General features: G+C 37.0%; 2 protein-coding genes across 6 annotated transcripts in view; both read left to right on the top strand.

Annotated features, from left to right (window-relative positions):
• Positions 1-19,558: 19,558 nt before the first annotated feature.
• On the top strand, positions 19,559-48,896 carry UBE2D1 (ubiquitin conjugating enzyme E2 D1). 3 transcript variants are annotated; one of them, XM_030334718.1, is made up of 9 exons: positions 19,604-19,818; positions 38,382-38,476; positions 38,617-38,842; positions 40,713-40,776; positions 40,870-40,901; positions 42,966-43,043; positions 44,354-44,459; positions 47,198-47,291; positions 48,025-48,896. In XM_030334718.1, exons 5-9 carry the CDS (start codon positions 40,893-40,895, stop codon positions 48,068-48,070), a joined length of 333 nt encoding a protein of 110 aa, XP_030190578.1. In that variant the 5' UTR covers positions 19,604-19,818; positions 38,382-38,476; positions 38,617-38,842; positions 40,713-40,776; positions 40,870-40,892; the 3' UTR covers positions 48,071-48,896. The 3 variants fall into 3 exon arrangements, with proteins under 3 accessions (XP_030190577.1, XP_030190578.1, XP_030190579.1); XM_030334717.2 differs by lacking the exons at positions 38,382-38,476; positions 38,617-38,842 and having other exon boundaries at positions 19,559-19,818; XM_030334719.1 differs by lacking the exons at positions 19,604-19,818; positions 38,382-38,476; positions 38,617-38,842 and adding an exon at positions 38,857-39,477.
• Positions 48,897-70,080: 21,184 nt separating this feature from the next.
• TFAM (transcription factor A, mitochondrial) overlaps positions 70,081-72,089 on the top strand; it is a 16,459-nt gene continuing 14,450 nt past the window's right edge. For 2 of the 3 annotated variants that reach the window (XR_004344238.1, XM_030334988.2), the window contains exons 1-2: positions 70,091-70,337; positions 70,900-71,018. Coding sequence is in view for 2 of the 3 variants with exons in the window: in XM_030334988.2 (XP_030190848.1) it covers positions 70,237-70,337; positions 70,900-71,018 (220 nt within the window). In the remaining variant the exon portion in view is untranslated. Of the gene's footprint in view, positions 70,338-70,899; positions 71,019-72,089 lie in introns of all 3 variants that reach the window. The other variant, XM_030334989.1, reaches the window with a different exon arrangement.

Raw genomic sequence — 72,089 nt, 5'->3', positions numbered from 1 at the left:
TTCATTTTAGCCACTCTGACCAGCATGAGATGATATCTCAGTGTGGTTTTGGTTTGTATTTCCCTGATGAGGAGTGATGTAGAGCATCTTTTCATGTGTCTGCAGGCCATCTGGATGTCTTCTTTGGAATGGTGTCTATTTATGTCTTCTGCCCATTTCTTCACTGGGTTATTTGTTACTTGGGTATGGTGTTTGGAGAGTTCTTTATAGATTTTAGATACTAGCCCTTTATCCGATATGTCATTTACACATATCTTTTCCCATTCCATTGGTTGCCTTTTAGTTTTGTTGATTGTTTCCTTTGCAGTGCAGCAGCTTTTTATCTTGATGAGGTCCCGATAGTTCATTTTTGCTTTTAATTCCCTTGCCTTTGGAGATATGTCAGGTACGAAATTGCTGCGGCTGAGGTCAGAGAGGTTTTTTCCTGCTTTCTCCTCTAGGGTTTTGATGGTTTCCTGTCACACATTCAGGTCCTTTATCCATTTTGAGTTTATTTTTGTGAATGGTGTAAAAAAGTGGTCTAGTTTCATTTTTCCGCATGCTGCTGTCCAGTTTTCCAGGCACCATTTGTTAAAGAGACTGTCTTTTTTTCCATTGGATACTCTTTCCTACCTTTTCAAAGATTAGCTGGCCATACATTTGTGGGCCCAATTCTAGGGTCTCTATTCTATTCCACTGGCTTATGTGTCTGTTTTCGTGTCAATACCATACTGTCTTGATGACTACAGCTTTGTAGTAGAGGCTAAAGTCTGGGATCGTGATGCCTCCCACTTTGCTTTTCTTCTTCAATGTTACCTTGGCTTTTCAGGAATTTTTGCATTTCCATACAAATTTGAGGATTGATTGTTCTAGTTTTGAGAGGAATGCTAGTGAAAATTTGATTGGGATTGGATTGAATGTGTAGATTGCTTTGGGTACTATTGACATTTTAACAATATTTATTCTTCCAATCCATGAGCATCGAATGTTTTTCCATTTCTTTGTGTCTTCTTCAATTTCTTTTATAAGCTTTCTATAGTTTTCAGCATACAGATCTTTTACACCTTTGGTTAGGTTTATTCCTAGACATTTTATGGTTCTTGGTGCAATTGTGAATGGGATCAGTTTCTTTATTTCTCCGTTGCTTCGTTATTGGTGTATAAAAATGCAACCGATTTCTGTACATTGATTTTGTACCCTGCAACTTTGCTGAATTCATGTATCAGTTCTAGCAGACTTTTGGTGGGGTCTGTCGTGTTTTCCATGTAGAGTATCATGTCGTCTGCAAAAAGTGAAAGCTTGCCTTCATCCTTGCCAATTTTGATGCCTCTGATTTCCTTTTGTTGTCTGATTGCTGATGCTAGGACTTCCAACACTATGTTAAACAACAGTGGTGAGAATGGATATCCCTGTCCTGTGCTTAATCTCAGGGGGAAAGCTCTCAGTTTTTCCCCATTGAGGATGATATTAGCTGTGGGCTTTTCATATATGGCTTTTATGATGTTTAAGTATGTTCCTTCTATCCCAACTTTCTTGAGAGTTTTCATTAAGAAACGATGATATATATGGTGTCAAATGCTTTTTTCTGCATCTATTGACAGGATCGTATGGTTCTTTTCTTTTATTAATTGGTGTATCACATTGATTGATTTGTGTATGTTGAACAAGCCCTGTAGCCCAGGAATGATCCCACTTGATCATGGTGCATAATAATTCTTTTTATATGCTGTTGAATTTGATTTGCTAGTATCTTGTGGAGAATTTTTGCACCCATATTCATCAGGGATATTGGCCTGTAGTTCTCTCTTTTTTCTGGGTGTCTGTCTGGTTTGGGAATCAAAGTAATGCTGGCTTCATAGAATGAGTCCAGAAGTTTTCCTTCCCTTTCTGTTTTTTGGAACAGCTTGAGAAGGATAAGTATTAACTCTGCTTTAAATGTCTGGTAGAATTCCCCAGGGAAGACATATGGTCCAGGACTCTTATTTGGAGATTTTTTGATAACTGATTCAATTTATTCACTAATTATGGGTCTGTTCAAAATTTCTATTTCTTCCTGTTTGAGTTTTGGTAGTGTGTGGGTGTTTAAGAATTTGTCCATTTCTTCCAGGTTGTCCAGTTTGTTGGCATATAATTTTTCATAGTATTCCCTGATAATTGCTTTTATCTCTGAGGGGTTGGTTGTAATAAATCCATTTTCATTCATGATTTTATCTATTTGGGTCCTCTCTCTTTTCTTTTTGAGAAGCCTGGCTGGAGGCTTATCAATTTTGTTTATTTTTTCAAAAAAAAAAACAACTCTTGGTTTCATTGATCTGTTCTACTGTTTTTTGGATTCTATATTGTTTATTTTTGCTCTGATCTTTATTATTTCTCTTCTGCTGGGTTTGGGGTGTCTTTGCTGCTCTACTTCTAGTTCCATTAGGTGTGCTGTTAGATTTTGTATTTATAATTTTTCTTATTTCTTGAGATAGGCCTGGATTGCAATGTGTTTTCCTCTTAGGACTGCCTTTGCTGCATCCCGAAAAGTTTGGATTGTTGTGTTTAATTTTCATTTGTTTCCATATATATTTTAATTTCTTCTCTAATTTCCTGGTTGATGCATTCATTCTTTAGTAAGATGTTCTTTAACCTCCATGCTTTTGGAGGGTTTCCAGACTTTTTCCTGTGGTTGATTTCAACTTTCATAGCTTTGTGATCTGAAAGTGTGCGTGGTATGATCCCAATTCTTTTATATTTATTGAGGGCTGTTTTGTGACCCAGTATTTGATCTATCTTGGAGAATGTTCCATGTGCACTCGAGAAGAAAGTATATTCTGCTGCTTTGGGATGTAGAATTCTAAATATATCTGTCAAGTCCATCTGGTCCAATGTATCATTCAGGGCCATTGTTTCCTTACTGATTCTCTGTCTAGATGACCTGTCCATTGTTGTAAGTGGAGTATTAAAGTCCTCTGCAATTCCCACATTCTTATCAGTAAGATTGCTTATGTTTATGATTAACTGTTTTATATATTTGGGTGCTATCTAATTTGGTTCATAGACATTTGTAATTGTTAGCTCTTCCTGATGGATAGACTCTGTATTATTACATAATGCCCTTGTCCATCTCTTTTTACAGCCTTTAATTTAAAGTCTAGTTTGTCTAATATAACTTCCAGTAGCATGATAGATGGTTTTCCATCCCCTCACTTTCAATCTGAAGGTGTCCTCAGATCTAAAATGAGTCTCTTGTAGACAGAAAATAGATGGGTCTTGTTTTTTTTTATCCATTCTGATACCCTGTGTCTTTCGATTGGAGCATTTAGTCCATTTACATTCAGTGTTATTATTGAAAGATATGGGTTTAGAGTCATTGTGTTATCTATAGGTTTCATGCTTGTAGTGATGTCTCTGCTACTTTGTGGTCCTTGCAACATTTCACTCACAGAGTCCCACTTAGGATCTCTTGTAGGGCTGTTTTAGTGGTGATGAATTCCTTCAGTTTTTGTTTGTTTGAGAAAACCTTTATCTCTCATTCTATTCTGAATGACAGACTTGCTGAATAAAGGATTCTTGGCTGCATATTTTTCCTGTTCATCACATCGAAGATTTCCTGCCATTCCTTTCTGGCCTGACATGTTTCAGTAAATATGCCTGCTACTAACTTTATATGTCTACATTTGTATGTTAAGGCCTGTTTATCCCCAGCTGCTCTCAGAATTCTCTCTTTATCCTTGTATTTTTCCAGTTTCACTGTGATATGTCATGCAGAAGATCGATTCAAGTTACATCTGAAGGGAATTCTCTGTGCCTTTTGGATTTCAATGTCTGTGTCCTTCCCAAGATTGGGGAAGTTCTCAGCTATGACTTGTTCAAGTATGCCTTCTGCCCCTTTCTCTCTCTCTTCTTTCTCTTCTGGAACTTCTATGGTACAAATAATGTTCTGTTTTATTGCATCACTTAGTTCTCTATTTCTTCCTTCTTGATCCTGGATTTTTTTTATCTCTTTTTTTCAGCTTCCTCTTTTTCCATAATTTGATCTTCTAATTCACCTATTCTCTCCTCTGCCTCTTCAATCCATGCTGTGGCCACCTCCATTTTATTTTGCACCTCATTTATAACATTTCTTAATTCGTCATAACTATTTTTTAGTTCCTTAGTCTCTTCAGCAATAGATTCTTTGCTGTCTTCTATGCCTTTTTCAAGCCCAGCGATTAATCTTATGACTATTATTCTAAATTCTTGCTTAGTTACATTGCTTATATCTGTTTTGATCAATTATTTAGTTGTCACTTCTTCCTGGAATTTCTTTTGAGGAGAATTCTTCTGTTTCATAGTTTTGGCTAGGTTTCTCTCCTTAAAAATCTTGTTATGTGCTCTGCACTTGCAAGCACTACTGTATTAATGTGGGGGTCATACACCATCTGGGTCCTGGCCCTTCAGGAGGTGTATTTTGGAGAGTGTTATTTCCTCTATGTTGTTGTGACTTTGGTTATTTTATTTCTCTACTTGTAGTGATGTTTTGGACCCTCCACGAGGTGTGCTTTGATTTGTTCCTTGAAAAAGCTGTGGAAAGGAAAACAGACAAACAGGAAACAAAACACACAAACACACAGACAAAACAGACCAAAAAAACCACACACAAACAAAACAAAACCAAACAATCCAAAAGCAAAAAAAACAGAAACACCAGCTATAAGTAAAGAACAGAGTGGAGGTGGTGCTGATGGAAGAGCACATACAAAGAGAAAAATGACAGGGGTGGGGACAAAGAGAAAAAAAAAACATTGACCAGACAGAGAGACTTAATGGTTTAATCTAGAGAGAGAGAAAGAAAATAAATAAGGAGGTGGGGAAAAGGAAATGAAGATATGGTTACCCAGACATAGAAACTATGTGGCTTGATTATTCCAGATATACAGAAAGTAAAGAAGGAGGTGTAGAACATGTATCAAGAGAATGGATTAAATATGTCTGCTTAAACAAACCAACAACCAGAGTAACCAGCCTAGAGGAGGGAAGAGATAAGAAGGGGAATAAGAAGGGAGAATATATCTAAATAACTAGAATTGTCCTGGAATTAATCCACACTGTGCAGCAGTGCTGGTCTGGAGGATGGAGCCGTCTGGGTCCACAGCATCTATCCCGCTCGAGTAGGTACAGAGTTACCCAGCAGGGAGAGGCATGATTTGGTGTATGCTGTTCCCACATCCACTGTGGGCCCCGAGGACCGATCCCTGAGGCCCCACCTCAGGTGGTGGTGGGGGAATGGCGATCCCCCAGTCTCTTCTCCACGGACCTGGTGGACTCCACTTGAGTTGTCTTCATTGTGCTGCTGCGAGATTACAACCTGAACCGAAGTCGGACACTCAACTGATAGAGCCAGCCAGGCACCCCTCTTGAGGGTTTTTATGAAGACAGGATGCTTTATTTTGTCAAATGCTTTCTCTGCATCTATTGAGAGGACCATGTGCTTATTATTTCTTTTATTAATGTGATGTATCACATTGATTGATTTGTGGATATTGAACTAGCCCTATATGCCAGGAATAAATCCCACTTGATCGTGGTGAATAATTCTTTTAATGTATTGTTGGATCCGGTTGGCTAGTATCTTGTTGAGAAATTATGCATCCATGTTCATCAGAGAAATTGACCTGCAGTTCTTCTTTTAGTGGGGTCTTTGGTTTTGGAATCAAGGTAATGCTGGCCTTGTAGAATGAGCTTGGAAGTTTTCCTTCAGTTTCTATTTTTTGGAACAGCTTCAAAAGAATAGGTGTTATGGGGCACCTGGGTGGCTCAGTTGGTTAAGCCTCCGACTTCAGCTCAGGTCATGATCTTGCTGTTCATAAGTTTGAGCCCTGCATTGGGCCCTGGGCTGACAGCTCAGAGCCTGGAGCCTGCTTTGGATTCTGTGTCTCCCTCTCTCTCTGCCCCTCCCCCGCTTGCACTCCACATCTCTCTCTCTCTCTTAAAAGTGAATAAACATTTTAAAAAATTTTAAAAAAGAATAGGTGTTAATTCTTCTTTAAATGTTTGGTAGAATTGCCCTTGAAAGCCATCTGGCCCTGGACTCTTGTGTTTTGGGACATTTTTGATTACTGATTAAATATCTTTACTGGTTATGGGTCTGATCAAATTTTCTTTCTTCCTGTTTCAGTTTTGGTCGTTTATGTTTCTAGGAATTTGCCCATTTTTTCCAGATTGCCCAATTTATTGGCATACAATTACTCATAATATTCTCTTATTATTGTTTGTATTTCTGCAATGTTGGTTGTGTTGTCTCCTCTTTCATTCGTGATTTTATTTATTTGCATCCATTCCTTTTTCTTTTTGATAAAACTGGTTAGGAATTTATCCATTTTGTTAATTCTTTCAAAGAACCCAGTTCTGGTTTCATTGATCTGTTCTACTGTTTTGTTTTGTTTTGTTTTGTTTTTTTGATATCACCGATTTCTGCTCTAATTTTTATTATTTCCCATCTTCCGCTGGTTTTGGTCTTTATTTGCTGTTCTTTTTCCAGCTCTTTAAGGTGTTAGGTTAAGTTGTATATCTGAGACTTTTCTTCCTTCTTTAGGAAGGCCTAGATTGCTTTATACTTCCCTCTTATGACCCCCTTTGCTGCATCCCAGAGGTTTTGGGCTGTCATGTTTTCATTTTCACTGGCTTCCGTGTACTTTTTAATTTTGTCTTTAATTTCTTGTTAATCCATTCATTCTTTACTAGGATGTTCTTTAATCTCCAAGTATTCATGATCTTTCCAAATTTTTTCTTGTGATTGATTTCATGTTTCATAGCATCATGGTCTGAAAATATGATCTCAATCTTGTACTTGTTGGGGCTGATTTGTCTCCCAATGTGTGATCTATTCTGGAGAATGTTTCAATGTGCAATCCAGAAGAATATGTATTCTGCTGTTTTAGGATGAAATGTTCTGAATATATCTGTTATTTCCAGTTCAGTACGTCATTCAAAGCCAATGTTTCCTTGTTGATTTTCTGATAAGATGATCTGTCCATTGTTGTAAGTGAGGTGTTGAATACCCCTACTATTATGGTATTATTATCAATGAGTTTCTTTATGTTTGTGATTAATTGATTTAAATATTTGGGTACTATATGTTGGGAGCATAAATGTTTACAATTGTTAGATCTTGGTGGATAGACTGCTTAATTATGATATAATGCCCTTCTTCATCTCTTGTTACAGTCTTTATTTTAAAATCTAGCTTGTCTAAAACAGACACAAAGACCAATGGAATGGAATAGAGAACCCAGAATTGGACCCACAAATGTATGGCCAACTAATCTTTAAAGCAAGAAAGAGTATCCAATGGAAAAAAGACAGTCTCTTTAACAAATGGTGCCTGGAGAACTGGGCGGCAACATGCAGAAGAATGAAACTAGACCACTTTCTTACACCATACACAAAAATAAACTCAAAATGGACGAAAAACCTAAATGTGAGACAGGAAACCATCAAAATCCTAGAGGAGAAAACAGGAAAAAGCCTCTTTGACCTCAGCCGCAGCAATTTCTTGCTTGACACATCTTCAAAGGCAAGGGAATTAAAAGCAAAAATGAACTATTGGAACCACATCAAGATAAAAAGCTTCTGCACTGCAAAGGAAACAATCAGCAAAACTAAAGGTCAACTGACAGAATGGGAAAAAATATTTGTAAATGACATATCAGATAAAGGGTTAGTATCCAAAATCTATAAAGAACTTACCAAATTCAACACCCAAAAAACAAATAATCCAGTGAAGAAATGGGCAGAAGACATGAATAGACACTTTTCCAAGGAAGACATCCAGATGACCTACAGACACATGAAAACATGCTCAACATCACTCATCATCAGGGAAATACAAATCAGAACTACACTGAGATACCACTCACACCAGTCAGAGTGGCTAAAATGAACAAATCAGGAAACAACAGATGCTGGAGAGGATGTGGAGAAACGGGAATCCTTTTGCACTACTGGTGTGAATGCAAACTGGCACAGCCATTCTGGAAAACAGCGTGGAGGTTCCTCAAAAAAAAAAAAAAAAAAAACTACCCTATCACCCAGTAATAGCACTGCTAGGAATTTATCCAAAAGATAAGGAGTGCTGGTTCATAGTGGTACATGTACCCCAGGGTTTACAGCAGTGCTTTCAACAATAGCCAAATTATGGAATGAGCCTAAATGTCCAGCAGCTGATGAATAGACATAGAAGAAGTGATTTATATATATAATGGAATACTACTTGGCAATGAGAAAGAATGAAATCATGCCCTTTGCAGCAACATGAATGGAACTGGAGAGTATTATGCTAAGTGAAATAAGTCAGTCAGAGAAAGATAGATATCATATGTTTTTACTCTATGGGAAACTTGAGAAACTTAATGGAAGACCATGGGGGAAGGGAAGGGGAAAAAATGGCTACAAACAGAGAGGGAGGGAGGCAAACTATAAGAGACTCTTAAATACAGAGAACAAACTGAGGGTTAGTGTGGGCAGTGGGAGAGAAGGGAAATAGGTGATGGGCATTGAGGAGGGCACTTGTTGGGATTAGCACTGTGTGTTGTATGTAAGCAATGAATCATGGGAATCTACCCCAAAACCAAGAGCACACTTTATACATTGTATGTTAGCCAATTTGACAATAAATTATATTAAAAAAATAAAATCTAGTTTGTCTGATATAAGTATGGCTACTCCAGCTTTCTTTTCATGACCATTAGCATGATAGTTCTCCATCCTCTTACTTTCAATCTGAAAGTGTTTTTAGGTCTAAAGTGGGCCTCTTTTAAACAGTATATAGATGGATCTTGTTTTCTTATCCATTCTGATACCCTATGTCTTTTGATCAGAGTGTTGTCCATTGACAGAGTGAGTTCTGAAAGATATGAATTTAGTGCCATTAAGTTGCCTGTAGAGTTGGAGTTTCTGATGGTGTTTCTAGACTTTGTTGGTTTGGGTCTTTTTTGTTTTGTTTCTTCTTTTCTCCCCTCAGAGTCTCCCTTAAAATTTCTTGAAGGGTTGGTTTAGTGGTCATGAACTCCTTTAGTTTCTGTTTGTGAAGCTCTTTATCTCTCTTTCTATTTTGAATGACAGCCTTGCTGGATAAAGAATTCTTGACTGCATATTTTTCCAGTTCAGCAGGTTGAATATATCCTGCCACTCCTTTCTGGCCTGCTGAGTTTCTGTGGATAGGCCTGCTGCAAACCTGATCTGTCTTACCTTATAGGTTAAAGACTATTTTTCCCTTGTTGCTTTCATAATTCTTTCCTTGTCTGTGTATTTTATGAATTTGACTATGATATGCCTTGCTGATGGTCAGTTTTAGATGAATCTAATGGGAGTTTTCTGCACTTGAATTTTGATGTCTGTGTCTTTTCCCAGTTTAGGAAAGTTTTCCACTATAATTTGCTCACCTAAACCTTCCACCCCCTTTTCTCTCTCTTCATCTTTGGGGACTCCTATGATTCAGATGTTATTCCTTTTTAATAAGTGACTAATTTCTCTAATTATTGTATTGTGCTCTTTTGCCTTAGTTTCCCTCTTTTTCTCTTCTTCATTATTCTCCATAATTTTCTCTTCTATATCATTTTTTCTCTGCTTTCCTTCGTCCATCCCTGCACCATGGCATCCATTCAAGATTGCATCTTGGTTATAGCATTTTTAACTTTGTCCTGACTAGATTTTCCTTCTTTTATCTCTCAAGAAAGGGATTCTATGTGTTTTTCAACCCCAGCTAGTATTCATGGTTTTAAACTCTAGTTTAGACATCTCGCTTCTATCTATGTTGAATAAGCCCTTAGCTCTCATTTCTTCCTGTTCTATCTTTTGGGGTTAATTTCTTCATTTCATCACTTTGGAGGAAGAAAAATAATAAGAAAATAATAATAATATAATAAAATAAAAATTAAGAATTAAAAAATTATGAACAACACAAAAAATCAAATAAAGAAACCTGGATGGTAGATGTGTTTTGGTCTGGTTGTTGAACAAAACTTGATAGAATAGAGAAAAAAGGGAAAGAACAGAAAGAAAAGAAAAAAAAGGGAAAAAAGTTAAGAAAAAAGGCAAAAAAGGTAAGAAAAAGTTTAAAAATTATAAAAAGTGTATATAATAAAATAGAATAAGATGAAATGCAGAAAGTGAAATAGAATAAAAAGATTTATAAAAAGAAAATATAGTAAAAAGGATTTGAAAACTTAAAAAAGAAAATAAAAATAAAATTTTCTCTTTCTGTATCCAAGAAAAAGAAAAGAAAGGAGAAAAAAAAAAACAATTTAAACAAAGACAGAAGCAAAAACAAAAAACAACAAACTAACCCAAATAGGTGCACCAGCAAACAGAATGAAACCCAAATGAAGTTACATCCAATTTCCCCTAGAACTCAAACTATGAAGCACTCTATAGTCTGTACACTAAGCAGGAAGAGTGACTTGTGCTGGTCTTCTAGTGCGATGTACTTGGAGGGCACAGATGGGTGGAGCTTGGTGTAATGGCTCCATTCTCCACCTGGTGGCACTGTCTTGCTTACTGGGATGGATCTGTCTGGCACGTGTATGTTCGCATGTATGTGTGTGCATGGGAGGGGTGGTAATGGCTTCATCCAACTTCCTAGTGTCTGGCACAGGAAATTTGTGCTCTCATTGATCTGCAGTCAAGCACCCGTACCCTGTGTCCAAGCCATCAGTTTGCCTGGTGGCACCTCCCTCCCGAATTTTATCTCAGATGGGGCTATGTTTCCAAACTCCTTACTTCAGAGAACCTTGTGGCTTGGACCCACAACAGCTGGGTCCTGGTTTGCCCCAGGATAGGTTCATGTGGTTACCCAGTGGCAGAGGTTCAGAGATTATGACAAATCATAACACGTAGCCAGCTCCAGGTTTCACCACACTCTGGCACCTTTGTCCCACTACCAGCAAACATGGCAGCTCTCCAGTTTCCAATGGGACTTTTGCCTGTGGGGAGGCCATATGGCCTCTACCAAATGCACTCCAAACAGGGGAACCACTTCTCCCTGTGTGATGCACAGACTCCTCATACCTCACTGCCTGCTCCTGAGGATTCAGTCCTCACCAGAGCACTGCCAGGTATTGAGCTTCAGAATTTCTGACTCTGGGCTTCACTCTTTATAGAATCCTAATAGTAATTGAAATCTTCTCCTTTTTCCCTATCAATGGTTTTAGGGAATATATTTCTTGTTCAATTCCTTGTGAGTGTTTCCACTCTTTCTCTTTCTCTCCTGCTACTTTCAGGAGGAGTGCTTTTCCTGCATGATCCCAGTGTGCTGCACTCTCCCTCTCTCTCTTTCTCTGTCCTCTCTCCAAAAACAGCTCCCTGCTCTCTGCAGCTTTTTCTCCTCCAGTTCACCTCTCTGCACTGTATGCTTGCTGAGTTCTTTGGCTCAACTTATGCATATTATTGTGTTAATTCTAAGATCAATTTCCTAGGTGTGCAAAATGGTTTGGTATTGATCTAGTTGTGCTTCAGGAAAGAGACAAGCTGAGAATTTCTATACTGCTTCGCCATCTTGGAAATCCTCACTCATAAAATACTTATTAAACAAAACAAAAAAGGGTAACTTTTCTGGTAGAATCCCCTAGACAGCACCTTAAATCAAATGATCAAAAAGAACACCATCATTAGTGGGTCAGATTGAATTTCAAATTAGTTGAGAAGTGTTACAGCATTGCTTCCCTAGTATTCTTGCCCAAATTGCATAACTTGGATCTAATCATGACAAGATATCAAATTAAGGAACATCCTACAAAGTAAATGACCTATAATCTTCAAAAGAGTAAAGGTCAATAAAGTTAGGAAAGACTGAAGACCAATTCCAGCTTGAAGAAGGCTAAAAGACATGACAACTAAAGGAAACACAATGGCGTCTGGGTGGCTCAGTTGGTTAGGCATCCGACTTCGGCTCAGGTCATGATCTTGCAGTTCATGAGTTTGAGCTCCATGTCTGTGCTGACAGCTCAGAGCCTGGAGCCTGCTTCAGATTCTGTGTCTCCCTCTCTCTCTGCTCCTCCCCTTCTGGTGCTCTCTCTCTGTCTTTCAAAAATAAATGTTAAAAAAATTTAAAGGCAACACAAAATCCTGATGTGGATTCTTTTTCTGTAAAAAAGATTCTTGGAACAAACAGGAAAAATTTGATTGGGATCTGAGAATTAGATGGTAGTTTATGTCAATTTTAGTTCCCTGATCTTTGTATTGTGGTTATGAAGGAAAATATCCTTCTTCATTGAAATTACAAACTAGTGTACTCATGGGTGATACGGTATCATGTAGGCAACTTACTCTGATATTGTTCAAGAATAAGTATTTTATACTACTTTCAACTTTTATTTAAGCCTAAGATTTTGTTTTTTAAATTAGAAACTCTGTAGTCTAGCTAGTCTGCCCATTTCCCAATACCAGCTCCACCATTTATGAGCCAAATTCTATGTATTGCATTTTATTTTATTTTATTTTATTTTATGTTATTTTATTTTATTTTATATGAAATTAATTGTCAAATTGGTTTCCATACAACACCCAGTGCTCATCCCAACAGGTGCCCTCCTCAATACCCATCGCCTGCCCTCCCCTCCCTCCCACCCCCCATCAGCCCTCAGTTTGTTCTCAGTTTTTAAGAGTCTCTTATGGTTTGGCTCCCTCCCTGTCTAATTTTTTTTTTTACTCTTTCCCCTCCCCCATGGTCTTCTGTTAAGGTTCTCAGGATCCACATAAGAGTGAAAACATATGGTATCTGTCTTTCTCTGTATGACTTATTCACTTAGCATAACACTCTCCAGTTCCATCCATGTTGCTACAAAAGGCCATATTTCATTCTTTCTCATTGCCATGTAGTATTCCATTGTGTATATAAACCACAATTTCTTCATCCATTCGTCAGTTGATGAACATTTAGGCTCTTTCCATAATTTGGCTATTGTTGTATTGCATTTTAATTATTTATAAGAGATAGGTTTGTTACAGGATTAAATGAGATAATACAAGTAAGACTTCAAAAAAAAACCATTCAAAGAATTATAATTGATATTAACAAATATTTAACTATTTAAAAAATTAGGGAGGAAAGAACAGGGAAAGAAAAGACAACGTAAATTGTAAACAAATAGCAAAATGGTAGACCTAAACTCAGTGATATCAAATATAAATGAGTTAAACATTCAAGTTAAAAAAGCATAGATTGCCAGACTGATTGGAAAGAGAGCCCAACTGTATGTGTCTGAAAGAAACTAACTTTAAATATAAAGACACAAATAAATTAAAAGTAAATGGATAGAAAAAAATACACCAAGTAAGTATCACAAAAATGGACTATATTAATATCACACAATTAGACTTCAAGACAAAGTGTACAACCCCAAATAAGAAGGACCTTATTGGAAAGATAAAATAGTCATTAAGTAGACTTAATAATCATATATATGCATCTGATACTGGAGCTTCAAAATCTATGAAGCAAAATTTGAAAGAACTGAGGGGAGAAATAGACAAATCTATAGTCAGTTGGAGATTTTTATCATTCTTCTTGGTAATTGGAAGAACTGGACAAAAATTACTAAGGACAAAGAAGATTTGACCTGATTGATAGTTCTTCAAGTCTGTACCCAACACTTGCAAAAGTTACATTTTTTGCAAGTGTATATGGAATGTTCTCCCAGTGGGGGCATGAAATAAGAATCACCTTCAAAAGATTGAATATTACAGAGTATATTCTCTGACCACAACAACTTAGAAATTAGTAACAATATGATGTCTAGAAAAGCCTAAATATTTAGAAATTAAACCATACTACACTGTATGTTGATTAACTTGAATTTAAATTAAAAACAACAACAACAAAGCAAAACATTATAACTCCAAATAACACATAGAAAGGTTGAAGAAGAGCACATGTGAAAACTAAAAATTATCCAACCACTTTGGAAAACTTTTTGGTGGTTTCTTATATACATATATACTATTGTCTCCTTTTTTTTCCATAACATATACACTGTTCTATCGCCCAGCAATTCCAATCCTAAGATTTTGTCCTAGAGAAATGTCAACAATTTGTCTATAAAACAAGATGTACATGAATATTCATAGCAGCTTTATTTATAATAAATCCAAACTGGAAACAACCCAAATGTTCATCAACCTGAGACAGGAGAAAAAAAAATTAGTATATTCATGCCATAAATATTACTCAGCAATGAAAAAGAATGAACTGCTGATCATATAACATGGGAAAACCTCAAAAACATTATGTAAGCTTAAAAATTAAAACAGTAGAGTATGTATTGTATTTTTCTATGCACATGACATTGAAAAACAGACAAAACTAATCTATGGTGATAGAAATCAGAAAAGTGGTTCCCTATGGGACCAGAAGGGGTGTCTAGGGAATTTTCTGAAGTGATAGAAGTGTTTTATGTCTTGATTGTGATGTTGTTATACAGGTATATTCACTTGTCAAAACTCATAAAATTGTACACTTAGATGTATGTGTCTCACTGTGTGTAAATTTAACTCATTTTTGAAAAGATATTTTTCCATATATTCCTAGAATTCATGTTCTACTGAGATAATCAGTCATGAATAAGATAAGTGATATCCCTAAATTGCAAATATGTTGCTTCTGGAATTAAAAGAATAATATAAATATTAATAAAACCACCTCAGTGAATAGAGGTAGAAGAGGATCTCATAAAGCATGTATCATTTGAAATGGATCTTGAAGGTTGTGTAGCAGTTTTTCAGGTGAATGGTGGGAGGTCATTCTATGCAGACAGAATGCATTGTGCAAAGGCACATGACATTGACTATAGAGTGTAAGCTAAAGATGGAAAGGAGGGGTTTAAGGACAAATTGCAATGGGCATTTTGGAGTAAGCTGAAGCATTGGGCTTCCATAACACAAACCTATAGAGGTTTTAAAGTAATGGAATGATATGATTAATGTGTCTTTTAGTAGTATGTAGGATATCCTGGAATAGGAAGAAATTGATGCCAATGTCCTGGACTCTCAATGCCTTTTGAATGAAATTGCTCTGAGCATATCCCCTGCTTCAGTGTGTATTTTAGTTATCTGTCAAATGATGATCAGGACTGTACACTGAATGACCCTAAAGGTTTTCTCTGGGTTCCCTTGCAATGAGCTACCTGCAACTAGTGCTTCTCCATAGTGGTAGCATCTAAACATAGCCTCACTTCTGACATGGTACCCAAATGCTATCAGCTTGGGAGAGCAACTTCCCAAAGTAACTGGTGACCAATTCCAGACTGTTTCTCCCTTATTTACAAGGACACTACCATACTTTCCCTATAAAAAGGAAGAGTAATATGGGGGTAGGATCCCACTTCCTAAAGCACAAAAATGGTACATCAAAATAGCCCAAATATATCTCTCTTCAGGATGAGAACTTGCTGGTGTGTTTCAGAAGTCTCTTTGTCCAAAAATATTTCAAACTCTACACACCTGATTGGACCAGGGGTAGGTCAACCCATACGTTGTTCACTAGCTGACAATTCATAGCCTAGAGTAACAAGGTGATTTGTATCATTGACATTCTTCCTTTTGGGGCAATGAAATAGGGAGTACTAAAAGGTACTTGCCCATTTAGCAGCAGGAGCAGTTTTTGGAAGAGTGTCAAAAAATGAGTGTCAAAAAGTGCAAACCCAAGCCAAGTATAATAGAAGCTAAGAAGGAGCTGAAAAAAGGAGAATGGGCCAATGTGCAGAGAGAACGGAGACCCCAGGAAAGGGAAAGTAAGAGTACTCAGCCTCCATACCTGTCTTAGGTTTTTTTTTGGGGGGGGGGCGAGTTTACATGGAGGAATTCCAAATTAACTTTAAAGTCCCATAAATTATTTCTATCATTATTCCACTAGCCTATTCCCTTGGACATTTTCCTTTAAGTTACATGAGTAGAATTCTGTTCTTTACTCTTTGTAAGCCTTTAGAATGCTATGGTAGCTATTGTTTTGGGCTTCCTGAAAAGCTTTCCACCACTCTTACCTTGTAGTAAAAGGGTCTGATCCCTGGCCACAGGGAAGAAAGGTGGACATGTCAAATAGGCTTTTAGAAATATAAGACTGAAACTGGAGTGAGAGTTTGGGCTGGAAAGAGATCATCATCATATAGATAAAAACAAGGAAGTAATTTTTTTCTATTAGTTTTTATTTTAATTCTAGTTAGTTAACATACAATGTTATCTTAGTTTCAGATGTACAATATAGTGAATCAATACTTCCATATATCACCATATGTTCATGATGACAGGTGCACACCTTAATCCCCATCACCTATTTAACCCATCCCCCTACACACCTCCCCTCTGGTAACTATCAATTTGTTCTCTATAATTAAGAGTCTGTTTCTTGATTTTTTTCCCTCTCTCTCTGTCTTATTTTTCCCTTTGCTTATTTGTTTTGTTTCTTAAATTCTACATGAGTGGAATTATATGGTATTCATTTTCTCTGACTGACTTATTTTGCTTAGCATTATACTCTCTCGCTCCATCCATGTCATTGCAAATGGCAACATTTCATTCTTTTTTATGGCTGAATAATATTCCACTGTGTGTGTGTGTGTGTGTGTGTGTGTGTGTGTGTGTGTGTGTAATCACCTCTTCTTTATCCATTCGTCAATTAATGGATATGTGGGCTGCTTCCATGTCTTGGCTATTGTAAATAATGCTGCTATAAACATAGGGGTGCATGTATCCCTTTGAATTAGTGTTCTTGTATTCTTTGGGCAAAAATACCCAGTAGTGCAATTAATAGATCATAAGGTAGTTCTATTTTTAACTTTTTGAGGAACCTCCATACTGTTTTCCACAGTGGCTGCACCAGTTTGCAGTGCAAAAGGGTTCCCCTTTCTTTGTATCCTTACCAACATCTGTTGTTTCTTGTTTCTTTGTTGTTTCTTGTATTTTTGATTTTAGCCATCCTGACAGGTATAAGTTGATGCCTCATTATAGTTCGGATTTGCATTTCCCTAATGATGAGTGATGTTGAGCATCTTTCATGTACTGTTGGCCATCTGGATGTCTTCTTTGGAGAAATGTCTGTTCATGTCTTCTGCTCACTTTTAATTGGATTATTTGTGTGTGTGTTGAGTTTTATAACTTCTCTATATATTTGGATACTAACTCTTTATCGAATATGTCATTTGCAAATGGCTTCTCCCATTCTGTATGTTGCCTTTTAATTTTGGCGATTGTTTCCTTTGCTGTGCAGAAACTTTTTATTTTGATATAGTCTCAATGGTTTATTTTTGCTTTTGTTTCCCTTGCTTCAGGGGACATAACTAGAAAAAAGTTACTACAGCCAATGTCAAAGAGGTTACTGCTTGTGTTCTAGGACTTTTAGGGCTTCATGTCTCACATTTAGGTCTTTCATCCATTTTGAATTTATTTTTGTGTATAGTGTAAAAAAGTGGTCCAGTTTCATTCTTTTGCATGTTGCTATCCAGTTTTCCCAATACCATTTGGTGAAGAGACTGTCATTTTCCCATTGGATATTCTTTCCTGCTTTGTCAAAGATTAATTGACCATATAACTGTGGTTTATTTCTGGATTTTCTATTCTGTAGTATTGATCTGTGTGTCTTTTTTTGTACCAGTACCATACTGTTTTGACTACTATAGCTTCAAGTAATACAACTTGAAGCCCAGAATTGTGCTGCCTCCAGCTTTGCTTTTCTTTTTTAAGTTTGCTTTGGCTATTCAAGTTTTTTTGTTGGTTTCATATAAATTTTAGGATTGTTTGTTCTAGCTCTCTGAAAAAAAAATGCTGTTTGAATTTTGATAGGGATTGCATTAAATGTACAGATTGCTTTGTATTGCAAAGTAAGGTTTTTAAGTTTATTTTGAGAAAGCAAGAGAGAGAGAGAGAGAGACAGAGAGAGGGAGAGAGAAAATTCTAAGAAGGCTCTATGCTGACAGCATAGATGTGGGGCTCGACCTCACAAACCATGAAATCATGACCTGAGCCAAAATCAAGAGCCCCACGCTTCACCAAATGAGCCACCCAGGTGCTCCCCGAAGGGAAGTAATTTTTATAGAAAACTTCCAACATATTAGGTACTGGCACATTATATATATCAATACCAATTAATTTTGATACATCCAAGGATGTATTGACAGAGGAGGGAACTGAGGTTTAGAGAGTTTAAAGTGGCTTAGCCGGGGCGCCTGGGTGGCGCAGTCGGTTAAGCGCCCGACTTCAGCCAGGTCACGATCTCGCGGTCCGTGAGTTCGAGCCCCGCGTCAGGCTCTGGGCTGATGGCTCAGAGCCTGGAGCCTGTTTCCGATTCTGTGTCTCCCTCTCTCTCTGCCCCTCCCCCGTTCATGCTCTGTCTCTCTCTCTGTCCCAAAAATAAATAAACGTTGATAAAGTGGCTTAGCCACTGTCATGCAATGGGTAGGGGTCAGAGTGATCAGTCTACAAAGCCCATGCCCCTCCATCAACCCTGGGGTGCCTCCCAATTTATGGGAGTTCAGGAGGTCTATCTTCTAGGAAGATATTAATGATGAGATCAAGACTTGGAATTCTGGGGCACTCCAGCTCTTGAGAAGAGGAGCTAGCCAAAGAAAAGGGAAAGACCCACCATGGTGCTATGGGTGTGGGTGAGTACTTTGAAAAGCAAAAGGGTGTCCAGCCGTCAAATGGTTCAAAAACATCAGGAAGGATGAGGAGTGAATTGGATCTGGTAATTAGAAGCTCAAGTGTGACCTTGGTGAAAACCAATTCTGCTGGTGCTGAAAGTAGAAGCCAAGTTTAAAATTTTTTTTTAATGTTTATTTATTATTGAGAAACAGAGAGAGACTGAGCATGAGCATGGGAGGGGCAGAGAGAAGGGGAGACACAGAATCTGAAGTAGGCTCCAGGCTCTAAACTGTCTGCACAGAGCCGGACCAGGGGCTCCAACTCACAAATCCTCACAAACCTGAGATCATGACCTGAGCTGGAAGTCAGACGCTTAACTGATTTAGCCACCAGGCGCCCCAGTATAAGCCAGGTTTTAATGAGAACACAAGTTCATAAGAATTGAGGGAGTGAGGAGTGTCAGTAGACCGTATTGAGTATGGGCTGTGTCAACAAGGTTAGGAGCCAATAGTGATGGCATACCTCAGAATTTGGAGTTCCAAGGAGGAGCAGGCATGAGGGATTAGCAGTGGATAGAGCAGGATAGAGTGGGCGCCTTTTGAAATAGGAACTAAGGAGGTAAGAAAGGAGTCATAATTGGTAGGTCTGTGCATGTGTGAGAAATTTGGGCAGTTTATACGGTTGAAAGTGAAATCTACAAAAGTAAAAATAAAGGATCAGCTGCAGCACATATTGGAAATCCCTGTAAGCTTACAAATTCCTAATTTGTTATCCCTCTTTTACAGATTCGGTACTTCAGGTTCAGTAACTTGATCAAAATCAAATTGCAAAGACCAACTCATGACCGCGAAGTTCTTAACCTAGGTTGAAGTCAGCAGTAACTCGACCTCGCCAGCGGCCGGCGGCCCGGGACACGGCTGGAACTACACTTCCCAGTGTGCCAGGCTGGGCGGGGCGCGAGTGGGGAGGGCGCAGGCTCCTTCCCAGAAGCAAAAGCGGAAACAAAAGAGTCTCGCCGGCGTCCCCTCCCGCACACTCGCGCACACTCGCGCTCGGGCGCACTCGGAGCAGGCACCGGCTGCCGGAGCGAGTTGGCGAGCAGCGAGCCGGGGACCTGCAGGGTTGATCCAGCCGAGCGGAGAGCAAACAGAGCCCACGACGACCCTACGTCCCCGAACTCTGCAGCCGCCCCCAACCGGCCGGTGTCCTCGCCGCCCTCCCTGACCCATGGCGCTGAAGAGGATTCAGAAAGTGAGTGCGGAGGCCAGGCCTGGAGCGGCGGGGTGCGCTTCGGCTCCCTGTCCACACTTACCCGGGCGATGGTCCCGAAAGACGCGCTGAGAGGGCACGAGATGGGAGGGTGGGCGGGGATCCGGCCAGAGATGCCGGCCCGGCCAGAGGGCACTGGATAGGTGAGGTGGGAGCAGGAGCAGGTCCCCGGTGGCCGGAGGTGCTTGGAGGCGGGGGCCCCGCTGCGGGCTCGCGCAGGAGCTGAGCCGGGAGCCCTAGGGTGGACATCCTTCTCGGGCTTCAGACCTTCCCGAAATCTGTGCTTCACGGTCACGACTGGATTTTGCCCTATACCGGTCTAGTTTTGGCCCCTGTCATGCTGTTTCCTCCACGCTGTTTCTTAAGCGCGTTCTCTTATGTTCTTGCTTCCCCGGGCTCCGGGAGAGGGCAAGGAAGGTGTGGTGGGCCTGCAGCCTTTCTCCTCGGTGCTGTGGGTTTGTTCTTTTTCTCCTCTGCGGTTGGCTCCTGCTCAGATCCCCGAACGGGCTGGAAAAGCCCATTTGGGGCCCAGAAGCCAGGAGAAGCCTCTTTGCCTCTTCTATTTTGGTACCTCTTCTGCTGCCACTTCAGGTCACATAGCTGTAGTGAAAACATAGTTGCTGATACACAACAAGATGACCTCCTGGCTGTGATTCATCGTGAGTCAAGCCAAACAGGTTTTTTACCCCTTATGATAAACTTACATGTAAAGTTCGAAACACAAAGAAACTGCCACAGTTTAAGTTGTTTGATGCTTTGACACATGAGTATAGAATGAAGAAGAAATGTGTATGTTCACTCGACAAATATTTATCCATTCCAACTCTGTGTAAGGAATTATCTTCTCTTGCATAATACTGTATTTATTGCTACTGTTTCAGATGTGGACATCCCACAAAATTGGGGTTGGGGCATTTTTTTTTCTGTTCAATTTTATTTTTTGTTGGGTTATTGGTCTGTTCACTGACACAAGTTTTAAAAAGGTTTTTATAGCTATAGTTTATGTGGAGAACACTGAGAATTTATATCTTAAATGGGGAATGTTTCAGCAAGTTAAGCCAACAACAGACAGCATGCCTTGTAAATAATTTTAGAAGAAATCAGTGCTACAGAAAATTTTTATTAGGTTTTTCAGGCATGAAGTGATAGAGATATATATATATATACATTGTGCTGTCATCTTCTAGTACAGAGGACAGCAACTTTCAGGTCCAGACTTTTTTGTTGTTCAAACACTGAATCTGTAAAATACTGTGTTTGTGTGTGTGCGCGTGCCATTTGAGGGTCTTTCACTATAAAACTAACATCATTAAAACTAACTAATTAACTTTCACTATAAAAGCTAACACTCCACATCTATTGATTAATGTTTTCTGATTTGAAGATAATGCAATTATACATTCAAAATTATCCTAGTTTTGAAGCCCTAATCAGCATCTTTGCCATGCCTTGTATACTTACAAATGATGATGTAATACTGGCTTACATTTGAATTAAACAACACACATGTTCCAAGGAAGTTTTAAAATTCCATTTCCTCCTTTCCTACTTGTGACAATTCTTCATAAGACTTTGCATATACCATTGCTTTTAAATAATGTAGAATTTGTCCACAGCAAGTAGACAAAGAAAATGGACACTATTTGTGAATACTTTACTGGACAGTTGTCAGTCACCATGCTGAACCAATGTATTTGGCTTATGTTTAGAATATGGAATACACCCAAATCATATTTTTAATTTATAACAGAGTTGCCTGGTAAAAAATAAAATCACATAAAATTGATGTTAGGCCTGTAACAAATTGATATTTTGGAGAATAAATTGGGGATCACATAATGTCGCATCTCTATGTGTCAGTCTTTGGCTTTCCTTTTTTGTTATCAGAAAAGTTGACTTGCACAAATCTCCCTTTCCACTAGTCACATGTTCCATTCCCTCAAACTTTAAGGGGTGTTATTTTGTTTGATTTCCCACTTTTCTTACTTTTCACACCTTGATTAGAAACCAGTTCCAGGTAAGGTGTGCTGTTTGCCTTATGAACAGTAACAAAGCCTTTTTTTATATCATCAGTATATAAATTTATATTTGAATCTTGGCATGTTCCAACCAAAGAAGATGAATATTAAAGAAGATGAATATTAACTTTTGGCCTTTCTCTGTAAGTGTATGAAAATAACACTATCCAATACCTTCCAGGTCATTGGGTTGTGATTTTCCTTTCCTAAAGTGGCAGACCTTAAAGTTGTGTAGAACTACTGAGAACTCTGCATTTTGGAGTTGAATGGAGGGTAGGGGCAGCTTCAGAATAGCTTTGGAACTGCTTCTAGGGTAGCATATTAGAAATAACTGTGGGACGTTTTCAGACTGTCCCCACTGTTGTAAATGGAAAGATGTTGAATCCCTCAGATAGGCTGGGGTGGAAAGAAGGTTGAGAATTATTATTCAGAGAAGGAACCTGAGGCCAGGAGTGAAGGAATGCTTTGTTTAAGTTAATCTCTGAAGAAGTGACTTGAGAATGTTGAAAAAGTCATGACTTCACATTTCTTTACCTCATGTGAAAAGATTAAAGATGGTTGAATTAAAATTGTATGTATATACGAAGCATGTAGATATCAATGCTTAAAATATATTTTTATAGTAAAGTATGCTAAATGACTTAATACTCTTATTTAGACATCCAGTGCCAGTTTTGCATTTCAGCTCATAAATTTACACACCCATGCCCTATTTTTTGATACAGTAGAAGATGTTATCACAGTCACCTAAATCACTAAAGGGAGAAAGTTTGGACAAAGTCTGAGGAAAGATACCTAAGATATATTTGAAAAAAGAGGATAGTTTTTTAGCTGGGCATCTATTATTTTCTAGAATTATTTCTAAGTGTTTCTCTTATCAATACTATGTTTAATCCTTGATAAGCTTTTGTTGGAAATCACTTTTAAAATTATGAATGTTATGTCATAATACTGCATGTTTTGAAAACCAGAAGAAAAACAGGAGATCCTAATATAGTCATTATTATCATCTTAGTATATTTTTTTCTAGATTTTTTTTATTTGATAAATTGAAGTTATGATCATCATACTATCATGATATGATATTGCTTTTTTGGTCTTTTGAAAAGTGAAACAAAGAAGTTTTGTTTTGCAAATATAGCAACACAGATAACTACTCCTTAGTGTATAGTTCTATCCTCAAAATGGAATATTTGCTTTTTTAATAGTAATTTGACTTAAACTTCTTTTTTTTTTTTTTTTTCAACGTTTATTTATTTTTGGGACAGAGAGAGACAGAGCATGAACGGGGGAGGGGCAGAGAGAGAGGGAGACACAGAACCGGAAACAGGCTCCAGGCTCCAGGCTCCGAGCCATCAGCCCAGACAGAGCCTGATGCGGGGCTCGAACTCACGGACCGCGAGATCGTGACCTGGCTGAAGTCGGGCGCTTAACCGACTGCGCCACCCAGGCGCCCCTTGACTTAAACTTCTTATGTAAGAAGATTAAAATACAACTTTATAAATGTTTTGAGCTGCTGAATTTTTTTATTTGTACAATTCCACAATATACTCTTTATATCAGTCTGGGAGATCTTAGGATACTTCAAAAAACAACCAAGCCCTTTGTGGATAGAGCATCAAAGAGAAGAAGATCTGTTTTTTTATTTCTCGCTCTGTGACTTACTAGTCTGTTTCCCTATCCATATAATGATACTGTAGCTAAGTACAACCAGCATGTAATATATAATGATTACTCTGTGATAGATGCTGTTCTAAGTGTTTGACATATATTAATTGATTTAACCATTAGTGAATCCAAGAAGTTGAAATAATTATTATCCCTGTTTTGCAGATGATGCAGCAGAGGCACAGAAAGTTGAGTAATGTATTGAGAATCACATATCTAATAAGTGGCAGTGCTAGGGTTCAAAACCAGGCAGTTGGCTTCAGATTCCATGCTATTAACCATTTTAGTACATGGCTTTTCTTATCCAAATGGACTTATATCTATTGTATTTAAATTGATAGACATATAGAGTCAAGTGAGTTTATGGTCATGATTTGCAAACTGGACTATTCTATACATATGTAAAGTGGTATTTAAACCTTGGCATATTTAATCATTTTCACTGATGCATCACACTGTGTTGTGCATTTTAAATCTCTGGTCTCAAGTAACATATGCTGAATCATTTAACATGGTAAATGAGTAATATAACTTTGTTTATTCTTGTTCTATCACTTAAAATTTTTCTCCTCCAAAGGGATTTAGAATAATTGTTTGGAATTTATAAATATTCTGTCAAAGTATCATTTCATTGTGAAGTTTTCATTTGAGAAAACTATTTATGAACTGATACAGCTGTTTAGTCCCTCTAGTGGCTTTGAGTAGCAGTCGACTGTTCAGATGACACAAATATGTTAGGAAGACTTGCAGATTACAAGATTAGGTCTAGGACTCCAGATTCTTTCAGTAAAGAAGGATACAACTTTGGGGCACCAGGGTGGCTCAATCTGTTAAGCATCCACTTTGGCTCAGGTCATGATCTCACAGTTCGTGGGTTTGAACTCCACGTCAGGGTCTGAGCTAGAAGCTCAGAGCCTGGAGCCTGCTTTGGATTCTGTCTCCCTCTCTCTGCCCCTCCCCCACTCATGTTCTGTCTCTGTCTCTCAAAAATAAATAAACGTTAAAAAAAAAGAAGGATATAATTTTAACAAAAATTTTAGAAAGGAAGAACACAGTATTTATGCTTCTTGGTAGATGAAGTGGTTTTCCTTGAGATGAAAGGAAGAAAGTGTTCTTTTTCTAAAAAGCCACAATGTCAGTTTTTTTGGCTTCTAAATCTTTGCAATTAAGCTCAATCTTCCTTTTACCCTGGGTATCATGTATTTTTCTTTCTTAATCACAACAAAAGTGTAAAAAAACAAGATAACCTATTATAGGTAAAGAGTTCTGAGGTCCTTCTCTGTGGAAATAAATAGCATAGATCTAAATGAAGCTGTTTATGCCTATTTTAGGAAGCCAAACACATATTATAAAAACCAAGTTAGCAGGATGTGGGATTGCCCCCACTAAAGCAGAGTAGCATCCTTACATGCTTTAGTTCCCTGAAATACACATAGAAAGCATATTTAATGAGTGCTACTAATCAAAATAATAAGCCTGGTACTTTCCATCAAACTGAATTAATGGTTGTCTATGATGTATTAGCTCTCCTGTCTTCCCACCTTCTTTTTAACAGTGGGTGAACTGATATTACATTAATTAAAAACAGGTATTGAGATACTTGTCCTGTCTCCTCTTAACCTTGTGATGCTGGAATAAAAGATGCTAGAATATACAATCCAGATTTTCAGGGAATTGGAGGGATCCTCAGGCTACCTCAGAACATCTGTCTGAAGGCAAAACAGGTTCTATTTCTAGCCACTCTTGGTCAAGATGGCCTCTGAAAAGCAGAACTTTTTCTGCATTTAATTGGTTCTGGGATGAATTTGAAGGTTCTGTTAAACACATTACACAGTATTAGAGGCTACTATGTTCTGGAGTTGTCCTTTGTATGGGGAGGAAGCTACCATCCTGAAGCTTAGTTTAGTGCTACCCATCGTGTTTCTGGATGTTTCCTCCACTGCTCTCTATTCATATTATTCTGTTTTTTGTTTTGTTTTGTTTTGTTTTGTTTTGTTTTGTTTTGTTTTGTTTTGTGGCTCTTTCCCTTCAGTGTACCACATTGCTTATTAGATGCCTAGTATCCTTTCGGATTTATGAAAACCTTTCCAACAGGGATAAGGTTGGTGTGTTGCTTCCTTCACTTTAAACTTACTTAGTAGTGCGAACAATCTGACGATTCTCAGTGCAAATGACTACCTCCTTATGTGAGCGGAGTCTGGATTTTGTTTAGAGGGAACCAAAAAGACCTGATGGCCTGTGCTCATTGTTCTTCTCTAAACCAGTAAAATTCTGGCCTGTGTTTTTGCTTCCCCTAAATTTTGATGTGTTGTATTTTCATTTAGTTAAAAATATTTCCTAATTTCCCATTTGATTCTTCAACCCTTGAGTTATTTAGAAGTATATTATTTATTCTCCCAATACTTGTGATTTTACAGATAGTTTTCTTCTCTTTTCGGTCTTTTTTTTTTTTTATGTTTATTATTGAGAGAAACAGAGCCTGCATGGGAGGGGCAGACAGAGACGGGGACAGAGGATCTGAAGTGGGCTTCCCTCTGACAGCAGAGCCCAAGGTGGGGCTCAGAATGACAAACTGCCAGGACCTGACCTGAGCCGAAGTCAGACCCTTAACCTACTGAGCCACCCAGGCGCCCCCAGATAGCTTTCTGTTATTGATTCTGAGTTAATTCCGTTATGAACAAAGAAATTGTTATTTGACTCCTTTTCAATATTTGGGATTTGTTTTATGGCCCAGTGTATGGTCTGTACTTTATCCTTCCATAATAGTGATGCCCTTCAGATGCCCAACATAGTTTTTGAATGAAAATATTTAATGAATTCCAGACTTCATTTTGCCAGTTTCTGGTTGGTGTCTGTAGAGCCTAGCTTATTTCTAAGGAATGAATGCCAAACCTTCCCGATGTCTTCTTGCACTTTTATGAGCTTCCAGAACAGGAGTGATGAAACCAATTTAGTGGGTCATAAACATCATTTTAACAAATGGAATAGAAAATGGAATATTAATGCTTTAGGTATAGTAAGAGTGGTAGTGTTTCATGAAACTTTTTTTTTTAATTATATATTTGTGCCTGTGCCGTGTGCCTGTGTGTATGTGTGCTAGGTTGTACTATATGTATCATATTTTTCTTGTTATGAATTGCTGTAAGAAAAGTATGAAAATGATTGTTCAATAGCATAAGATCCTTAGGTAAAATTAATATTATCAGAAATATATGCCACACATTCGTATGTGTGTATATATAGAGAGAGCAAATGGACATACATACACATAGAAACACATATACATATATATATGTATATATATATTCACATATGCAGTATAAAGTACTGTAGCCTTGGAAACCATTGTATTTGCTACAAACCGCCAATGCTCATTGTTTTCTACTAAAAGTTGTAGCATTTGTGATATATAACCACAGTATTCAAGAATAGTGCTGAGTGATACTGATTAATTGATTTATTATGCAAATACTTATTAAGTGCCTACTGTATAACAGTTATTTGGGATAGAACTGTAAGAAGTGATACATAATAAATATTTGGCAAATATTGAAAGATATGTTGGTCTTTTAAGTAGTTTTTAAGAAATAGGCTGCTAGCTTTTATTCTTTCATTTTTTTTCTTTCTTTTTTTCCTGAAGCACCTTTCTTGGTTACTATGAAGTAAATAGTAACTTTTAATAATGTAGCATTGAAAATGCTCTATGTTGCATGTTACATTATGTGTTAGAATTGTATTATGCATTTTGAAAAGTTGTCTGTAATTTTTTATCATGTTTTTCTTGCCTCTCAGAGTATCTTTAAACAAAAACACTCCTCAAAGCTTATGGAGTAGTGTTCATTTCTAACCTTTTGTAAAATTAGAGTTCCTGGGAAAAGATAAAAAGAATCCCTTTTCATTTCCTCACTTGTCACACTTTTGTGTTTCTTGAGTATGGCTGAAACTGTACAAATGGCCTTAATTCAAGTACCAGAGTATTGTTGGCTCCAATATTGATTGAGAATAATGGGCTGTAGTTACTGTAGCCTTGAGGTGAGTATTGTTTCAGGGTGGGGAGAGTGCTGGAGTGGAAATCAGATGGTCTGAGCCTTTGTTCTAACTTTGGCTTTATGACCTTGGCCAAGATACTCATAGTCTTTATTTTCCTTATCTAGAAATGATGCATTGAACTAGATCATTTCCGTGGTCCTTTCTGATTTATAATGAGTCTTTTAAGATGTCTTACTCTTTGATTAAAAAGCAGTTATTTGTGATGCAAATAAGATATATTTCTGTTTTTGTACCAGTATCATAACAAGCTTTTCTAATTCCATTTAGCTTCCATCTGTTTCACAGGTATCTTTAAAGTATAGAGATCGTTTTATCCACATATTTAGAAAACTGCCTTATACAGCTACCTTCCATGTAGTAGATTTTTTTGGATTCTAGTTAATGCATTTATGGAGCACCTTCTGTATATAAGGCATATACAAAATGAAATAAGGAGATACATGGAAAAGTGATGTATAGCTAGCATGAACCTAAGAAATTTAAAACTATTAATAGTGAGAAAGATACCATAATTATTAGGTAGACTTATGAAAGTACAATAAGGAAAATGTAACGTATTTGAACAGAAAGAGAGTTGAAGGTGGGAGAGACCAAATTTATTTAGGGAAGATCAGGAAAAATATTATGCAGATGGAATTAGATATAGGTTTGGAAGAATGGGTAGCATTTTTAAAGATGAGGTTCATAAAGGAAGGTACAGAAATGAAAGCACCAGAAAGTACTTGTCTTGTTTAGGAAGGAACAGATAATCCTGCCTTTGGGAAGCATTTGGGGAATAGTAGACATACAAGTTCATACAGTGGAGGGCCTTGAAGACTCATCATGAGAAATGTGTACTTAATGCTTCAAATTTGGGAAAGTTTGGGAAGCCATTGAAGTTTTTTGAGTAAGGAAGTAACATTCTTAATCATATTCTTAGGTATCCATTCTTGCCCTCATAGAACATAGGATTGTTTACCATTTATAATTACAAATCTGATGAATGTCATAGTATAGAGTTCTCTGGGAATATAGCAGGGACCCTTTGAAGTGTTCAAGCAAAACCTTAAGAAAATGTGTTTAAGATGAGACTTTAAAGGTAAAAGGAAAGTAGGTAAAGTGAATGAGTGTGTGTGTGGTGGGGAGGTGCTTAGGAGTCTTCTATCTAAAAGGAAACAAGGGACAAAATAGCATTTGGGGGACTTTAAAGTTATGATTGGTATGGAGAGCATTGGGGGAAAATGGTTGCAGAGAGGAGTCAGATGCTAGAAGGCCTGGTAATAAGCCATTTTAAGGATTTATAAATTTTATGTTAAAGCTAATGAAAAATATTGAAAGGGTTCAACTTGGTACTTTGAGAAGATGATTTTAACTACAGTGTCTTGGTAGAGAAATAGGACAAGTCAGTTAACCCACTGCACTTGTTTAAGTGAGATCCAAAGAGGGTCTGAGCTAGGATGGTGGCAGAAGACATTTGGAAAGAGGGTTATATGAGAAACCCTGGCCTTTTTGAGTTGGTCTGACCCACCCATGCCTACTTGGCCTTTCAGATCAGATCTCTAAAGCTCGGTGGTCAAGGCAGTCTCTTCAGACCCCTACTACCCAATTTGTTGTCAGATACTTTAATAGTGTCTCCCTGATTTGAACCTTTGGCTTCTTATGCTGAAATGTCTCATCTTGCTCTTCTCAGACTTTTTTTGTCCATTGGACCTCAGTTTTTTATATTCTGGGACCCTTTCAGTGGGAGGGATTTGGACTGAAGGAGAATCTGAACAACTTGTACTGACTAATATGAGGGATGGGAGAGTGGGGTGGGATATGATGAAGGAATCAGAGGGTGATTCTAAAGTTTAGAGTTTGGATTACTGGAAAAAGTATATTTTTATCATAATACTTCATAAAGAAGACTGAAATACAGTTTTTACTGGGATATCTTAGATTTATCTGAGATGCATTTTTATTTATGTAATTCCTGTGATGGAAATATATGTAAAGGAGGTGACTGGGAGTCTTCTCTTTAAGAGGAAGCTATGTTTTAAACTAAAGGCAAGATAATATTGTGGGAAATTGAAAGTCATTATGACTGCTTTAGAAATCACTGGGAAAAAGTGGTTGCAGATCTGAGATATTGGGTAGATGATGTCCCTAATCTTGACCTCAAACATTTATTCCAAATTATGTTCTTTATAACTCTGGTTCAATAAATACTATTTTGATATAACAAAGTCAGCAGCATAACTGCTTTCTTCATCTTTTTTTGTGTGGAATTTGGCTGCATTATTATTATTGATTGACTGACTGATTTTTTAATAAATAGCCTTTACCAGAGATATCTGATCCAGAGACAGTGAAGCAGCTAGGACCATTGTGTTGAAACGAGTAGTTCCTATGACTTAATCAATTGGATGCCATCAGCGTTTTGAAGTCTTCCAGGAAAAATCTGCATGGTTAATAATAAAGCTGTTCTTTAATTCAAGAGTTTAAGGAGGTTCTGTATATGGAGACCTTTCTGACAATTGTTTGATATCTCTATTGAAATAGCTCTAGTCAGCTGGATAAGGAGACCAGAGTCTGAACTGTAAGCCTGTGAAATGTTTATTTACAGACAAATCAAATATAGCTCATATATCCCTTTAGAGACAACATCAAAAATACAATGTGGTAAGAATCACTGTCTTGTTTTAGGAGTTTTCAGGTAAAGATAGTTGTGTCACATGAATTAATTGCCTGTTGAGCCAGGGTTTATGAAATAATGTTTTCATATGCTTTGGGTTCAGTAATTTAGATTTTGGACTGTAAATCAGTCCCTCTGAACAGGCTGTGCATTAATGTCCTTTACACACATCCAGTGGGGTATATATTGTATCTATTACAGAGATTTAGACCTTCTGAACATTGAAGCTAGAGAACAACCAAGCTTTTTCAGTCTGGTCAGCATAATTTTTTAGAGAATATTTACTGCATAGTGTCATATTAAGTTTGATGGTAAATAAATAAGGCAGCTCTGACTTGTTAGCTTTCATTCTCCACTGTTCAGGTTGGACTGTTAGCCTTCTGGGAACTGAGAGATTAATGCAAGACTCTCTTCTCTTAGATTCCCTTCTTTGTTTCCTTTTATTTGTTTACTTTCTTTGAATTAGGCTGCCTCATCTACTTTTAGATTTTTAAATTCCCTAGAGGCAGGACTGTGTCTAGGTTGGTTTTATGGAGAACACTCAGCATATTGTGGGGGTGTTATAAACATGCCATCTGTATCAATTTAAAATTCAGTTTCAGACCTCTTAGTACTTTCCTTTGTGTCTACTTGGTTATAGAAATCTGAACTGGAATAGAGGTGCTTAGCCATGTAAGGCTATATAAATCCATTAAGTACACATTTTTGTGGACGTATAATGCTTCTATAGTTCCAGTCAAAATCTGCCTTTCATATACAATATCTTATATTTTTATCTTTAAATTTAGATACCCTAATTAGTTTTTTTATTTGAATGTTAATCACATTGGAATAGAAAATTGCTTCACTGAAAGATTACTTTTGTCTGGAGCATCTTTCACCAGTTTGATGGTATTTATTGCCTGATCTGTGTTTAGGTATAAGGTTAGTTTGTTTTAAATTTACTTTGTCTCAAAGAAGAAGAAGGAAATTGGATCAACTATGTATTTCAATTTTAGATTTTAAAAGTCACTGGAAATGAAATTGGAAGATACACCCATACATTAGACACACACACACACACACACACACACACACACACCCCACATAGTCTGTTGACTATAATGAATTTCTTTTCATATATGGATTCATAACTAGTCTCATTGTTTGATAGACATCTGTTAACATTAGAAGATTTCTACATATTTCTGTTAGGTATATACCTGACAGTAAACTTGCTGGGTCATTAAGTATTCCTGTGTTTACCTTTGGTAGTTAATGTCAAACTTTGCCTCATTCACCAGCAGCATGAGAGTTCCAGTTGCCTACCATCTTTGCCAACACTTAAATTTTTTCTGGCTTTTTCACTTTAACTTTTCTGCTGGGTTTGTGGTGGCATCACATTTTGGTTTTAATTACATTTTTCGTTGATGCCTAATGAAGCCAAGCCCCTTCTCATATATGTATTGGCTGTTTGGATAGTCTTGTCTTGTCTTTTCCTTTCCTTTTCTCTTCTCTTTTTTCTTCCTTCCTTCCTCCCTCCTTTCCTCTTTCTTTCTTTCTTTCTTTCTTTCTTTCTTTCTTTCTTTCTTTCACAGTCTCTTTTATAAAGTGCCTATTCGAATCTGTCTTTTAAAAATTGATCTGTAGATAAAGATTTTACATATTCTGGATGTGGTTCTTTTGTCAGATATGTATATTACAAATATTTTCTTCTGTTTGATGGTTTGCTTGCCCTTTAATACTTTTAATGTGTCTTTCGATGAACAAATGTTCTTGATTTTAGTCCAGTCCAATTTTTTTATTTTTTCCCTATGGGTAGTGCTCTTTGTTTGTGTCCTGCTTAAGAAGTTTCTGTCTCCTCCAAGGTCATGAAGACATTTTATGTTTCCTTTTAAAAGCATTATTTTATCTTTTAAATGTAAACCTATGATCTAGTTAGAATTGACTTTTGGATATGGTTTGAAGTGGGAGAGGTCAAGGTTTATTTTTTTCCCATATGGATACCCAGATGACCATCTATTGAAAAAATTTTTCTTTTCCTCCACTAGAATGCTGCAGACTTCACCTTTAATTTTTGAAGGCTAGGTTTGCCATTGTTTTCTTTCCATTTGAAATACATTGATAAATAAAGTAAATACTCATGGTCCCACTCATATGTCAAACACCATCACTTTTGCTTCTACATCAAAAGTGCTATTTGTTTATCAGAAATAGTGATAATATCCTAAGTTGGGTTTAAAGGATATATTGTCCATTTCTTTCATGTGCAACTCTCTGCAGTTAAACTTTATAGAGCCCTAGGGAGATACCACCCCATTAAAGTGTGTGAAAGATACCCCCTGGATTTGGCTTATGCCCTGTGTGGCAAAATGAGGCAGCCCTAACTGCTACTTGTAATAACTGGCTAATACAAAAACAAAATACATTAAGTTTTCTGTGCTGTAGCAATCCACCTTTTGCAAATAAGGGTTATTTTTATTTAAGTATAGTATTGTAGTGTGCCACAGGTTTAAAGGGGTAGAGTAGGAGATAGTCTTTGAGGTAGTATATGTGGCTTTCCCGAATTTACTAGATCATATAGCCTTATTTATTAATGTTTCATACTTGTACTTATTTTTTATTTAAAAGGTAGTTAGTGTCAGTCCAGATATTCTATGCCAGTTCCTTACTAGATCACACTTCTGTCCTAGGAAGAAACTTTCTAAGATCCTTAGAATGTTCTTTTTTTTTTTTTTTAATTTTTTTTTTTCAATGTTTATTTATTTTTGGGACAGAGAGAGACAGAGCATGAACGGGGGAGGGGCAGAGTGAGAGGGAGACACAGAATCGGAAACAGGCTCCAGGCTCCGAGCCATCAGCCCGGAGCCTGACGCGGGGCTCGAACTCACGGACCGCGAGATCGTGACCTGGCTGAAGTCGGACGCTTAACCGACTGCGCCACCCAGGCGCCCCAAAGATCCTTAGAATGTTCTAAACTTGAGTAAACACATTCAGAAGATGACTCTTGAGGTGTATGGCTACTCTTAAATGTATTTGCTTGGAGACAGAACCATTTTTAAGTTTCTAAGAATCTAGAGGCCCTCTTTACTATAGCTTTTAAACTGTGTCTTATGAAGTTATTTTTTTCCACAAATCAGTTCTCCTTGAATTTCATGCCTCAGTTTAATCATCAACAAATATGCCTGACTGGTGACTTAGGAGGATTTTTATAAGCATCATAACCTGATATCATTAAGTCTTTAAAATATTGGGAGGGTAAAGGTGGGATAATAGTATAAAAACAGAATCATAATCCCTATTAGATAGGATGTGGAACTGCTTAATAAACGTTTGCTACAATTAGTCCACTGGTTAAATTAATCATGGGACAAAAAACAACAAAAACAAAAAACTCTGTCATTGCCACAAACTGCGACCCTATCCCTGGGCAGCTCTGTCACCAAGGATTGCCAGTGGTTGGAAGATACCTTACTTTGAGCCTGGTCAACTCAGCACAAACCCCTAACTCCTGTCAGAAAAGCAACCAAAAGCTGTATCCTGACATTAGGTCAGCAGCATCCTAAATAAACAATAAGGATGGAATATTTAGAGTTATGAGGTCTTCTAAACCAGAAAAAAAACCCAAAAATTACTAATGAGAATTTTGTGTGGCTTTGGCTATTTTACTAGAATATCATACATTCTGTAAATTGAAAATAGTTGCAGCAGTGGCATGATTTTTAATACTTTAATGATTAATATTCTTTTGAGATTCATTTTTAGGTATGATTATATGTTACTTAAAAGGCCACCTCAGTGTTTTTAAGTGAACTGCACTCTCTTCTCTCTTAACACCTGTTATTACAATACTCTTTTTATTATATGTAGTCTACATGGCTACCTAAGGGAATAATTGATTCTGATTCTGTTGCCAAGTCTAATTATTTGCATTTCTTTAATGTTTTTATTTATTTTTGAGAAAGAGAGACACAGAGAGACAGATCATGAGCGGGGTAGGGGCAGAGAGTGAGCAAGACTCAGAATCTGAAACAAGCTCCAGGCTCCAAGCTGTCAGCACAGAGCATGATGCAGGGCTCGAACTGGAGATGAGATCATGAATGGAGCCAAAGTTGGACGCTTAACTGACTGAGCCACCCAAGCACCCTAATCATTTGTATTTCTAAAAGATTGAAATTTGAGTTGTCTATTCCCTGCTGATCATGTTTTTCCTTAAATTTTATTGGTTAGCTGAAATCATATCACACACCCTATATGAAAGGCATTGTGCTAAGGGTTATGGAGGAATCCGTGAATAAGATGCATTAAAACCCTAGTTAAAAAAAAAAAAAACATTCTGGTAGAAGAGGAAAAGGAGGGAAGAAATAAGTTCTTATTATTATATATGCCAAATATTTAGGTACTTTTGCATTTTCATTCAATTTTCAATATAGTTCTTCAGGGTTACCAGTGATGTCCCCAGATGAGGCACTTGATACTCAAAGAGGTTAAGTTGCCCAGAGTCACACAGCTAGTAAAGGTTAGTGCAAGGCCAGATTTCATCCAAGTCTGACCCCAAAACTTGTGGTCAGTGACTGTTGAGAAGATGGCCACTATTAAGGAGAATGGGTAAATTTTGGGCATAGGGAAACAGAAAGATTATTTTAGGAGAAAGAAAATTGTGAAGGCCAGAAAATTTAGCCTTGTTACAACCAAGTAATCAGGTGGAACCTGACTAGATGCTCTCAAACTTTTGGTTCTTAGGACCTCCTTGTATTAAAAGCATTGAGGGCTTCAAAGAGCTTTTTTGTTTGTATGGGTTATATCTATTAATATTTACCATATGAGAAACAAAAACAAATTTAAAAATAGTAATTTAGAAATAACAGAACCATTACATATTAACATCAAGTAACATTTTTATTAAAAATAACTTTTCCAGGGGCACCTGGGTGGCTCAGTTGGTTAAGCATCCAACTCTTGACTTCGGCTCAGGTCATGATCTAACGGTTCATGAGTTTGAGCCCCACATTGGAGCTGCACTGTCAGTGCAGAGCCTGCTTAGGATTCGGTCTCTGTCTTTCTCTCTGCCCCACCCCCGCTTGTGCTCTCTCTCTCAAAATAAATAAGAATTAAAAAAATCAAAATCTAAGAATTAGATGATAGTTGAATCCTCATATCTGCTTAGGAATTCAGTCTGTTACAATATCACATGCCATACAACTGGAAAACTCCACTGTATACTCATGAGATATTGAGAGTGAAAAAAGGTAAATAACATGTTAGTTTTATCATGAAATTAATGCTGTCTGCATAGACCTCCTGAAGGTGTTTTAGAAAACCCATGGGACTTCTTTGGAGTATTATTGGGCAAGCTTGTGAAAGAGAACCCAATTGAGTATGTAGGGTTGAGTTCATTGGTTAGGTTTGGTTTTAATAAACAATGTGGGAGCCACTGAAATTTTCTAAGGGAAGATGAAATAGAGCTGTGCTTTTAGAAGATTATTCTACACATAATGCATAGATTTGGGAAGCAATTATAGTTGTACTATAATTGGTTGTTGAGGTAACTGTGATAAGCAGTGTAACAGATGTTGAGAATATATTGTACTCTTCATCTGACTATACATGAAGGACAAGAGAAAGAGTCAAAACGATGCTGAGATTTTTGAGCCTTGTGACTGGGAGACTAATACTCTATTAGTAGATCTAGGAAACACAGGAGAAGAAGTAAGCTTGAGAAGGAAAGTAGTGGATTAAGTTTTAGAAAAATGTACAAAATCTACAAAAAAATGTTTTACGTTATTATTACGTTGAAATAAATTTAGTCTTAGAGAAAAGTTACCAAAAATGATACAAAAAATTCATATGTATCCTTCACCTATTTTTCCCTAATATCTACAACTTACATAACCATAGTACATCTATCAAAATGAAAAAAGTAACATTAAGTACAATACTATAAACTAAACTCCTGACCTAACTCAGATTTCACCAGTTTTTCTACTGTTCTTTTCCTATTTGAGGATCCATTCTGGGACCCCACACTGAATTTATTTGTTATGTCTCCTTAGTACATATATTGTATATGTATTAAGATATGTACTAAGATAGTTCCTCGGTTTTCCTCTTACAAAAATTATTTAGTGAAAAGAGAAGATGTTTATTTTAAGTGTAGTGGAAAAAAAGTATCTTTTCATCTTTTTAAAAATACCTAAGAACCTGAGTAAAATTTCACTATTTTTTCTTTAAAAAGTTACAAAAGTGGGCGCCTGGGTGGCTCAGCCAGTTAAGCGTCCGACTTCGGCTCAGGTCATGATCTTGCAGTTTGTGAGTTCGAGCCCCGGGTTGGGCTCTGTGCTGACAGCTCAGAGCCTGGAGCATGCTTTGGATTCTGTGCCCCTCCCCTGCTCTCAGTCTGTCTCTCTGTCTCTCAAAAATAAATAATAAAAATATTTTTAAAAAATAAATGGTTTTAAATGCTTTGTCTTTGAGATCTTTTGCCTTTAGTCACTATGAGGTAAAAGCATGGCCATGAGGAGGCCTAGGCAAGGGATTAAAATGAAACAGTTATTTGGAGACTACCTATAGTGTACATCCTAGATTTCGAGGTACTTGGTGGAATAGGAAGAAGTGTTCAGGAAGTCAGAGCCAGGGTCGGGTTGTGAACTGTATTTTAGAGCGGCTTCCATGAGCAGTAAGAAATGTGAAGTTAGGTTTTGGCTCTTACATGAAGATCTTATGGACTTGAGCAATTTGTATAATTCAGTGATGATTCTTACAGAGACAGTGGAGAGAGGAGCAAAGGAAGAGATTACTAATCCTAGAATTTCCTTTTGAAATAACATAAAAATCACTAAATTATTTTTAATAGAAAATTTATGTGGCTGTGATGATAGAAGTAGATAAGAAGAATGCCAATTAAATCAGAAAAACTATAAATCAGTAATAAGACAGTTTTTGAAAAACTTGGAGTAAACTAAATCAGAAGAGACATTTAACAAGGATAAGTGGTTCTTGTTTTGTGTGTGTGTGTGTGTGTGTGTGTGTGTGTGTGTGTGTGTGTCTCCTATCTTAAAAGTACACTGGCTGCTGAATAGACTAAGAACAAAAGGGTGGGGTTTTGGTTTCTTTGGTTTTAGTTTTTGTTTGTTATATATTTCACCCCCTTAGCAGGTCTCAGAATTCCTCATTTTTCTTTATTCAGTTTTAGGAATCTGTAGTTTTCTGGGTGAGGGAGAGTATATTTTGAGCCTTTTGGTTTCTGTTGGTTCTGTCTGTACCTAGACAAAATAGTTTCATTTATATATTTCCAAATATATCAGGGCATATTTCTAGAGATGTGGTTTAAGAAAGGTATAGAACCTTAGATATTTAGACGCCTAAAAAGTCTAGGATGTGTTAGTCTCCTCACCTAAGCATTAGTGTCATTATTAGTAAGTAATGATCAATCTCACTGTTAAGAATGTTTGATGTACTGTCAGCTGCTTCTTTCCTATAATAAGTGAGCTTTAAATAGACAACTTAAGAACGTAACCTTTACAGTTCAGTTGTGAGATTTTCTCTCTTGTCCTGAGCTCTAACTGCTCCTAACAGGAGGTAGAATCAGGGCACAAAAATATAAAAACAAGATAACCTTTATTTTTCTATAATATGTTAAGGAGATTTGAAGAACAGTTTAACATTTAAAATTTGAACATGATTCAAGGCTATTACAAATAAAATTAATATGGAGTTGTTAGTATACAAAATAAATTTATGTATTTATGTATATTTGATATATTCACACATACAATAGTTCTGTAAAAGCTGTATGGAAGTTATTTATAACTTCCAGTTTTTTAACTATGGAAACTCATTTTCTAAACAACTAGTTTTGTAGTTAAGATAAGGGCAAACTAGTCCTATTTATCCATTTACACTAATGTTTAGAAAACTCAACATGATTAATATTTTCAGAAGTAATCTCCTAAAAGCCCAGATTAGAAAACTATTAAATAAAGCACAGTCATCTAAAATGGATCTGTGACTTGGGAACACCCCTCCCCCAGTCATTTAAACTGTTCAATAATTGCATTCTGCTACTAGAGAATTGTACAGTTATCCATTCCGTATTAACGTAACATTTACTTGAATGCTTACTACATGTCAGGGATTGCTGTACATTTCACATGTATCATTTCTCTTGTTTGTTATAGAAACTATGGATAAAGGTACAAATGCCACTTTACATTGAAGAAAACTAAGGTTTAGAGAGGAAAAAAAAAATGTTTTGCCCAAGATCATATGGCAAGTGAGTAATGGCACCTGGACTTGAAGTTCCAAGCCTTGCTTTTTGACCATTTTTGCTAAGTCAAAGACTGAAATCTTCCTCTTTATTGTTCAACTATACCTGGAGCAAAGAAGCTGCTAACTGTGTTAAATTCTTATCAGGAAGAAGAATATAGCACCAGCTGTGAAGATAACAGCAACAAAAACAAAATGAAAGTACCAAGATATACTGGAGAAGATTTGGAAGAAGGAGACCAGAGTTTGCATTTGGCTCAGTTTTAAGCTCATATGTCACTTTCTTAGGAAGGCCTTTCCTACCACATCCTCTTCCATATTTGTCTCTGTTAGAACACTGAACTCATTGCTGTAATTATACAATGATTCTAAGGTGCACATATTTTTCATTGTAGCATGTCTAAAATCTAGATTCATCTTATAATTGATGGTATCTTAATTGGTAGCATTTCTCCTTAATTGTTGGTACAGAAAATAAGGATGTAATTTATGTTCGATGGCATCTTAGATTTGATGAAACACAGTATTTAAATGTGTTCCCATGGAAAGGTTTATATCAATCCAACAGTTTTAAGTACCAGGTAGAGACAACGATTTTCCAGTTTCTAACCTAGTTCTCTTTTAAAGTCCAGATCTGCATGCATGATTAACTGAATCTCCCTTTGATACCACAGGGATCCCTGTTTCAATATGTGTACTTTCCAAACAAACTTGTCTTTTAGTATTCCATCTCAGTAATGGAATCTACATTTGTGAAGCTAAAAAGCTAGGAGTTTGCCAGGTTTTGAATCCTACTTCTACCCTATACTACTTATAAAGAGACACAGTGAAACGTTTGCCTTTATTCTTCACCTGTAAAATGGGTACCATAATAACACCTACCCCCTGAAGTGGTTACGACAATAAAACATGGAGTACATGTTAGCTGCCACTAATCTTCATGATAAATATCTGTGACCTCTCTCCTTAACTCTATACATGTAATTTCATCATGAAACCCTGTGAGAGGTAAGCTCTTCAAAACATCTCATTTCTATCCACTTTTATCTCATTGCTACTTCTCCACCCCAAGCCCTCATTTTTCTGACCTATACTAATAGCTTCTCCTCTTTTGCATCTCTAATCTGTTCTATACAAAGACCAGTCAGCCATCTTTCAAATCAGATCATGCAGCTTCTTAAAACCCCCAATCCTTGGTATGATGTGTATTGTTCTCAATTGTCTGCCTGGCCTACATTTTCAGCCTCATCTTTTGCCACTCTACCTCACAGTGTCACTCATTTCTCCCAAAACAAATTCCCATTCATCCTTATTTTTCAACTTAGATGCCACTTCCTCAAAGACATTCTGATCTTCCAAACTTGAAGTGGGTACTTCAGTCCTAATGTATAATCTTTTATATTGAATTTATACCTTTCAAATTTGGGGTGAAGGTAAGTAAGTTAAATGATTTCTCCAAGGCTTGTGATGCTAGTTATGGCAGAACTAGAATGTCAACCCAGGACTGGCCAACTGTCATTTCCATGATCCTTCATTTGCTGCCTTGAGAGCAGAAAAGAGCATATGAATCAATGTGCCAGGCTTTCAAATATGGCCTGACTTCTCTCCTTTCTTTCCATTTAATCTTCAGGTTGTTCTTTCAATATCCATTTGGCTGTCAGCCATCACTCCCAAAGTAGATTGTAAACCTACTGAAGTTGTTCTTCATATATTCTTATAGTATAGGCGCTTTTTTTTTTTTTTTTTTTTTTTTTTTTTTCATGAGAGAGCATTTGCATGAGCAAGGGAGGGGCAGAGAGGGAATCCCAAGCAGGGATGGGGCTCAATTTCATGACCATGAGATCATGACCTGAGCTGGTATCAAGAGTTGAATGCTTAACAGACTGAGCTACCAAGACACCTCTATAGCATTCTTATATATCTAGCACTTACATAAATTACTTTGCATACAGTAGATACTCATAAATATTTTTGTCTTAGGAATATTAGAGAAAAACTATTGTAATCAATTTAATTTTTTCAAGGTTTGGAGCTATCTCACGAAGGAATTTCATACCTCCCATCCTCTTCTACCAGTCAGTAACAGTACATTGACTGTTTCATATTTTGAATAGAACTGCCTAAAATTATTTTGAATAGTTTGTGTCTATTCTATACAAAGACAATAGTTTGTGTCTTCATGAATTATTATGATTGTGTCACTGGAAAAACAATTAACCTTAAGTATTTTTGCTTTGCTACAGGAATTAAGTGATCTACAACGTGACCCACCTGCTCATTGTTCAGCTGGACCTGTGGGAGATGACTGTAAGCATTGCTTTCTTGCTAGGATTTTGCTACCATTAATCATATAGGTTTGAACACTTGTTAATGACTCCAAAACTCCTTTGTTTGTTTCAGTGTTCCACTGGCAAGCAACTATTATGGGACCTGTAAGTATGATTCACAAATATGAAATTAATTCTCTCAGCCATACTTCATTCTTGCCATTTCACCTGTGATCAGATGTTTGTAGCTAAGGTGGAGTTTTTTTGTACTCTGAATCACTCAGGAAGAAAAATACGGTTAAAGGATTTATGATAATTTTCTAAAGCAATGGTGGCAAATACTTGCTAGGATCACTGTGATTTTTCCTTTGCCACAGCCTTGATCATTACACAGTCATGGATCATGCATAGTGCAACCAGGCCGTGTGTTTGCTTTATCTGTTTAAAAAAAAATTTTTTTTTTAACATTTGTTTATTTTTGAGACAAAGAGAGACAAAGCATGAACGGGGGAGGGTCAGAGAGAGGGAGACACAGAATCTGAAACAGGCTCCAGGCTCTGAGCTGTCAGCACAGAGCCCGACGCGGGGCTCAAACTCACGGACCGCGAGATCATGACCTGAGCCAAAGTCGGCCGCTTAACCAACTGAGCCACCCAGGCACCCCATCTGTTTTTAAACACAAAAGTCAGTTGTTCAGAACTAAGCATTATTGTCACATCACCAAGTTTTGTAGGTTAGAAATGAGTCTCATTAACTCAGTAATGGAATACCTGCAAGTAACAAGCACCAGTTTACAATAACTTTCTTCACTGTTCGCATATGTGAGAGAACGGATGAGATATTGCAATGGATCTGTCTTTGCCACCTCACGATTGGTTGTTTTTAGTTTTGGTGTATTGTACTGAACTCAGAATTACCTGTGATTTTATGATTGGCTTTTCTTAACACTTAACCACCTTTGTTAAGATTATTTCTTTCTATACCTAAGAGGCAGTTATGACTTGAAACAGGCTTTTCTTTCGTGCACAAAAAACTGATTGCATAAGAATGGGCATTGACAACCTTCTGGGTGAGAGTATACTAGTAGCATGTTTCCATGAACATCATTCTCTCTTCCCTCCCCTGAAAGAGCTGTATCTAGTAAACCATAGAGGTTTTAATCATATTGCCTTGTGTTTCACTTTTAAAAACAATAGCAATTACTGAATTTTCAGAGCTGGAGTCCTAGGAAAATGTCTCAAATTACTAAATTGTTATATTAAGTTAGCTTACCAAAGGGTAAAATGCAACATATTTATTTAAATAACAACAGTAAGAATCTAGGTATTTGTTTTTCATTGCTTACTAAGAACCTTCAAAATACTATTATTAAAAGGCCCACCCTAACCACTTGAATTATAGCCCTTCACAGATATTTCTTAGGTGAATCACATGTAGCAAATGGTTACAAATGATGTTACTCATCCCCCCTTTATTTTAGTAATGCATACATGCCACTCTATAATATGATTTGAATATCTGAGCAGACCATATCTGTTGATTGTAATTACTTAAATTTTCCACATTCCTTATAATTTTTGATGAACTAGAATTAAACTAGTAAGAATAATTACACTGTACAGTTCTCTAATGTATATGCAGAAACTTAAGGAAGTAATGATAGTCTTGCTGTTATTACCAAAGTGGTAGTTTAACATGATAAATTTAATTAAATATAAAGGAGTCAAAATAGAATTTTAGGGTTTAACTGTTACTAAGTGAAGATTGGAGGTCTGCATTGTGTGTTACTTAGCCTTTCCTTTTTATAACTTGGTCTTTTTAGTTTATCTCTATTCTTGCCCCTTTCTTATAGGACTATCAGAACTTAAGTTTTATAAATAAAAAGGTAAACATAGCCCTAACCTTTTTTCCCATACTGATTACTGTTGCAGAAAATTCTTCTTTTCTCAAAGCAATCTTGCGTGTATACTGATCTTTAAAACTCTTTACTCACAAACAGACCTGTTTGAGTAAGTCACACCACTGTGTGTGTGCGATTTTTATGTTTAACCATCATGATTGTTGTCTTCCTTCATACCTGCAAAGGGAAACCTGTTTTCAAGGTAAATGATTTGAACTTATGACAAAATGATGGCATTTTTTTTTTTCAAATATATTTGGGGGGAAATCATCTTAGGTTATTAAATAAATATAATAACCAAACACTGATGCAAATATTTGTAATTTCAGCCTGATAGCGCCTATCAAGGTGGAGTCTTCTTTCTCACTGTACATTTTCCAACAGACTATCCTTTTAAGCCACCAAAGGTATTTTTAGTTTTATGATTGGTGTGACTCCTTTATCAAGGATTTTACTTTCTACCCCAAGATATGTTCATGATGTCAGAGACTTTGGGTAAATTAGCATGTTCAAACTATTCTGTAAAATCACTGAATCTAAAATATGCTTTCTTACTCAAATAATGGACTATATCTGTAAAACAAAAGGTGGTATCTGATATACTATAAATTAGCTTCTTTACCTTTTTTTCCCCCCTCCTCATTATATATGTAGTTTGGGAAATTTTTTAATGATCTAAAATCAGACTTTTTTTTTTAAATTTTTATTTTTAATGTTTATTTTTGACAGAGAGAGAGAGAGAGAGAGAGAGAGAGCGAGCATGAGCGGGGGAGGGGCAGAGAGAGAGGGAGACACAGAATCCGAAGCAGGCTCCAGGCTCTGAGCTGTCAGCATAGAGCCCGACGTGGGGCTCGAACTCACAGACCGTGAGATCATGACCTGAGCTGAAGTCGGACACTCAACCGACTGAGCCACCCAGGTGCCCCCAAAAATCAGACTTTTCTGTTCAGAGGATTATCTTTCCAAAGTTGACCTTATTTCTCAGTTCTTAAGTATTCAACAAAAATTTATTGAGCACCTCCAATGTTCTGTTACATTGGGGACTACAAAAGTACATATGACACAGCCCCTTTATTAAGTATGGTAGGGAAAATAAAAACATGTTCTTATTAAATTAAATTTAGACTAGACCTGAAGAGAAAATAAATGATGGTGACATCAAGGAGGGACAGATTTGTTAACAAATTCTGTCACTTGAAATAATTATTTTATATTTTTAAGAACACCTGATTAACATTATATTTATGAAACAATATAACAATAACTCTTGTGGAAGATTAGAATTGTTAGCAGATTCCTTAGGATAAGTAACAGGCTGAGGCCCCTCAACTTCCCTCTGGAACAATGTCAGCACTCTATTTGTAGATCCAGGCATCACTTGTAAGTATCAGTGATTTTCAAATTAAGAAAAGGATTACTTTGAGAGATGATGGAAGCCATGGTTAATTATTCAGGTACTACTCAGCCAGTCATACCAGCTATTATAGGCTTATTTATTATATTCCAAAAATAGTTCTCAATTCCCCGGGGGGGGGGGGGCGGGGAAAGGGGATACTGACTCTTTTTGCTTTCATACTCCCAGTAGCTATGTATGCACAAAGTAGATGCTCAATTTGTGTTGAATACATTTCTCCTCTAAGGTCATATAAAATTCTAGAGCAAATTGGTTCTCTTTGTTCATAGATCATGGATTGTCACATTTTTGTTTTGTTTTTAGATTGCTTTCACAACAAAAATTTACCATCCAAACATAAACAGTAATGGAAGTATTTGTCTTGATATCCTGAGGTCACAATGGTCACCAGCTCTGACTGTATCAAAAGGTAATTTCATTTATCAGATTTATAACAGCTGATAACATTGAGACAGAAAAAATATTTAGGGACTAAATATTTAGGGAAGTATTAGCAGAAGTATTCAGGGACTAAAGTTAAAAAAAAAATAATCTGTGTTTTCTCCTGCTTTGATTTTGCTTTTCTTACCTAGTTCTTCTATTACTCTTTTGCTTTTAGCAGTTAACTTATGGGGAGGGGTTGATGGGCAAATATAAATGATAAAATGAGAGAAATCTTAAATGTTAGAGCTAGAAATTTGGATAAGCCTGTTGACATTTTGCCCCTTTAGTTTGGGCTTTAAAGAGAGAGACAGAGATAGAGTAAAAATAAGATTTTGGGACCAGCTGCCTCATTTATTATGTGGGATTGTTGATGTAATGAGTAAAGCTTTGTATCTTTTACTTCATCTAGGAAATACCTGAGTAGGCTGATAACTGATTTAAAATGAATGACACATTTCACTCTTTAGAATAATGCACTACATTTAGCATGTTAGTCTAAACTTTGAATAATCAATAACATTATTGTAATGACTGATAACCTAATCCCTGCGGATTCTCATCTTTCACAGATATATAGTTTTGTTCTTTGCTAAATTATCAGATATGTACCTTAGACTGTCTGAAGCCTTTTTGTTATTAGCCAATACTATTTGCTGTGCCAGCCCTCTTAATTCATGTCTTGTTTCTCTAGCAGAAGAGAACCTGACTGTTCAAAATATTATTTTGAGTTAGAAGCATCTGCCCCTGAAGTAACTTGGTAGTTTTCCCTTTTTGTAAAATTTTTTTAAAATTTAGGAGAACTTACTTCTCTTGAAGGATTCAGGGGAGGAATCTATGGTCATTTAAAATGTCTTTTAAATAAATGCTACCTGAATGTTTAACTTATTTTTTATAAAAGTGATAAGGATTATAGGAAGCAGCATCCACAGCCATAATTATTTCAAATATTAGGTAAGTAGTAGCCCTTCAGGTCAGCTAGTTATTATGACTGGCAGCTTTTCTGACCTAAAATATTTGTTTAAAATGTTCATGTCGATTCTAGTGTCTTTTTAAAAAATCTCACATAGTGTAACTGTTATGCAGTAGATGTAGGAAAAATTTTCTGTCGAAGGGTTATTCAAATTAATATACTCTTTTCCTGGAATGGTATCTTAAAATGAAATTCATTTGGCATAAGTGCTTAAGTACTTACACATATAAAAGAAATGGCAGACTGCCAGATGTTAAGCATTTATCTCCTAACTCTTGCAGCTTTTTATAAATATTAATTAGTATGGTTGGCTTCTGGAAACTATCCTTTAAGAAGAATTTCTAATAGCCTCAGTTTCCTCATCTGTAAAATGGGGATTATAATAGTATTACCATATAAGGTCACTATGCATCTGGCACATAGTAAGCACTCAAATGACTGTTAACTATTACTACCTTTTTCCTTATCTTAAAACATTTGATTTGTGTGCATGATCGTGAAATCAGGGCACCTGGCTCTTGACAGCAAGAGTGGGGAATGAAGAACTTCCCTCTTGGTTATTTTATAGGGTAGCTTATACTTTTGCTCATTTGTGCATTTTTCACTTTTTAATATTTTAAATGGTTTATTTTGCTTTTTATCATGAGTTTAGTATGGAAACTTTCTAGGGATGTGGGCCCAGATAATCTACCCTATTGGTTTAATATACAAGGCATAAAATTTCACTGGGCAGATAAGGAAGATGAATAAAATATTAGTTTTCTCATTAGCCCTGAGCAACCCCTTGTCTGTATCATTTAAGAATTAACTCTGCTTTATACATTCACTTGTGGATTTGTAAGAATAGGAAAAGGTAAAGGAACATAGAGGTGGGTGAAGATGAAATATTGTTCCAAAGACTCCTTGTACCCCCTCAGAAGTGGTAGCATGCAATTGAAGCAGACAAATGAGGAAGCAGAGTCCTTGTTCCTTACTTTTTCAGATACTTAGATTTTTTTTTAAATGTAGCTGTTTGAATTTGTATTTTGACATGGTAGTAAACAACTACTTTTTCAATTTTCACTTATATTTTAATATACTATACAAGCTATGTGTTGATAACTGTTCACATTATGTTTAAATGAGTGATACAAATGTGTATGGAATAAAAGATTCATTAAAAAATCTGACAAATGTTTCTTCTTGGTAGGCAAACTATAGCACCAAGTCAAAGTAAAAAAGTGCATAAACATGAGTCCGAAATGGTTTTTGGACTGTTAACTGTAATTTGATTGCTTTAATTTGAATTGATTAGAACATAGATCTTCTGCATTAGATAATTTTCTCATTAAAATACAAAAATATCTCTAAGAAATATCTAAAGTTAGGATATATTCTAACAATGTTTTCATTAGGTACCATATTTGGGGTGTATACGTATTACCTAAAAATATTTTTGTAGAGAACTCTCGAGTTTAAATGTTGTTAATAGTTACTTTAGAGATGCACATTTTTTAAATAAGTAGAAATTCAAATAGAATTTAAAACTTCAAAAGTTTTAGTAATTTTTTATTATATACATTGTATGGTAATTTTATAATTTTAAATATTAAAAATACTTGCTCCTAACCAAAGATAATCTAAAATGTAATTTAATGTTTATTTTATTTTGTTTTCTTTGTAAGTTCATTGTCTGTATTCAGTAAAGTCATTTTCATACATGTGATTGTATAAAATAGATCATTATCTAATGTGATGTTCTCTTTTCAATCTAGTTTTATTGTCCATATGTTCTCTACTTTGTGATCCTAATCCCGATGACCCCTTAGTACCAGATATTGCACAAATCTATAAATCAGACAAAGAAAAGTAAGTGTTTACTTATATTAGTTTCTGCTTAGAAGTATTTCTAGGTAGTCTGCCAAAACATAAGTATTATTAATATATTTAAGTCCATTTAATTGTGCTTATTAAGGAAGATAATGTTCCTTTTAAAATTTTTTAAAAATCTTTTTTAAATCTTTTAAAAATATTTTTATAAAAAATATTGTTCCTTCCTACATAGTGTTTAATCCTTTACTATTTAATAGTACATGTTTATATTTGCATGATATGTTTTTTGATAGAAAGAACTATACATAGTTCTAGGTAATAAATTTAAAATAAAAGTATTTGATAATTGGAAAGCATTGAATACTATATTCCTTATCTTCTCCCCAGAAGAGAAGATATCCCTAACTGCCTCCACCCTGACCTAATTTTCAAGCTGCCTCATTTTGCTGGTACCATTGATTCATTTACAGTTTACAGATTAATGCCCATTCAGGGTTGGCTTTTATAGATTTGTTAGAAATTGGTTTCTTCATTTTTTTGTTTATAACTTAGGTATTTTTTTATATTGGTTGTAGAGAAATCCATCAGTTAAAAAATCACTTGTTTTCTGTTTTATTTAATGTATGGTCTAACATTGACCCAATAATTGGCATATGAACGATTATTGCAATTAAGTATAAGATGGTAGAATATACAGTTTTATATAAAATAGGTCTTCTAAAAGGTTCAATTTGTATGTTTTTACTATATCCCTTTTGTATGCCCACAGATACAACAGACATGCAAGAGAATGGACTCAGAAATATGCAATGTAAAAACAAAAAAAATTTTCATATATACCAGAGTACTGTAAAATCTAGGTTTTTTTCAACATTAGCAGTAAATTGAGCACTGTTTACTGTTTCATTGTACCATGAAATCTTTGATTTTTATCCATTTTACATGTATTTCTGAAGCAAGACAGACTTCCAAAAATATCCTTAAGACTGTGATGAGAGCATTTGTCATTTTGTATGCATTGAGAAAGACATTTATTATGGTTTTTAAGATACTTGGACATCTGCATCTTCAGCTTACAAGATCTGCAGTGCATCTGAAAAGCAACCAAATTATTTTTTGCTGAAACTAGATGTTTTTACATGAGAAATACTGTATGTGTTGTCTAAGATGTTATCAGTTTTATAAATCTGTATTCAGATTTCATTCTTTGTTAGCTCACTTTATAATTTGTATTTTTTTACTGTATAGACTAAATATATTCTATGTACATGTACCTAAACTCGTTACCTTTTTCCTGTGAACAGTATTGAAAAAACCCAACAACTGGTAATTAAATGAATTAACTGTCTGTCTCCCTTGTTTTAGGGTATTCTGTAGATTGAGTGCAGATTTCTTAAACCTGAAATGATCTTTACACTGTAATTCTCAGTATCCTGATTATGGAGAAACACTTGTTTTGATTTTGTTATACTTGACTTAACGCAATGTGAATTAATTGCACTGCTAAGTAGGAAGATGTGTAACTTTTATTTGTTGCTATTCACATTTGAATTTTTTTTTCTGTATAGGCAATATTATATTGACATCTTTTACAGATATTAATGTAGCTTTTTCCATATAAATAAAATGCTTTTTCTACTATTTGTCTTGATTACTTAAAGAAATAAATTATCTATAAGTAAGGATAAAAACTATAAAATTTTGCATGAAAATTAATTCCAAATTGTGGGAATGAGGTCTGTTGTGTTTAGCATTAATTGCCATTGATTTTAAAAATTCTATTTCTTTAGGTTTGTATCTGTTTACTGTATTAAAAGTCTAGAGGATGATATACATTGGTCCCTTGTTATAGAAGAGAATTTAGAATACGCTGAGGTTTGTCTTGGATCACATTTTAAATAGGTTATTTACTAAAGTACTGTGATGAATATAAGGCAGTGTCACCCACATTGACGAAAGTATAGACCTGAAAAATACATTAGTTTAATTCATTAAAATGCCCCTCTAGATGAAATAGACATTGTATCTCTTAACATTTAAAAGCTAGAATTTTTATCATTTGGTGTCATCACAGTTTGAAAGAGGACATCCATTTTTTACTAAAGATGTTATAAAGAAAATTCTAAAATGATGCTTTCCTCTGTTTTTATAAATTTCCAGTTAAAAAGTGATTTAAATAAACAGGTTATCTTTGCAGATTTTAAAGAAAGCTAGAAAGTTTAATGTTTTAACTTGAAAAAAATACATTTCTAATTATTTAGCATGCTTACCAAACTTGAGTGGGTGTCATTTTTAAGAAGAGTTGTAGCTCTTTGGATTATTGCAGTAGCTGTGTAAGTGTACAAGAATCTGTGATTGATGTAGTCATTAGCAAAGCATTTAAATCACTTAAGTATTTTATCATGGATCATTATTATTAAAGCACAAAATAACCTGTTGTTAGAAAATGTGTTTTTATAAATGAATGTAAAAATAATTAAATGAATTGTGAAGTGGATGTTTAAGAAAATAGAGGCTTAAAAAGTACTATTAAGTAATGTCTTGAAACAGACATATCATGAAAAACACTGCTTTACTACCTATATGATTATAAGCTACATTCACCCAGAATTTGAACACTCAACATCATTAGATTTCAGTATGTAGTGTATTTTGATAGTAAAGGATTTTGTTTCTTGAATATCTTCCACTTTTTTAAAACTTTGATTTGTGTGGCATTTATTTTTGGAAGTGGCTTTTTTTTTTTCTTTATTAAAGTTTTTGAAAGTCGTCTAACTCTCGTTTGCCTTTGCTTACATCTGAATTATACGACCAGATTCTGGAAGAGTGAACACAAGTTACCATAATTAAATAAAAACCTTAAGAGTTCAACAGTGGCATAATGATTAGCCAGGTCACCATTTTGGTTGTGTTGTTTTTGCTTAATTCTGACAAAGAGTGCATCAATTACCTTGTACAACTGCAAGTTCAAAGCAGGGAACTTCCTCCATGGATTAACCATTAATTTAGGGACTGCTTTGGAGTGAGGAAAATGAATAGTCTTTGGAGATTTAGGATTTTAACCTTTTGAAGTCTTGGGTGGTCCAAGACAGTTGGAAACCATATTCAAATTGGATTCTGGACACTTGTAACTGCCACATATAGTAAATCAGTAATACAAGTTGTAAGGGTAACCTGACTTGCATCCCCCAACTAAAAAGCATGTGGTTCCTGCGGTACAGGCTTTACACCTACCTATGTAAACCATATATGATTATTCATTTTTGCTTTAAGTTATCCCCTTGCCCCCATCCTTAAACTATTTAAGGAAAGTGAAAAATTTACTTTGTAGATCAACTACTTATAAATTGCAAAGGATCATAAGGCATCAGGTGAGAAAGAAACACAGAAACAAGAGGAACCCTGAAAGTTAATATTCAAAAGAGTAACTTCTAAAAAAACTTGAAAAAAATGTCACGTAGTTTTTCATTTATTACTTTATCACAGTGATCTGTTTATCTTTGTATATGATTCAGTCATTGATGTTATGCAGGATCCTGCTCTCACAGTTCTGTATTTTTAAGATGGAAAGATTGGGGATATTAATTTTCCTCTTAGATTAAAAGAGATTGTTGGTCATGAAAGAGATTGTTGGTTTGATAGAGTATCCTACTCTATCAAAGTAGGATTTTCAAAAAATGTTTGCTTAAAACAGAGGCTTAAATGCAATTCATTAGCCCTAAAGGATAATGCAGGTCATTTGTGAAAGTTCTCATTAAAAAATTTTTTTGTTTATTATGTTTATTTAATTTGAGAGAGACAGAGTGTGAGTGGGGGAGGGGCAGAGAGAGGGAGACAGAATCCAAGCAGGCTCCAGGCTCTGAGCCGTCAGAATAGACCCTACACGGGCTCGAACTCAGAAGCCGGGAGATCATGACCTGAGCTGAAGTCTGACACTTAACCGACTGAGCCACCAAACAACCCTAAAGTTCTCATTTTTTTTTAACGTTTATCTATTTTTGAGAGAGAACGAGCAGGGGAGGAACAGAGGGAGAGGGAGACACAGAATCCAAAGCAGGCTCCAGGCTTTGAGCTGTCAGCACAGCCTGACGCGGGGCTTGAACCCACGAACTGTGAGGTCATAACCTGAGCAGAAATCAGTTGCTCAACCGACTGAGCCACCCAGGTGCCCCGTTCTCATTTTTTAAATAGTGCTTCTCTAATAGTTCTAATAGTTGCACAGACGAGAGAAGATTCATCTGATTTCACTTGTAAAAATTGCTATGTATAGATAACTAGTCGTGTGTGTGTGTGTGTGTGCGTTGAGTGATGTTGGCAAACTTCCTACACAATTGATGTGCTTTCACCAAAAGTTTTTTCAGTAGTAGTGACAATTAAAAATTTGTGGACAGCTGATGTTTTTGGTTGTAGAAATAATCTAGTGTAAAAGTATCTTCAGGACAACCTAAGTGTTAAATCACTTAGTTGTATTATATTACATTTAAATTTCTGCTGCCATTATCCTGTTATATATAAGAATGTAGTTTTAAATTATAAATGAGGAGGGAATATTCACCTAAAACTATTAGCATTTGGAGGCATTTTTATACAATAAGATATATTTCTTTAAAAACTTACTTTAGCACTCTATTAGGTTCTACTTGTAGAGGAAGGGATGTGCCTTTTTTACCTCAGGAGGAAGTTGCCTTTATTATTCTGAGTTATGCTTTCCCCATATAATTTATTTGTGTGACAATCTCTTTAGTGCAAAGGATCACGATGAGCTGTGTATGAAATACAGTATTGTAAATTCTTAATATACATATTATGAGAAACAGGTGTGACACCACTTGTGTTAGCACTTCTGACCCACTCATTTTAGCAGTCCCGTGAGCACCCACACATTCAACGTGTCAATGTAATTCATAAGACTAAGCATGTGATCATACTCCTACCTAAAATTTATTATAGTGACACAGTGAAGATACACAGCTGGATCAGAAAGAGGAAAAGACTAGAGTCTAGAGGAATCCATGTGCAGGCTTCCTATGCTGTCCTTGAAGGGGCCACATTGAGTGCACTCCCTCCAACAATGCATTAATCTGGGCACACTGTTTCTCCCCAGGGAAACCTGTTTAAAATTCAAAGTCCAGGGTTTTTATTGGAGACTAAATCATATAGGCACATTTTGCCCTCCAAAATCCTAATCTCCCAAAAGAAAAGCAAGTATTCACCATAAATCATATTGTTTTTTAAACAGTCTTATCAGGCTAGCACAGCCTATACAACCTTTGCACATAAAGAAAATTTCAAAACCAAGTTCTAGATGCCTGCTGAGGGTCAATCTTGTAAGCAAGCCCTTCTAAAGATCAGGCCTGCACCGTTTGTTGAAAAGACTTTTCTTTCCCTTTGAATGGTCATTGTACTCTCGTTGAAAATCAACTAGACACAGGTTTATTTCTGGACTCTATATTCTACAGATCTACATGCTTTATGTTAGTACCATACTATATTAATTACTGTAGCTTTGTAGTAACTTCTGAAATCAGGAATTATGGGTCTTCCAAATTTGTTCTTTTGTGATAGTTTGACTCTTCATGTCCCTTGTGGTTCCAAATGCATCTCAGGGTCAGCTTTTCCACTTCTGCTGAGATTTTAATTGGGATTGTATTGAATCTATAGAGAGGTTTTAGTAAAGACAGCTTTTGTTCTGGTTATTTATTGTTGAATGACAACCCCAAATTAAGTAGTGTAAAGGAAAAACCTTTTTTATTATGCTCATGGATTCTGTTGGTAAGGATTTGGGATGGGGCACAGTAGGGATGGCTTATCTATTCCATGATACTTAGGCCTCAGTTGGGGGCAACTAGGGACTGGAGGCTTAAACCATCAGGAGGTTTCTTCACTCAGATGTTGGCATCTGGACAAGTATTGTCTACTAGAGCACTTATTAAAAGACTTTCTATGTGACTTGAGCTTCTCACAATATGGCAGCTCAGCTCTAAGAGGGAGCATCTGGGGAGCAGTGTTCCAAGAGAACAGGAGAAAGCTGCATGACCTTTTATGATCTAACCTTTGAAGTTACAGTGTCACTTCTGCTGTACTTCATTGGTTGAAGCAGTTATAAGCCCTCTCAAAGGGAAGGTGACATAGACTCCCACCTTTCCATGAGAAAATCTGGGGTCACTACCATATCTTATGAATTCCTCCATTCCATGAATATATATTCATGTTTAATGGTTGAATGTTTTATAGTTTTATGCATAGAGGTATTGCATATTTTTCACTGGATTTATTCCTAGTATCTGATTTTTAAAATGTATTAAAATGTTTCTCATTTTCTATGTTCTTACTGTATAGAGATCAATTTATAATATTTTCCTTGTATCTGGCAACCTTGTTCAATTCCTTTTTAATGGTTTGTAGAATTTTAAGGTTTTCTGCAATTATATTTATGTAACCTGTCAATAGTGATAACTTCCTCATTTCTAATATATATGTCTCTTATTTCCTTTTCTTTCCTTGTTGCATTAGCTATGACCTCCAGTATCATGCTGAATAAAAATGATGACAGCAAGCATCCTTTCTTGATTTCTGAGGGAATGCTTTCATCTTTTCAGTATTAAATATGGTGTCTGTTTATTACTAAATTACCATCTATTGCTAATTTATGGATAATTTTTACCACTGTTGAGTTACATGTTAAGTTTTATTGAGTACTTTTTCTACATCAATCAAGATTATTATTGTGCTTTTTATCCCTTTTCTCAATGTAGTATGAATTACATTAACTGATGTTCAAATGTTAAGTTATCTCTACATTTCTGGACTAAACCCCCTTTGAGATGCATTATCCTCTTCTAAAACCGCTGACTTCTGGTGGGAGCTAGATGGTGGCATAGGAGGAGGACCCTAGGCTTGGCTCATCCTCAAACACAATTAGATAACTATCAAATAATGCTGAATATCCAAGATTGACCTGAGGACTGACAGAACAAACTGCACAACTAGACAGAGAGAAGAGGTCAGCCACAGGAAGGAAGTGGGAGAAGAAACAAATTGTAAGTGCTGCGGAGGGGAGGGAGCCCTGGTCGAGGAGAAAGGCAAGACAGAATGGAGTGCACAGGGATATGCATAAGGAGAACACCTCCCCAAAGCCAGTGGCTGGGAAAACGAGAGGCACTGATATTTTCATGAGTTTTCGCAACCATTGGGGTCAAAGACTGGAGTTTCAGATGTCAGCAGGTTTGGCTGGGATAGATCACTGAAGGTGTTGCCCTGCTCCAGGAGAGAAGGCATGCAAGCAACCTCGGGGCAGAGGGCATGATCTGAAGATCTCCTAAGGTGCGCGGGAAGAGAATGTTTGCTCTGCTTGGAGTGCATCTGTGAGAGGTAGCATTCACAGAGAAGCCTCTCCTGGGACCAAAGAATGAGGGGGGCACCATTTCCCCCCCCCCCGATCCTCAGAATAGGTGCAGAGACCTGCTGAGGACCACTAACCCAGATACTGGCTGTTTAGTCTGCTTTGTTCCAAATCCCATACCCCTGAACTTGAGTGCCACTGCCCTTGTTGGTCAAACCTGCATCAGTTGCAGCATGGTGAGACCCACCCCCAGAAGACTAGTGCAAGTATCCCTGCCCTTCAAGGACCCTAAAGTTTGGAGTTATAAAGTCACCAGGCTTGGCTGGGATAGAGCCCAAGTGCACTGTTCTGCTTCAGGTGGGCAAGCAACCCAGAGACAGCATGAAAACAATGATCTGAAAAATGCCTGGGATGCAGGAGGGGAAATTATTCACTCTTCTGGGAGTGCTTCCCTGAGAGCAAGAAGCATGGGCTCCCCTCTAGGGGACAAAGCAGCTGGCTGGTGCCATTTCCCTTCCCCACCCCTCAGCATCAACCAACTTCAATAAACAGCACAACACAAACACTGGTTGCCTAACTGGCTTACAGCAAGTCCTGCCCTGCTGTGCTCTGCTGATACTGCTTTTTTTCAGGCAAGTGTGCCTAGGGACTAGAGCAGCAGGCCCCTTCTCCAGAAGAATAGAACAAACCATGCATGCACCTTGCCTACCACCATAGAGTTCTACAAGGCTTCAGTTCTAGTGGAAGTATCATCAGGTCTCATTTAACAAGGAGACCATAGTACCCCTAGTTAAAACTCATCATACTCTGGCCAAGGTCCAAAAATACCCACTCCTGGCAAGGAGAACCTCTGCATATGACTGACCTGAGGAACAGGCTGCCAAAACACATCAGCAGAGTGCACACAGCACACATCAGACATTCTCTGAAGCACCAGGCCCTGGACACTATATGACCCCTTCTTTATAAAGACATCACTCTCAGGAGCAAGAAACACAAAATGCCACAATGGAGGAATTCATCCCAAAAGAAAGAACAAGAAAAGGTCAGGGCAGGGGCGCCTGGGTGGCGCAGTCGGTTAAGCGTCCGACTTCAGCCAGGTCACGATCTTGCGGTCCGTGAGTTCGAGCCCCGCGTCAGGCTCTGGGCTGATGGCTCAGAGCCTGGAGCCTGTTTCCGATTCTGTGTCTCTCTCTCTCTCTGCCCCTCCCCCATTCATGCTCTGTCTCTCTCTGTCCCAAAAAATAAATAAATGTTGAAAAAAAAAATTAAAAAAAAAAAAAGGTCAGGGCCAAGGATCTAAGTGAAACAGATATAAGTAATATGCCTGATGGAGAATTTAAAGCAACAATCATAAGAATACTTGCTGGGCTTGAGAAAAGCATGGAAAACATCAGAGAGACCCTTACTGCAGAGATAGAATTAAAACAGAAAAGAAAAATGCAATAGCTGAGATTCAAAACAGATGGACATAATAAATACAAGCATGGAAGAAGTGGAGGAATGAATAAGTAATATAGAAGATAGAATTATGAAAAATAATAAAGCTGAACAAAAGAGAGAAAGAAGAATGATGGATCACAAGAGTAGAGTAAGGGAACTCTGACTCCATCAAGCATAATAACATTTGTATCATAGGAGTCCCAGAACAAGACAGAAAAGGGGGGCAGAAGGTTTATTTGAAAAAATAATAGCAGAAAACTTCCCTAATTTGGGGGAGGAAACAGATATCCAAATCCAGGATGCACAGAGAACTCCCATCGTGATCAACAAAAGCAGGCCAACACCAAGACATATCATACTTAAATTTTCAAAATATAGTGATAAAGAAAAGATCCTAAAGCAGCAAGACAAAAGAAGTCCCTAACTTACAAGGAAGGACCCATAAGTCTAGGTGCAGATCTCTCCATAGAAACTAGGAAAGCCAGAAGTGAGTGGCATGATATATCCAACATGCTGAATGGGGGAAATCTATAGCCAAGAATACTCGATCCAGGAAGTCTATTATTCAGAATAGAAGGAGAGATAGTTTCCCAGAAAAACAAAAACTAAAGGAGTTCTTGACCACTAAACCAGTCCTACAAGAAATATTAAAGCGGACTAATTGAATGGGAAGGAAAGACCAAAAGTGACAAAGACTAGAAAAGAACAAAGAAAATCTCCAGAAACAACAAAACAACAAGTAATAAAATGGCACTAAATACACATCTACCAATAATTACTCAATGTAAATGGACTAAATGTTCAAATTAAAAGACAAGGGTATCATATTGGATAGAAAACAAGACCCATCTATATACTGCCTACAAGAGACTCATTTTAGACCTAAAGACACCTGCAGATTGAAAGTGAGGGCATAGAGAAACACTTACCATTCAAGTGGATGTCAAAAGAAAGCCAGAGTAGTAATACTTAGACAAACTAGATTAAAAAAAATTTTTTTTTCAACGTTTATTTATTTTTGGGACAGAGAGAGACAGAGCATGAACGGGGGAGGGGCAGAGAGAGAGGGAGACACAGAATGGAAACAGGCTCCAGGCTCTGAGCCATCAGCCCAGAGCCTGACGCGGGGCTCGAACTCACGGACCGTGAGATCGTGACCTGGCTGAAGTCGGATGCTTAACCGACTGCGCCACCCAGGCGCCCCCAAACTAGATTTTAAAACAAAGACTATATAATAAGAGATGAAGAAGCGCACTATATCATAATAAAGGGGACTATCCAATAAGATTCTAACAATTGTAAATATTTATGCTACCAACTTGAGAGCATCCAAATATGTTAAATAATTAGTAACAAACATAAAGCAACTCATAGATAATAATACAATAATAGGAGACTTCAATAGCCATCTTACAACAATGATACATGATGTAAACAGAAAATCAACAAGGAAACAGGGCTTTGAATGAGACACTCAACCAGATGGACTTAACAGATATATTCAGAACAATTCATCCTAAAACAGCATAATATACATTCTTTTCAAGTGCACATGGGATGTCCTCCAGAATAGATCACATACTAAGTCAAAAATCAGACTTCAACAAGGACAAAAAGATGGAGATGATACCATGCGTATTTTCTGACCACAATGTTATGAAAATTGAAGTCAACCACAAAAAAAATTGGAAAGACCACATATACATGGAGCTTAAACAACATGCTACTAAAGAATGAATGGGTCAACTAGGAAATTAAAGAAGAAATAAAGAAAAAATACATGGACACAAATGAAAATGAAAACACGATGGTCCTAAGGGTTGCAGCAAGGGGGTCATAAGAGGGAAGCATATAGCAATACAGTCCTACATCAATAAGCAAGAAAAATCTCAAATAAACAACCTAAACTTACAACTAAAGAAGCTAGAAAAAAAGCACCAAATGAAGCCTAAAACCAGCAGAATAAGGGAAATAATAAAGATTAGAGCAGAAATAAATGATAACGAAACTACTTAAAAAAAAAAAAAAACAACAGAACAGATCAATGAAACCAGGAGCTGATTCTTTGAAAAAATAAAATTGATAACCTCCTAGCCAGACTTATCAAAAAGAAAAGATCACAAATGAGAGAGGAGAAACAACAACCAACACCACAGAGATCTGAACAATTAGAATATTATGAAAAATTATATGTCAACATATTGGGCAATGTAGAAGAAATGGATAAATTCCTAGAAACACATAAATTACAAAAACTGAAACAGGAAGAGATAGAAAATATGAACAGATCAATAACTAGCAAAGAAATTGAATCAGTAATCAAAAATCTCCCAACAAACAAAAGTCCAGGACCAGATGGCTTCACAGGGGAATTCTTCCAAACATTTGAAGAAGAGTCAATACTGGGGCATGTATCTGGCTCAGTCAGTGGAGCATGTGACTCTTGAATTTGAGGTTATGAGTTTGAGCCCCATGTTGGGTGTAGAGATTACTTAAAAATAAGATCTTTAAAAATAAATAAAATTAATTATAGCTAGCTAGCTAGATGATAGATAGATAGATAGATAGATAGATAGATAGATAATAGATAGATAGGAGTTAATACCTATTCTTTCAAACTATTCCAGAAAGTAGACATGGAAGAAAAACTTCCAAAGTCATTCTAGAGGCCAACATTATACTGAGTCCAAAATCAGACAGAGACCCCACTAAAACAAAGAGAATTACAGGCCAATATCCCTGATGAACACAGATGCAAAAATTCTAAACAAAATACTAGCAAATCAATCCAATAGTACATTAAAATAATCATTCACCATGATCAAGTGGGATTTATTCCTGGTTTGCGAGGGTGGTTCAATATTCACAAATCAATCAATGTGATATACCACATTAAGAAAAGAACCATATGATCCTCTCAATGGATGCAGAAGTATTTGGCAAAGTACAACATCCATTCATGACAGAAATCCTCAAAAAAGTAGAGAAAAAGGGAACATACCTCAACATAATAAAGGTCACATATGAAAAACCCATCCTCAGTGGGGAAAAACAGAGCTCTTCCTCTATTGTCAGGAACAACACAGGGATGCCCACTCTTTATTTAACACAGTACTGGAAGTCTTAGCCTCAGCAGTCAGACAACACAAAGAAAAGTCATCCAAATCAGCAAGGAAGAAGTCAAACTTTTACTATTTGCAGATGACATTTGCAGAAAATCCAAAAGACTTCACAAAATAATTGCTAGAACTGATAAACGAATTCACTAAAGTCACAGGACACATTCAATATCCAGAAATCAGTTGCATTTCTATATACCAATAGTGAGCAGCAGGAGAAATCAAGAAATAAATCCCACTTACAACTGCACCAAAAACCTTAAGATACTTTGGAATAAACCTAGCCAAAGAGATAAAAGATCTGTATTCTGAAAACTATAAAATACTGATAAAAGGAATTGGAAATGACACAAAAAAGAAATGGGAAAATATTCTATGCTCACGGATTGGAAGAACAAATATTGTTAAAATGCCTATACTATCCAAAGCAATCTATACATCTAATGCAATCCCTATCAAAATACCACCAGCATTTTTCTCAGAGTTAGAACAAACAATCCCGAAATTTATATGGAACCACAAAAGATCGCAAATAGCCAAAGCAATCTTGAAAAAAAAAAAAAGCTGGAGGCTTCACAATTTTGGACTTCAAGTTATATTACAAAGCTGTAGTGATCAAGGAAGTATGGTATTGGCACATAAACAGACACATAGGTCAATGGAACAGAATAGAAAACCCAAAAATGAACCCATAACTTTATGGCCAACTCATTTTCAACAAATCAGGAAAGATTATCCATGGACAAAAGACAGTCTCTTCAACAAATGGTGTTGAGAAAACTGGATGACGACATGTAAAAGAATGAAACTAGACCACTTTTTTACACCATACACAAAAATAAATTCAAAATGGATGAAAGACCTCAAGGTCTTTGGTGATCTATGAGCTTCATGAACTTGGAAATCCAAATATCCCCAGATTTAGAAATTTCTCAGCAATTATTTATTTAAGCTTTCTTCCCCTTCTCCTTCTCTTCTCCTTTTGGAACTTCGATAATTTTCAGAATGTTTCTTCGTATGATATCCCATAGATTATGTAGGCTTTCTTCATTCTTTTCCATTGTTTTTATTGTGGTTGTTGTTGTTCTCCATCTAAATAACATCAAAGGTCTTGTCTTCTGACTCACAGGTTCTTTCTTCTGTTTGTTCATTATGATGTTGATGCTCTCCATAGCATTTTGCATTTCATTCATTGAATTCTTCAGTTCCAGAATTTGTTTTAGTCTTTTATGATTTTTATCTCTTTGTTAAACTGCTCATTTTTTTCATGTATTGTTTTCTGATTTTGTTGAATTGTCTTTGTGTGCACATGTGTGTTTTGCGGGGGGTGGGGGGAGAGAGAGAGAGGGAGAGAGAGAGAGAGAGAGAGAGAGAGAGAGAGAGAGAGAGAGAGAGAGAATCTTAAGCAGGCTCCATGCCCAGCATGGAGCCCAACTTGGGGCATGTTCTCACGACCATGAGATCGGGACCCGAGCTGAAATCAAGAATCGGACACTTAACTGACTGAGCCACCCAGGTGCCACCCCCCCTTTTTTGTAGCTCATTCAGTTTCCTTAAAATAGCTATTTGAATTCTTTACCAGGTAAATTGCAGATCTCTATGTTTTGGGGATCATCAGTTCCTGGATGATTATTGTGATCCTTGGTGGCATTGTTTTCCTTGATTTTTTTAATGTTCCTCAAAGTTTTGCATTGCCACCTTCACATCTGACATAGTACCTCCTCTAGTCTTTACTAACTACCTTCAGGAGAGAAATAACTTCCATCAGCCCTGCTAGGGATTCTGAGGCTTTCTTAGATTATGGATATACCTGTTCCATGCTTCTTGCTCCCTCTTGTGGCAGAATTCTTAAATTTATATGCCTTATCTTGATTCTGTAATGCACCAGGTTGAGTGCTTGATAGCTTCTGTTTTGTTTTCCCAAAGGTGGCGTTAAAGCTCAAGTTTGTGGTCTCTCTTTGGCCTGTAGATTCCACGTGGTTCTCCATGAGTGCTCACTAGCCATATGTCAAAGTTTGCTCTTACTGCTGTCATCAGAAGTGCACACAGGAAGTTGGACACAGGGCATAAATTTGTGTGTGTAGTGTGTGTGTGTGTGTGTGTGTGTGTGTGTGTGTGTGTGTGTTGCAACGAGGGCTGGGGGGTGCCCATGGCAGTTGAGAGGATCCATGGGTGAGGCATCCCCAATAGCTGATGGGCTGGTTTCTTGATGGAGTCCACAACACCATTGGTAATATTCACATTCCTTTAATGCCCTCTGAGAATCCTATCTGACACTCTCTCAGCCTCTTCCTACACTCCAGTCCTGAAGTTTATGATTCAGTGTTCTGGAATGAGCTCCTTTAACAGTGTTCTACACAGCTGGGGAAGTGGATTGCTCACTCACATACTGTCACTTTCCCTTGTTGGAGAAAGTGTGGGCTCAGATTTCTCTTGGCCTTATGCTGTGCTGTCTTAAGAAAGAGGTGATGACTCTGTTCCTCTTACCTTTTCCAATGTGTCAAAACTTTTTTTTTGTTTGTTTGCTTTTTTGCTGAAAGTTTTTTTCTGGAAACCTGGACTTCTACAATGGCTCTTTTGGCCTTGATTGTCTAAGGCAGTGTTTTGCAGGGACTCCTAGACTGTGGCTTAGAGGGGCTGGAGTGGTTCACAGGCCACTGCAGTGTCCACAGCTGACACTAAGGTCAATATGCCTATTACCCATCACACAGGTGGGTGGAACTCCTCCCAAATCCCTTGGCACATAGTGCTAGATTCCACAGCTCCCACCTAGGCACTTGTATTCATGGATGGATGTCAAATTGTTGGGGACACAGATGAGGGATGTCTTATTCAGCCGTAATGCTGACATCACTCCACCCCCAGTGTGTATCTTTATAATTGCCCTTACCATGCTATATTATCAGTATCATTAACTGTGAAATACTTTGTGTTTTCCACTTTTTACTCCCTGGCACTTAGCACAATATCTAGCACATAAGATTTCAATTATTAATTGAATAAATAAATAAATAAATAAATAAATTAGGCAACAGAAGATACTTGGAATTTTTAATGGCATATTTAAATGGGGAAGGCATTAATTAAGATAAGTGAAACCAAGCAAAGATAATAAAGTAGAAGTAGAAATAAGAGAAATAAATAGTGGCCTTGGAGGTCTGTGTGCAATTAATGAGAGAAAAGATTAGGCGGAGAAGGCAGATCTACTGGATGTGAAACCTTGATTTGATAGCCTATAAAAAGTCAGTGTAAGTTTTTAGCCAGAAAACTTATGTAATAAGAGCATTTGTTTAGGGATATTTATTTACCACAGTATAGGATTTAAATTGGAACAGTCTGTCATACCAGAATCCTCAAAGTCATTCTTGGCTTGCTGGTTGTACTGAGAAATGCCTTTGGATTTTGAGTTGTAGCAGCATGCTAGTTCAGAATTTCAATCTCTTTCCTGGATTATAGCAATAATCTCCTCACTCCTCTTTTTTAAAGTTTCCTCATTCCCACCACCTTCTGTGCTCCTACCAAAGAGATTTATCTAAAAACAAGTTTAACCTACCTAAAAAGTTGTTTATCTTTTGCTAACAAACTCCTTAGCATATTACACACAGACCTTCACAACCTTTTGGATTTGTGTCATATAACTCCTTTCTACATACATACAGATTTTTAAAGTACACCATGCTCTCATGTATATCTGTGACTTGAAAATTACTGTTTCCTTTTTCTGAAATGCACCTCCACCCTTCCCGACTTGGAAAAAACAGTTCAAATGTCACCTGCTTTATGAAGCCATCCCCTCCTCCCCCAGGGAGATTTAAACAGATGGATAATGCTTTAGTCATCTTTGTATTTTTAGAAGTTATTGCAGTATTTAAAAAAATATTATAAAAGATTAATATTACTGTTATATTTTGGGAAAAAATGTAAATCAATACAGATTTATATACAGTAAAAAGTGAGTACCATCTACACACTCATGCAATTCTCAGGTATAATCACCAGTAAGCCCAATTTTGTGTGTATTATTTTGCATACTTTTTAATGCATTCACACACATGTGGATGTATGTGCATAGTCAAAAAAAATTCAAGCCTAAATGTTTTTGAATGAATGAGTGAATAAAGGAGCTTAAGATGTTATTATTATTTTTAATGTTTACTCACTTTTGAGAGATGGAGAGAGACAAGCATGAGTGGGGTAGGGGGAAAGAGAGAGGGAGACACAGAATCTGAAGCGGGCTCCAGGCTCTGAACTGTCAGCACAGAGCCCAACGCAGGGCTCGAACCCACAGACTGCAAGATGTTATTTTAACAGTCTACTCATTAGTTAAAGAAGTCAAGAAAGCCTTTAAGGGGATAGAAAAGAACAGTATATGAGTATTGAAAAAATAAACTACTGTAACTTGATGACTCACTAGCTTATATTGTCCTTACATACAATAAAATATAATTTCAAAGTTGCAAACTATGGATTCACAGGTGGAAATTTTTAATAAGATGCAACAAGAATCCTTCCTCTCTCTCTCTGAATACCAGTTTTTATGTCTGTATAATACAAAGAATTCCAACTCGTAGGATTTTGAATGATTAGAGATAATGTATTAAAATGTTTGGCACATACCAGAGGGGAGGTGAGTGGGGGGTTGGGTTAAATAAGTGATGGGGATTAAGGAGTGCTCTTGTTGTGATTTTATTTATTTATTTATTTATTTATTTATTTATTTATTTATTTAGTTTATGTTAAACAGAGAGTGAGTGAGTGTGAGCAGGGGAGGGGCAGAGGAGAAAGGGAGAGAATATTAAGCAGGTAGAGAGCCTGACACGAGGCTCAATCCCATGACCCTGGGATCATGACCTGAGCAGAAATCAAGAGTCAGGTGCTCAACCAACCAAGTCACCCACGCACCCTAGGAGTGCACTTGTTGTGATAAGCACAGGATGTTGTATGGAAGTGTTCAATTGCTATATTGTACACTTGAAGCTAATATAATACTGTATGTTTACTAACCGGAATTAAAATAAAAACTTAAAAAAGTATGTAAATAGCCAAGAAATAAAACATTTGGCACATATTTGAGCAATAAATTATAATTTGAATCAATCAGGTTTTTATAATAATGTGAGGGCAAATACTCTAAGTTATCCTGTTTATTAATAGCATTATTCCATCAATATAATCATTCTGTATTTCTTCCATTCTTTATGTCAGCTTTCAGGAATATCCAGCAATATGAATTTGAGTTTTATAATTTGCATAAAATTATAGCTATCCTGTTTTACTTGTCCTACCTCCTGCTGACTCATAGAATCAACTTTAAAATAGAAAAGCTATATTTATTTTGCATAATGCTGCCACAGCAATGGCTAAAAATAACTTTGATATGCTGTTAATAATTAAGGCTGCATCTACACTTTGCTCTACTTGAGAAATAATTTATAAACCAATTTGGATATCTGGGAACTGTTAATATGCAATAGATCTTTCTTTCTAATTTTTCTCTCCCTTCTATCCTTTTGTATACTATTTTAAGGCAAACTCAAGTGTGGTCATAATAGACACTAAGTAAATGAAAATGTATTTAAAAATTTTTTTTTTCAATGTTTATTTATTTTTAAGACAGAGAGAGTGTGAGTGAGGGAGGGGCAGAGAAAGGAGAAGACACAGAATCTGAAGCAGGCTCCAGACTCTGACCTGCCAGCACAGAGCCCCATGTGGGGCTCAAACCCAAGAACTGTGAGATCACAACCTGAGCTGAAGTTGGATGTTTAACGGACTGAGCCACCCAGGCGCCCCAAATGGAAATTTTTTGAAAGAAAAACTTACATACACAGTTTTCTACTGTAACTAATTAAAATCTTGATTTATAGAAAAGGTAAGCTTTTTACTTATTGCGCTACTTCCAATACCTATGCAGGGCTATTTAATTGAGTAAATTGTCTTTACATGTGGTGTTTACAGTATAATCTTATTTCTTATTTCTACATTTACTTATGAGTTCAGAATGCATCTATTCCTTGTGCTAAACCTATCAGGTGATTGCTCTTATTTTAGTGAGTTTATTTATTCATTATAATTACAAAAGCAAAACTGCTTTCTTTTAGGACTATTTTTTCTTTGAGTGATATCACTGTATCTAACTCCATTATTCAGTAGGGAATTATCTTGGTCTCTGCTGCTATTTATTGCTGCTGCCATTTATTGTTGCTATCTTCAACTGTACCAAGTATCAATAAACCATGATCATTATTTTCATATATATTTTCCAAAATTTTACATGGTTCCTATCTCCACACATAACTGTCCCTTCTATTGGCAGCTGCTATTTTCTAACAGGTAGTTGCTATTTTCTACAAGGCCAAATTTGCATATAGGTAATTTGTGCAGATACAAATCTTTTTACATTTTTTTTCTTGCTCTTCCTCCCTTCCTCCCTCTTACCCATCTGTCATGCTTAATATACTATGCTAGGTACTACAACTGATAAGTGATAGGAAGAAGTATAAGACTTGATCTTGTCTTCAAGAGCTTACCATCTATTGAGGAAAAAAAAAAATCTGCACATAAAAAAAGGTTAAACACCAGAGCAGTATATGTCACAAGTAAATAATACAAGCTCACACACTATAGAAGATTCAAAGAAGATATTTGGGGCTGGAATAATGTATGTTGAATGAGTCTGAGGGATAGTCTTATACAATGGGGGAAGCATTAAGACAATGAATTGGAAGACCAGGTTTTCACATTCACAACTTACTAATTAGTGTATGTAATTTAATAGAGACAGAAAATGACAAAGTAATGACAGGTTTGTGATGCAAATCTGACTTTGGGGAAAATTCATACTATACCTATAATTATTTAAAAGCTAATAATAATTGTTATGAGTAATATAAGGATAATTATAGCCACTGTTTGTTGACCCTCTTACTATGTCCCAGGGACTCTGTTAAGAACTTTTTGTACATTTTCTAATTTAATCTTTGTAACAATCCAAAGAATCAAACATTATTATCCCCATTTCACAGAAGGGAAAACTCTGGGTCACAGAAATTGTCATTTGGCAAGGTCACTCAGCTAGTAAATAACAAAAGCAGGATTCAAACCTAGATCTAACTTCTGAGTCTGTATTCTTATCCAGTAATTTCCATAACTTTGGCATATCACACAACATGCAATGGTAAACTCAGAGCCAAATGAAGTTGTTTCAGTCAGAAGAAATAGATGTTTAAATAATAAATTATTTTTAAGCAAGGGTGAAGTGAGAAATGAAGCTATAGGGGAAACAAAAAAGCCAGTTCATGGAGGGCTTGTATGCCATGTATGAGAACTTAAACTTGATACCATGGGCAATCAGAAGCCACTGAAGGTTTCAAATATAGAAGCATGATCATTGCCTGGCATGGAGTATGTCTTAATAAACAAGTGAATAAATGAGATTTGCCTTTTAGAAAGACTGACTTGGTGACAGAGTGGAATATGATTAGGAGGGAAGTAAGCCTGAAAGTAGGAAAAGTACTTGTAAGAGTTTGGAAAAAGATGTCAGAGCCTAAACCAGTGAGTGGCACATAGGAGCTGGCTGGTACTGGCCTGGACAATCAATTATATATATCTTTTCCCAACTTCAGGAGTAATGATACCAAGTTGGTAGTTTGAAATCGGCCATGGTAGGAGTGTCTATATCACAGACCTCAGCAAACACAAATTAGGGCTTTCTTTTTGAGACCTGACTTACCAACATATTACTGTCCTGAACAAAATCAGCAGCAATTGGACTGGAGAAGAAGGAATACTTACTAGAGGGGTTAATGAGGTAGAATCATCAACACTTATCATTAGCTGGTTGATGGGGGAGAAGTTATGTCACCAGCTAGACCCCTGACCTTTACTGCTCACCTGCTAGTACCTACTGACCTTTGTCCCACATTTTTCCTTAAGCTCTTCTTTCTAGCTTCTCTCTTAATTCAGGCAAAAGACACAAAGGGAAGGAAACCGAAACTACCCCTCAAGCAATGACAACTGCCTGGGCAAAGAGTTCAGTCAGCCCAGACTAATTTGAGATTAACCCCAACTCACACCTGCACAGATGGACCATGGAATGACTGACAGTTACCTTTACCTCATTATAATACTAAAATCTCCATCCAAGGAGGAACACAAATCTCATTTACATATGATGTATGTATAGGCATGTTTCTTTAAGGTGCACGCACAACCTTATGCCCACCTCTACATACAATGACAAAGCTTCCCTATCTAAATATTCATCCTAACCCTAAATAAAAGGAACTCATTCACCCTTGCTCAGAGAGTCACAGCTTTGGAAGTTTATTCCCCATCATCTCCTTATTTGCTGCAAATAAAAGTTTACTTTGTGTCACAATTCCATCTAGTATAGTTTCTATCTGTGACTCGCCAAAGACCAAACTCATGTTAGTTCAGTTACAGTGTCAATGGGAGATATTATAAAATGATTTATCAAGTTATTAGCTTGGATGATTCAAATGGGATACAGGTGCTTCTTAAGAAGAGAAGTTGTTCAAAACGGGAGAAAGATAGTGAATTCTGTTAATGAAAAATTGAAGTATCTGTGAGACATGATGGTAAAAATGTCCAGAAGACAGTGTTTATGTAGATTTGGGACTAAAATGGATTCAATATAAGATATGGGAACCATGAGGATATAACTGATAACTGAAGTCATGGGAGTAGATAAACTTTTAAAACAAAATAAAAGAACAGAACCCTAAGAAGGGCTGTGGTAAGTCTTCATGTTTCATAAGTGAAACTCAAAGATAGTTTGAGTAAGCAGGTAGAATTATATTTTCTTTGTAAATGCTGCATTTGGAACAAAATTTTGCTGCAATGTAAATGACTGTTAAGGAATATTGGTATTTGCTGAAAACAAATATTATAGAACAGATTTATAAGACCTTTACAGTAAGATCAAAATGACACTCTAAAAAAACAAAAAGATTTTTTAAATATCCAAAAGAAGTTTTGTGGGAAATCAAATAGCTATGTCTTGGTTAAGGAGATTATAGGGAATGCATTACACTGCTTTCTGGCCCTGCTGAAAACAGCTGACCAGTATCTAGTTAGTGCATATTTAGGGGTTGGGTCTTTCCTGTGCTCATGAATTCCTTAGACCATGTTATCTATGGAATATTTTATCTTGTTCTCCACCCTGCTTTCTGCATCTGCTCTTTGGTGGTCTTGGGAATGTCTTGTTTTTTGTGCACACTTTCTATAGATCTTACTGGCACATAGCCAAAGACATATTGTGCAATGTTCTCCCTATAATGTATGCTTAATATATACAGGAGCTGGAGATCATGTCGGGGAGATTTCCCTTAGCCTCCCTCTCATCTCTCTTGACTTGCATGGAGTCTTGAGTAATCTTTTCTGCTGAACCCACAATTGATGATAGGCTAAACCTGCGATTGGTGACCCCAATGTGATAAGCCGAACCTGCAATAGTTTTTTTAGCAAATAACTGAAAGAACAAAAATATTCTAGAAAATATGGAAAAAACAAATTATTTCAGAACCCAGCTAAAATGTTATAAGGAAGCATATTCTATACTTACCTCTGCCTTGGCAGTGCCTTATAATTGTTTATTTCCTTCTGTCAGACTTTATTGGGAGTGGGGGAATGTTGTGTCTTTTACCTAAGTTTGGGGCCTTGTACGTAGTTACGTAATCAGAAAAAAAAAGCTGTTTTCCCATGTCAAGATGAGAAGTTTGAACAGATGACCTGGAAAGTTCCTTTCAACCCTGAGAGACTAAGAAAAGGGAGTAGTGATAGTTGTTTACATACCACTTAAAAGTGGGCTTTTCCTTTGTTGCATCAAGGGCCAATGTTTCAAAGCTACAGAAAGCAGTTGACTCTCAGCTTAATATTACAGTGGTAAGAATTTTCTAACAAATATAGCTACCCAATAGAGGCTGTTTCAGAAGGAAATAATTGGAATATAAAAGCTGATCCTTATATACGTTTAGGTCTTCCCAATCTTTTTCATGTTATTGCCGACACAGAAAATGGTTATACAGCATATCGATCAATATCTCAAGGCATATTTGTCACACTTTCTCAGGACTTCGAAAGAACTAATCTAGTCTAACATCCTCATCTGCAATGAGGGAAAGTGAGTCTTAGGGAATGCTACATTTTCGGATCAAGACTTTAACGTTAATAATGGGAATAGAGTCTTTGCACGACTAATCAGCCAAAGTTTCCTCCCTACTAATTAAGCAGGGTTGGATGTCAGCGTTGAAGACTGGGTCTGGGATAGTTGCAGTGGAGGGGACGAGGGTCTAGTTCAGTATTGCTTTAAACGTGGTCCTATGACCACTGGCATCAGAAATTGTTAAACAATGAGGAACCTGTTGAAAACAGAGTCACGGGCCTCACAGATATACTGAATCAGGCACTGCAGCAAGTCCAGGAAATCTGCATTTTTAGGTTTGAAACGTGCCCCACTTCCCCCGCCCCATCAGTGTTTTGGATACTGAGCGTCAGTTGGGGCCTGAACTCAGCGGCTCTGCTGGTCGCGCAGCACCCGCCAGCTTGACCTCGGAGCAGCGCAGGCCGCACAGCTATCCCGCGTCCTCGCGGTAAAACTGTTACGTACTGGCCCTTTCGGTCGTCACAGGCGGACGCCAGCCAGCCTCGCACTGTCGCGGTGAGGTGGCCACAGTGCCTCCATCAGCCTCCAGGCCGGGCAGAGGAACCGAATGCGGAGGGGAGGGCCGGGGGCAGAGGTGGCTCAGCTGCGCCTCCTCTAGGCCAGAGCCCTCCGCAGGCAAGCCGGGCTGCGGTTTCCTTCTCCGCCCCCGAGCCCTCCTCCTTTGCAGCCCCACCCACCGGGAAGCTACTACGGCGCCTGCGTCAATTCTGCCCTGCCTAGTTCCCCGGCTACTGACCGGATGTTAGCCGATTTCCCATAGTGCCTTGCGAGTGGCGGGCATGAGAGTAAACTACAGAGGGTCACCAGCGGGTTCTGTTCGTCATTGTTGGAGTTCTGTTGTGCCGCGGGGGTGTAGGAAGGTGGCGCCTGGTCGCTGCCTTGTAAGTTGGTGCAATGGCGTTTTTCCGGGGCGTGTGGAGCGTGCTGAGTGCACTGGGAAAGTCCGGAGCGGACCTCTGCGCGGGCTGTGGAAGTCGGCTGCGCTCTCCCTTCAGGTAAGGACCTCTCGCCTGCACTTCAGGAGGCGGCACGGCTCAGGACGGTCTGGGTTGGAGTGTAGACGTTTTCGTACACTTTTTTGTGTCTCCTAGGTGGTCCGGGCCACCGTGGCGCTTTGAATCATGCCTCGACTTTGCGAAGGGGCTGGTGGTTTTGCGACCAGGCCTTATCCAGCAGTCTTACTTTCCGGCTACCCTCCACCTTTCCTCTTCCTTCCCGCCGCTCCGCGCTGTCCAACCTTGTAGCCCTCGTTCAGAGTTCTCTGCGAAGTCGCGCGCCAAAGAGTCTCTCTCCATCAGTAGAGGCGTTGAGGAGGCAGGGTCCAGGAGCTGAAGTGCTGATGCTTTCCTCCACTCTGCCCTTCTTAACAGGCATAGATGGAGCTTTGAGAGTTCAGTTTTGCAGGTCTTTTCTCTGGTTAGGACAGGGTTTTAAAAGTCAGTAACACCGTGCCATATATAGCATCCTGATGGCGTCTTTTTGGGGGGAATCTGTGTTCATCTAAAAGTGAATATTGACACTTAAATACTTGATATTGGTTATTTTCTTTATACGTAGTTTTGCATATGTACCGAGATGTTTTTCATCCACCGTGAATAGTTATCCAAAGAAGCCTCTGACTTCATACGTTCGATTTTCTAAAGAACAGCTACCCATATTTAAAGCTCAGAACCCAGGTAAGGAGTTTTGGAGCATTTACTGTTTTCTGATGTAATAAAGAAGCCACTAAACAGTTTTACTTCAAACTTGATTTGCACTTGGAAAGCGTCCAGTGACTGCGGAAACATAACCATTAACGTTTAGTGGTCTGTAAAGTATGACATTTTTTACCAAGTACAAATTCCTTATAAATAATTGAGCTAATGAAAGGTATTTTTATTTGTTTCTTATTACTATGTATATTTTATTGAGGTATAGTTGAAGCACAGTGTTACACTAGTTTCAGGTGTACAACATAGTGGTGACTGGACAACTGTATACATTATGCTATGCTGACCACAAGTGTAGCTACCATCAATCACCATACAAGACTGTTACAATACCATTGACTTTATCCTCCTGACTTACTCATTTAATGAAAAGTATTTTAAAAATAGCAGCATGTGGAGTGGAAGCACCCAGGGAAGAAGATGAAAAAGCTGAATTTTGGGGGTCTAGTCGCCATTGGCCTGGAGCACCATTGATGAATCATTTTATTACTTGCTTTAGCTCCTGCTTCAGGGAATTGTTAATGAAGTTGCAATGAAATAATAACTTATGTGGATGTGTTCTGTAAACTGTAAAGCTCTATACAAATTGCTGATTCCAAAAGGTTTTTCACTGGAAATCAGTTGACTTCCTGAAAAAAAAAAGATTTCCAGGTAGGATTTTTGTTGACTCCCTAGAAAGGCTGTGGGCCTTCATTTGTGATTATAGTAGTGTAAAGATAATAACTAAATTAAGAATAGTCAACTTTATGATTTCTAGAGCCCTTTCACAGGGTACTTGTGAAAACCAAATGAACTGTAATGAAAATTCCTACATTATAAAGAATTGGTTTAAGAGACATGTTTAAGAAGTACTCACATGTTTTAAAATATTGTAGTTCAAACTAAGTGGTTTGTTAAAATGCCACTCCAGTTAAGATGAGGAAGGAAATGGGGAATAATGACTTGATCAGTTAAGATGAGGAAGGAAATGGGGAATAATGATCAGTTAAGATGAGGAAGGAAATGGGGAATAATGAATTGATTTTAGAATAGCTTGTT

Source organism: Lynx canadensis, chromosome D2, assembly GCF_007474595.2.
Source record: "Lynx canadensis isolate LIC74 chromosome D2, mLynCan4.pri.v2, whole genome shotgun sequence".
Classification (NCBI taxonomy): Eukaryota; Metazoa; Chordata; class Mammalia; order Carnivora; family Felidae; genus Lynx; species Lynx canadensis.
Note: the sequence above shows the minus strand (reverse complement) of the source record. Positions and strands in the feature narration are given on the sequence as shown.

Coding starts and splice junctions, on each gene's coding strand:
- UBE2D1 (XM_030334717.2), top strand. CDS start 19,795: ATGGCGCTGAAGAGGATTCAGAAA. Junction 19,819..40,712: donor CGCTGAAGAGGATTCAGAAA/GTGAGTGCGGAG, acceptor GCTTTGCTACAG/GAATTAAGTGATCTACAACG. Junction 47,292..48,024: donor TATAAATCAGACAAAGAAAA/GTAAGTGTTTAC, acceptor GTATGCCCACAG/ATACAACAGACATGCAAGAG.